This window comes from Daucus carota, chromosome 9 (genome assembly GCF_001625215.2).
Source record: "Daucus carota subsp. sativus chromosome 9, DH1 v3.0, whole genome shotgun sequence".
NCBI lineage: Eukaryota > Viridiplantae > Streptophyta > Magnoliopsida > Apiales > Apiaceae > Daucus > Daucus carota.
The window spans coordinates 21,620,806-21,692,894 of NC_030389.2; the positions used below are offsets into that span (position 1 = coordinate 21,620,806).

The window sequence follows — 72,089 nt, forward strand, 5'->3', positions numbered from 1 at the left end:
GCAAATTTATTAAATGAATTTAGTAAAGTTTATAAAGTAAATTTAATTAAGTTTATAAGATAAATTTAATTAATTCATAATAAACTCAATTAATAAGTTTAAAATAAATTAAGTCAAATTTATAAAATAAACTTTTTAAAATTTAAAGTATAAATTTATAAGTCCCGGTCCAAAGTTCAGTATCCGACAGATAATCCTTGCTTAGGCCTACGGACAAATTCAGCAACACAAACCGGAAGAACATTTCCCCTAATCAAATATCAAAAGCTAGGTTCTTGATTTTCCGTACGATAAGGATCCTGATTTGTATATCAATCAACCTTGCTCTGATACCAATTGTTAGGTCCAAAGTATCGTAGAAAGGGGGTTGAATACGATACTCACTACAATTTAAAATTCTTTTGAATCTTGCGGATAAACAAATTGCAGTTCTGTAATGGGTTTCGTGTTCCGGATAATTATTATGTCGGTTTCTGAGGATATGAAAATATTAAACCAACACACAATATTTTCCAAGGTATATCTGTATATTGATAAATACCTCGAAGGTGCTACAAATCCAAACCTAAAGGTTGGCTACAATGGCTACTACTACGTACACTCACAAACCCTAGCTTCTAAATATATATATATATATATTACAAAACTAAGCTATGATTTATTTGTGTGTAGTAGTGTGCAAGGCACAAAGCCATTCCACCATAAAGGTGGTGAAGAGTGTGTATGAATAATGAACACACACTCAAGTATTTATAGACTTCTCATTAACTAACCCTAGTTAACAGAATTGAGTTGGCGCCTGGATGAAGTTGCGCTCTTGCATGAGTTTGCACCCTCTGTGTTCACCTTGAGTCATTTTAACTTAGTTAAAATCAAGAAACAAATGAATTGGCGCCACCCCTTGTGAACTTGCGCTTCAGAGTGAGTTTGTTCCACAGTGTCAACCTGTAGAAGACAAATGACTTAGAGAAAAAATCTAAGTCACTTTTAAACTTGCGCTAGCAACTGTGAGTGTGCCCCCAGTTCTCTCTCCAGGTTAAGTTTAACCAACTTGCGGTTGGGGTACTTGCGCCTCAGTGTAACCATCCCTGTACTCCACAGTGACCACGCTAATGCTCTGCCTTAGTCCAAATTCTATCATGTCAACTAGCGCTACAGGAAACACACAGCATCCCAGCGCAACATTTGAATTTCGAGGTTTATCCTTACTCCTTTATCAGTAACACATAGTGTGCAAGATTAGAGGCGCATGGACACTTCTGTAAAGTACCAACTTGCGCAGCATCATACATCTGCCTTAGCTTCTTTTCCATACATACGCCTTGGACTTAAACCCTAGTTTAGGTGTAGACAAATGACATCACATTCACATGCAAACCCTAGGTTGCCCTACACACCTGACATCATCACATGCATGCATAATATATATAATATAATATATTATGTTGTTATTATATTAATAAATAAAAATATATATAAATATATACACACATATATATTTTATTTATATGAACATATAATAATATATGTGCATATATTTAAATATATTCTCATATATTTAAATATATATAATATATAATTATATGTAAATACAAATGTAAATATATATATAAATATATATAGAGATATATATAGTTATTTATAAATATAAATATAAACATAAATATATATAAAGAAAAGTATATATAAATATATACATATATATAATATTTATATAAACATATAGTAACATATATATACACATATATTTAAATATATACTCATGTATTTAAATATATATAATATACATATAACTATGTGTAAATATAAATATAAATATATATATAAAGATATATATAACTCTCTCTAAATATACATATATTTATGCACATAATATAATATATGTATACACTTAATTATATAATTGCTTATGTAAAATATAAATACATATATTATATACATATATATTTATTTAAATATATATACATAGAAATATACATATACATATGTTTAAAAACATATATACATATATAGTATGTATACTATATTTAATTAAATATACATATATATAAATATATAAATATATTTATACATATATAACTATATAAGTGCACACATATAAAAATGTCACTTCCTGATATGGCTTTCTGAGGAAGCTTGACATATGGTATTTGAGTAGTAAGCTTTGGCATAACTGATGGAGACTAGACATTTGACTTGGCTTGGCTTTGAAACAAATGACTTGTTATGACTGGATCAATTCTTCGATCGATAAATACTTTGCAAAGCTCCGTACGTGCTGACGCTTAGTGCATTGGTCTGGTTCACAAGCGACTAACACTGAAGTCAAACATTGTACCGTCTTTGTCAGCAAACATTGATCAGTCGGTTCCGGGTTAGTTTATGCTTCAGTTTGTTGATTACAAATAACCAACCAAGATATATAGAAATATCTTGCTTCAGGGGTTGCACTGAAATCTTCCGAGTACTTGGACAACATCTTCATTGCTTCCACAATCTTGAATACTTCAATCTTTATTCTTCACTGAGGCATGAACATATTAATGAACTTCTTCCAGTGAACTTATTCCTTCAAGACTGTAGATGGCTTCTTCAACCTTTGTCTTCGTATCTTCTGATTCCGGTGCAGGTGTAGTGTTATTTACTTGTCCTGTTCTATTGTTGAGTTATCATCCCTATGTAACAGATAGGGTTGTCTTTACATTTAGACTTACACAATTTCGTGATGAATATGTAAAAAATACACAAGAAGATCAACAAAGAATTGACTGTAATAAACGATGTCGCGAATAGTACCACAGTGTTACCTAACACACACGAAGTCAAAGATCTGTGACCAAAAGATCATACAAGAGTTAATAATGCAGAAGTAGTTATGACTTACCAAAATATATAAATTCATAATTTATTTTTATTTAATTAAAAATTTTGATTTAATATTGATAATAAACTTTTTTTTGTTATTTTAAAAATATTAAAAATAAAATTTTGTAAATAATTAAAAAGACCATGTATATTGCACGAGTTATAAATTAGTGTTAATTAATAATTCTAGAGCCCTGAACACAGATGTATTGTAGTTGCCTGACTCTAGTGGATAAAGGGACAGGTGTAAGTGTGAGTGAAGTTGACTAATACTACCTCCATCCCAAATTAGATGGCCCCGTTGACTTTGGGCACGTAACTTTAGGTGCATTGACCGTCTACTTCCGAAATTTATTTTTTTTATTTTTTCTTTTGTAAATAAAAATTTCATATTTAAATATTTATTTGCAAAAATAAAATTTTAAAAATAAGTCATGTAGCTATACGGTCAATGAACCTTAAACTGTTGCCCAAAGTCAACGGGGCCATCTAATTTGGGATGGAGGGAGTACAATTTAGGCAGCTAGTAAGCGAGGGTGTGTGAAACTTGTTTATTACTCCCTCCGTCCCTTTTTATCTGTCCATTTTGGAAAAAAAAACACATACCAAGAAATACCTGATTGTATAAACTTTTTCATTAAATACCTCTAATTAATATCTTGAAAATGGTGGAATACCCCTACTTTATGTCTTGAAAACATGAATTCAACCAAGTTTTAAATAAGTCAAGCCTTGAAAATTGAAATTATGGAGATATATTTGAAAAACTATCATTAAATTAGTTTTGAAAGTATAAATGAACAGATAAATAGGGACAAATTTTCACTTTCAAAGTGGACAGATAAATAGGGACGGAGGGAGTACCTTATACATAAGGGATAAACGGATAGACTCATTTATTATGGGTTTCACGATCCTCATCTGTACATCAATAAATTCTACCAAACTCAACTCAAATCCATGTATATATACCTTCTTGTCAAACATCTAATTCACCATATCTTTCTTAAAGTATTTTCCTTTTTCCGTCCTTTCAATTACTCATTTTTAAGCTTTTAGAAAACATCTTATATATCAATCATGATCTCCGCCACCATTGCTCGCACGGTAGTTGGTATCATAGGTTAGCCATATGTTATGATTTTATTGTTATATATCTTTGTTTAGTTTGTATTGTTACATATACATATACAAACACACACACACATGTGTGTGTGAGAGAAGAATTAACCTTTTCTTATTTATGTTAAAAATTGATGGAGTTGGGTTTGATTTCAGGGAACATCATCTCGCTCATCTTGTTCTTATCTCCAGTGTAAGTACAAGTAATGAAATTATGTGTGTGTGTATCTGTGTCTGTGTGTGTGTGTATATATCGATATCAACCAGCTATCGAAACTAGTGGTTGGTTCAAGTTTGTAATGATAATCTTAATTATAAAAAAATACGATGAACGTAATATGTACATGCACACGTAGGAAAACATTTGCGAAGATATGCAAGAAAGGTTCGGTGGAGCAATTCTCGGCAATGCCTTATCTAGCAACCATGTTCAATTGTGGGATGTGGATCTTGTACGGACTACCTGTGTTCCATCCCAAAAGCATTCTGGTGCTCACAATCAACGGTTCTGGTTTTGTGATTGAATTGGTGTTTCTAGTGTTGTACCTGGTCTACTCAGACACCACCAAACAGAGGGTCAAGATTGGTTGTATAATGGGTGGGGAGCTAGGTTTCGTAGGCGTGGTGGGTTTGTTGGTGGGAACTCTAGTTAAATCCGTCAAACAGAGAACCACTGTTATCGGGAGTGTGTGCATGTTGGGATGTTTCCTCATGTATGCAGCCCCTCTCTCCGTCATGGTCAGTCTTCCTTCCTGCCGACCCTACTACTTTGATTTTAATATTTATTACTTGTATTCATTATTATTCGCATGAGTATTAATCTAATGAAGTCTTTAATGCATATATATGACAAAATTGGCACAAAATGACATGATGATTGAGATGAGATGTTTTAATTAGCGTAATTTATGTGAATACAAGGAATCCATTTAATTCAAAACTTAACACATGCCATTTTTCAAAAAAAAATTATACTTAATTTTATGCATGAAACATTTTTTATTTTTCATATATTTGCTTAATATAAATATTACTCTCTCCGTCCTTTTGAGATATATACATTTGTATTAGACACGGATAGTAAGAAAAGTGTATAAAGTAATATAAAGTAATAAGAAAGAGAAAGAAAAGTAGGTAAAGTGGTGGGACTCATTAATATTTAAGTGACAGATTGGGAAAAGTAGATGAAGTTAGTGGGTGAGTGGGATTTTTATATTATAAAAGTTTATTATTTTGGAAAATTTTTGAAATGTATAGAATTGAATGGGACATCCCGAAAAGAAAAATGTATAGAATTCAAAGGGAGGGAGTATTATTAATGTGACAAAAATGTTCTGTTTCTCGGTGGACTAACAAAGTGTGTGTGACGCAGAGGATGGTGATAAGGACCAAGAGTGTCAAGTACATGCCATTTCTTCTCTCCTTGTTTTCATTTCTCAACGGGCTTTGCTGGGCCTCATATGCTCTCATTGGACAGTTTGACCCTTATCTTCTTGTAAGACTCTCTCTATCATTGATGTTAATTTATTATGAGCACCACGAACAAACTACCATCTACCTGCATTTAAGCTTTTAACTTCAGATTCTGACATCATTTGTTTTCTTCCTGTCATTTGTCTTCATCTCCTACGCACTCCCGAACAAAACTTATAAATTAATGGGTCGGTTCAAAATTCCAAAGGTGATATTAGTAATTAATTTAACCTTTATATAATGTAAACGGTATTTATTGTCAACATATTTAAGCACATCCTGCTTAATTTATAATAATTTTTACGAATAATATTTAATTCTTCAAAGATATAAGCATTCTAAAATACCTATTTTTAAGAAAGTATATAAATATATAATTTTTTATTTTACAAACGAGTCCTTATTCTAATTAAATAAATTTTGGCAACCATGACGCAGAAACTATGGCACTTGCTTCATTTGTTTTTATTTACTACCTAAAAACCATGTCATAGGATAGTTTTTGAAAATATATGTTTATTTTAATACTTCGTATGTTATATAAATACATTAAATACATATTTGTATTCATATATATAATATATTAATTATTATTTATCTTAGTTTACGAATTATTTTAGAAATGTTTTTATATGCTGATTTATACATGATATTAGTCAACTTTTTCATTTGAATCAAAATTACTTATAAGTTAACGAATATATTCCAGTTAGAATATACAATAGGAAGTAGAAAACGTACTTATGCATTTTATAATAAAATTCCTATCTTATTTATAAATATCCTTGTTTTATTTGCAATATAAAAATAAAAAAAAATTCGTATTCTAATTGCAATAAGTCAGTTCTATTTGATATTTACAAAATTTTCTTCTATTTTTATAACATTAAAGAAAGGAACATATTTTATTTACAAAACCTACTTTCATTTAATTTAAAGTATTAAAATATAAATTATATATTATATATAAATATATATAATATTTATTTATATTATTAAATAATCTTACCCCTTAATCAAACAAGTAACAGTTCATATTTTATTATACCAAGTATCATTTATTATATGCAACATATAATATTAATTATAGCCGAGTATCATTTATTATATGCAACATATAATATTAATGATTTTTAGGCTCCTAATGGATTGGGGTTGCTTTTGGGAACGGCCCAGCTCATATTGTATGCAACATATTACAAGTCGACCAAGGCCCAAGAGTCTGAGCTTCCAGTTAAACAATAGAGAATTGAGATGGATTTGGCTCAGCTTGCTCGTGAACTCCCTGCTGCTTCCAAAAATGTTCTCATGCAGCCTGTTTGATTTTCTTTAAACTGGATTTTCTTGTTACTGATGTTTTAGGCCCAATTTCCATCATTGGATTTGTGCATTTAAATTCCGTGCTTGTGCAACTCAACTTTCTGCACAACTATTTAAGCCAAATTCTAACAAAATTTGCATAAATTATGTACATTTTGTGCGTAAAACTAAAAAATTCTTGTTGGACCATCTAAATGGGACTTGAATAAAAGAGTTGATTGCAAATTGCATGTTGAGGTATTGCCCGAAAATACTTTTTGTCCTATATTTATAATAAGTAGGGTATAAAACCACGTTTCGCGGCGGCGTTATAAATTTTGATACAAATTAATATTATAATAGCATAACAATTATTTGCGGCGGTGTTATAAATTTTGACATGAATTAATATAATAATAACATAAAATTTTGAGTCATCTTCCCGTTAAACATATCACTAATAAAAAAAATATTATAATTAGTATAGAAATTTGTTTAAGTGGTCATCTTGTCAAACACAATACTAATAATAAAATTAGTTCGAACTCCGCTCCCGTGAAAGACAATATTAATCCATAATTATTATTTTTATGATAAAATTAAATATTATAATTTAGATCAGCCGCTCTTGTCAAACACAATACTAATAACGAAACATTATAATTTAGATATTAGTTTGAGACGCCTTACTGTCAAACACAATACTAATAAAAAGTATTCTAATTATGATAAAATTAAATATTATAATTGGATGAAAGTTATTTTGAACCGTGGTACCGTTTTAACCAAAAAAATATTATAACATAGATAAAAATTATGTTAGCCACTTTCCCGTCAAACATAATACTAATAGAAAAATTATTATTAGTTAAATAAAAATTAGTTTGGGGCGCCTCCCGTGTCCGTCAAACACAATACTAATCAAGAATCATTTACATTATTATAAAATCAATATATGATTCTTGGTTCACGTGGTTTGCAGGCTATTATGTGAGCTCGTGGGTTTACCCAGTGCGCACCCAAAGGGTAGCGGCTGCGAATTCCTACGTTAAAAAAAAAAAAATCAATATATGATTCCTATTTTATATATCCTATTTTTTTGTTAATTATTTTCATTTTACGATTCCTATTTATTAGTTAAAATTATTATATTTTTGTGGTTCTAATTTTTTTGCTATTAGTTTTTTTTTAATGATTATTATCTTTACAATCCTTTATTTTCTATAAGAAATTTAAAAAAAATTATAAGACAAAATTGGAAATAAAAATTTTACGTATTACCTTACAAATTTTAAATATAAATTATATTTTATCTATGATTGTTAGTTTAAATAAATATAATCCTACTCCTTTTAGGAATCCTAAATAAGAAAAGAATTGTATTACCTTTAGAATTCACAATAAAAAGAATTGTATTAACTTTTGGAATCCTTGAACCTGATTTTTTAAATATAATCCTATTTCTTTTAGCATTACTAAATAAGAAAAGAATTGTATCATCTTTAGAATTCAATAAGAAATTGTAAAGCATAATGTAACGTACATGTAATTACGATAACTCAACACAACAAAAGACAGGAAACAATACGTAAGTATGATACAGGAATCTACAGGTTGGAGATTCGATACAAACAGACAAAGACAATCAAGATATCTAAGACGAGCATCCGTCCACTGGAAGAAGTTCATTAATATGTTCAAGCCTCAGTGAAGAATAAAGTTCAATGTGTCTGCTATCAAGATTGCCTGAAGATCAAGTATCAAAGACCAGAAGATTCCAGTATATTTAATTTGATTATTTATAATCAAATTTATCGAAGCAACATCTAACCCGGAATGACTGATCAAGTATATTATCAAGCAAAGGATTCAAAGAATCATTTCAGTTCGAGTCGTTCGTGAACCAGACCAGTGCACAGGACGTCAGGACGTACGAAAGTATTCAGTGGATTCGATCAACGGATTTATTGATCAAGTCAATTAAATGGTTCAGGAAAAGTCATCAGTAGAGAAATTGAGTAATATTGATATATATGTATATCATTAATTGTGAATTACTTGAATATAAATTAATTCAAGTAATTATTTACACAATTGATTATATGTATATATATTTATATTATTCTAAAGTGGAGTATAAGTACTTAGATTTTTCTCTAAGTACTAACTCACACACTGAGATCAGTGGAGGTCAAAGCGCAATCTTTGACTAAGTCAAAGTTGGCGCTTTTGACCTCCTCAAGGAGAAAAGCTCTTGAAAAATTGTCTTAACTCTTTTCTACAGCATCTGTGAAGAAAGGGAGGTGTACTTGGCGCATGGTTTGACCTTCTCAGCGCAAACTTTGAATGTTTTACTTAGAAGAATTTCTAAGTAAAAGATCCACAAGCAATGAAGCTCAACTCTGTTGAAGCGCAACATTTGACTTGGTCAAATGTTGCGCCTCAAACCACTTCACTTGGCGCAACTTTGCACCACTCCAAGACTAAGTATCATACACAGGTGCACACTGTTATGGCGCCAACTTTGACCGAGGCGCCAACTTTGACTACAGTGGAGAAGAACATACATTTGGGCGCAACTTTCATATATATATATATATGTACTTATATATATGTATATGAAAGTGGCGCCACTCCTTGTATATCCTGAGTTAGTTTTATTTTTGTAAAACGAATTCGTCCAGGACGAACTCAAGTCGTCCAGGACGAACTCGTTAACCATGGTTAGTTGTTGGAAAGCCTATAAATAGAGCTTAGTGTTTTCATTTGAAAACAACTACACACTTTGTAAGTGCACACACTATACACATTCTCGAGAGTTAAATTAGAAGATCGTATTTATCGAGAGTTTGTAATAGAGTGATTGTAGTCTCTGCAGCCGACACTTGTGTTGGAATTTGTAGCACCCGAGGATTATTTCTAATATAAGAATATTCCCCGACTTGCTGGAGTTATTTATTTACGATTGATTTAACATGGACTGAAACAAAGATTATCCGCAATTAAATTAAAACGAAGAAAATTGGTACGACGTATTCAACCCCCCCCCTTCTACGTCTGATTGGACCTAACAATTGGTATCAGAGCTTAGCTGATCGATATACAGATCTGAGATCCGTAACCAATCTGAAAAGCTAGCTGTCCGTACAATCGTAATTTTATCTGATAACAATGTCGACACACAAGTTAGGAATCAAAGTACCTCCATTTGACAAGGATGACTACAACAACTGGAAGATGAAGATGTTGCTGTACATCAGAGTTGCTAATCCCATGTTCATTGGGATTCTGGAAAATGGTCCATTTGTGCCTATGAAGATTATTCCTGAATCTGTTGAAAATGGTGTTCGTATTCCACAGAAGTCTGTTCCCAAAGAGAAAAGTGAATACACTGACACTGATAAGGAATATGTTGCACATGATCATAATCTGCAACTCATAATTGTTGAATCAATGACCAAGACAATGACACATCTGATACTAAGTCTGAAAACTTCAAAGCAGATGTGGGACACTATTGAGGCATTGATGGAGGGATCTGAAGAAGTCAGGGAAAACAGATACGATATGCTAATTGCCAGATATGAAGCATTTCAGGCAATACCTGGAGAGAACATTTCTCAAATCTATGAGAGGTTCATGCTGTTGTTGAATGAACTCACCCTGCATGGAAAGACTTATCCACAGAAAGAGATTAACAGAAAGTTCTCATTTGTGATGCCACCCCATCTAGTTGTAAAGACAGAGACCATCCGGGAAAGAAGCGACTTCAGAACTATGACTTTGGAAAAGCTGTTTGGAAAACTGAAGACGTTTGAGATGGAACTTGAACAGAGAAAGATCATATATGGTGGTGGATCAACAGAATCCAAGAGTATGGCCTTACAGAAGACCACTGCACTTATTGCTGATCAACCATACTTTGGTTATCAACAATTAGTTGAATATGGTATCAATGATCACACTGTTGCTCAGAGTGATTGTTCATCCATCAAAGCTGACTATCCTTCTACCATTACTGAGATTATAGAAGCTGAAGTTGATGAAGTTTCTGATGAACCGGAGGATGAGTTCTACACTCAAGAAGAGCTGGAGCAGCTGGAAGATAAGTCAATGGCTTATATGGCTGCAAGGTTCAAGCATATCAAGTTCAGAAAGAACCCCCGGTACAAGAAAGCTTCAGGGAACAAGTTTCAGGGTAAAGGAGGATACTCAGGGTCAGGGTCAAAGAGTACTGGCAGTTTCAAACCAAACATGTATGACAAGAGCAAGGTCAGATGCTACAACTGCAATGACTTAGGGCACTTTGCAACAGAGTGCAGGAAACCCAAAGCGGCTCCTGTCAGAAGCAACTCATATGATAAGAAGAATTCTTATGAGGATCTGAAGAAAGAGAATGAGAAGCTAAAGGCTAAGTTGGAAGCAATGGTGGCCAAGCACAAAGGAAGGGCTTACATTGCTGAGGGAAAAAGCTGGGATGACACAGATTCTGATGATGAACCTGTCCAGAGCAATTATGCATTTGCATTAATGGCTGACACTGTCGAGGAATCTCCATCTCAGGTATCTCCTGAAATTTCTGTTGATGACATGACTACTGCTGATTATAAAAAGACTATAAATGAACTAGGTTAAGAGATGTATAACTTGCACACTAGTTTATTAGCTTCAGAATCAGATAACTGTAGTCTTTCTCTAAAGATAGCTAAACTTGAAGATAGAGTAGATGAATTAGCTTTAGAGAAACTCATGAACACTAACCTTAAAGATAGAATTGAATATCTAGAGAATAAGGAGAAGTGTAGTGCAGAAATTGAGGAGTCCCTTAGGTCTCAGATTGCTGACCTAGAAACTAAGCTTAGGGCCTATCAGAATTCTGCTTTTCTACAGAAAGAGATCTTGGATAGTCAAAGGGTTGATAAGAAGGTTGCTATTGGCCTTGACTATAGTTCTTTAGAAAGTGCTAAAAGAAAGAAGAGAAAAGAGAATGAAGGCATATTTGTTTCAGCAGGAACTGAGAATGCTCCTGAAGGAACAAATATACCTAAAATTCTGAAGAACACCAAGACCCCTATCTTTAGAATGGCACAAACAGAACCTCTGATAGAAGAAGACCTTGTCATCAAGGAAGAGTTGAAAAATGAGGAAGTTGTTAAGCCTCAAGTAAAACAGGAATCACAAGATGTACCTTCTAATTCCCAAGTCAGAGATGACTCAGATAAAACTGGATTAGGAAGTACTAGTTCCAACAAAAAGAAGAACAACAGGAATGGCAAGTTAGATCCTAAGAACACCAATTCTAGGAATTCTAATGCTAGAAAGGTTTGTAATAATTGCAATTCTACTAATCATCTTACTCATGCATGTAAAGTGATTAAAGTAGATAATTCTGTTTCTAGCATGCCTAATACTGTTAACATGAATGCTGTTCATTTGCCATGTGGTAGAGTAGGTTGCATGCTATGTGCTATGAATATGATGTCTGCATGCTTTACCATGTTGAATGCATCTTTTTCTGCACCATCTACCATGAATATGAATATGCCTACACCTTCTGTTGCCCCTGTGGCAAAGACTGCTAGTCCTTCTAAGAAGAAGGAAACTCCCAACTCCAAGTCTAAAAGCACTTCTGCTAAGACTAAAAAGGAGAAGAGTCCAGTCACCCCTGAACAAGCACATGTTAAACCAGTTTCTGTTGATAATCCTGTTTCTACTAAATCACCTGGACCCAAGAACGTCTGGGTACCAAAGAAAGTTTAATCCATTTGTGAATGCAGGGCACAGGAAGGAAAAGTAAAGTTGTGTGGGTTCTTGATAGTGGTTGTTCAAGACACATGACTGGAGAAAAGTCCCTGCTCACAGATGTGGTGATGAGAACCGGCCCAATTGTAATCTTTGGAGATGACAGCAAAGGTTTTACAACAGGATATGGTAAGCTGAAAGTTGGAAATGTCATCATTGAAGATATCTCTCTGGTAGAAGGACTCAAGCACAACTTACTGAGTATCAGTCAGTTCTGTGACAAAGGATACGACGTAATCTTTCAGAAGGAAGTTTGCTTAATCCAGAACCGGAAGAACAAGGATCTTACACTTCGTGGTGTAAGAAAATCAAGTTTGTTTATAGCCGACATAGACTCAGCAAGTAAGGGGGAGGTCAAGTGTTTCTACACCAAGGCCTCTGCTGATGATAGTTGGTTATGGCATCGGAAGCTCTCACACTTGAACTTTAAGACTATGAACTCTTTAGTCAAAAGGGAACTTGTGAGAGGATTGCCACAGAAAGAATTCTGTCAAGAAGGACTCTGTGATGCATGTGAAAAAGGGAAGTCAAAGAAAGCATCACACAGGAGCAAAGGCATGACTGATATTGGTTCACCCCTTCAACTGATTCATATGGATCTGTTTGGACCAGTCAACATTCCTTCTATATCAAGGAAAAGATATGCTCTTGTGATCGTCGATGACTACTCAAAATACACATGGGTATTATTCTTACATTCAAATGATGAAGCAGCACTCGTCATCATTGATCATATCAAGAAGATTGAAAAGGAAGCAGATCTGCCAGTAAGAGCAATCAGATCAGATAATGGAACAGAATTTCGTAATGCTGTTCTTAATGACTTCTGTACTGATAAGGGCATCTCTCGTCAGTATTCAGCTCCAAGGACTCCACAACAAAATGGTGTCGTTGTTCGGTGAAATCTACACGCAAGCGCACGTGATCACAAGTAATATATTTGTTCGTTCCCACAGAGACTGGTGAATTAAGAATACGCACCTATGCAACAATGTATGATCAATTATCACTGCCAAGACAATTAACAAGGATTGGTTTCTTTTATACTAATAGCTAAAATTACTAATCAAATTCAGAATAGGAAAACACATGGGATTCTAACTTCATTATCGAATTCATCTAGAATTGAAATTACTGATTAACATGCGACTGTTGATCCTAATCAGACAACACGGAAGTAATACATGCCAACTCTCGTTGCACACATATCATACCAATCAAAATCCGCAATTAAGACAGAAATCTCATGGACACCAACAAAGCTCAGACCCTATATCTCTATAGCGGTAGTGTAAGCAGAGAGGTTTAATAGCAAGTCGTCTATCGTGATTACACAGGGTGATAAAAATAGTTCAAGTCTACCACAAATTATGCTTCATTCACATAATCCTATGTTTACATGGCATAGTTCTAAATTCAATCATCCACTCTCGCTTCAGAAAGAATTAACAAACAACTTAGAAGTTAGCTACGCTCCTAAGAAGAATAAGCACGGCTCATGCAAAGAAATCAACGTATGTCACACAATCAAGCAATAAATATTCGTTACTAGACTACATCGGTAAATCCATTAGAATCCCATGAAGGCGGTTAGTTCATAATCGAACTAATCGACATCATGGTTTCTAATGAAAGCATTATATATAAAAGACAAGAATTAAACGGAATAAAAATGCTTGAATTAATAATAAAGATCACACGTTACAGATTGAAGTTCACGATCTCGCTCGAAACTGTCACTTCCTCGCGAAGAACGATCTAATACAACTGATATTGTGCTTGAATGATTAAACTGAAAACTACGATATTGTTCTATTCTACTCAAACTACTTCTATCCGGCTAGGGTTTTACACACGAGAAATTATAAAGTGCATTGACCAAGTCAACCGGGCCTCGACCGCTGCGAAAATCCATCAGAAAAGCTGTAAAAATCGGCCCGGAGAGTTCTGCTGGGCGCGGCCGCGCTAAGTATAGCGCAGGCGCGCTAGTTGCAGCAGTTAGTAGCGCGGGCGCGCTAACAAGTAGCGCGGGCGCGCTACTGTCTGTGATGACAGCCCCGTTTCTTCGTTTCTCGCTCGTTCTCGCGTGCATGTCCTTCCTCGCTTCTAGTACCACTTCCGTAGGTGATCACGGTTGCATTTAGCACATGCAACAAGCCCTTTAAACCCCTAGATAGCTCTAGTGGACGAGTGTGCTCTCGTGAGGGTTTGTAGAAGATATACCCACAAAATCCCAAGTCGCGGTGAATCCACAATCCTCTATTCTTGCAAATAATGCACCAAAACCAACCTAAAATGATAGAAAATCACTTCATCACCTCAACTCGTGACCTGCACAGAAAAACAATAAAAACACATCAAAAGACACTAAACACTTAAGTACAACCAACCAATTTAAGCGGAAATGAAGGCCTATAAGCGTGTATAAATACCACTTATCAGTCGTAGAAAGGAAGAACAGAACCTTGATTGAAGCAGCAAGGACTATGATTAGTCAATCAAGACTTCCAATCTATTTCTGGGCTGAAGCTGTAAGCACTGCTTGCTACACTCAAAATCGTACCCTGATTAACAAGGATTTGGATAAGACTCCTTATGAAGTAATGGCCAACAGAAAACCATCACTGAGTTACTTTCATGTGTTTGGTGCAAAATGCTTTGTGTTAAAAGAAGAGCATTTGGGAAAGTTTGATGCCAAAGCTGAAGAAGGCATATTTCTGGGTTATTCTTTGGAGTCTAAGGCCTACAGGGTTTATCTGATCAATGACGACAAACTGATTGAAAGCATCAATGTAAGATTTGATGATACCAAACTCCCAAGTCTCCAAAAAGAAAATGAATCAGATTCTCTGGAGTTTGAGAATTTAGAAGACATTTATTTAGGAGAAGAGCAACCTGAAGCTGATGCAAGAGAAACCAATGCAAATGAAGAAAATGCTGATCCAGAACCATCTGGAGGAAGTATTGGCAACAATACGAATGATCATCATGGTCACAGTGGTCAAAGTGGAGGATCATCAAATAGGATCTACATCAGCTCAGGGGGAGTAAGTCAAAGTGGATCTACTAGTCATCACACTCAACATAACTATGATTTTGGTGAATCATCAAGATTGAATCTGCCAAGACAAAGGGTATGGAGTAGAGACCATCCTGTTGAACAAATCATTGGTGATCCAGACACAGGAGTGCAGACTAGAAGAGCAACTCAGAATGAATGCAACTTTGCTGGATTCTTGTCTCAGACAGAACCAAAGAAAGTTGAAGAGGCTCTAAATGATCCAGATTGGGTATCTGCAATGCAGGAAGAACTCAATCAATTCGAAAGGCAGAAAGTTTGGAAGCTGGTGCCAAGACCTAAAGGGAAATCTATAGTTGGCACTAGATGGGTTTTTAGAAACAAACTGGATGAAGATGGTATTGTTACGAGGAATAAGGCAAGACTGGTTGCAAAGGGTTATTCACAAGAAGAAGGAATTGATTATGATGAAACCTATGCTCCAGTTGCTAGGCTTGAAGCAATCAGGATGTTCTTAGCATTTGCAGCACACTCCAACTTCAAAGTATATCAGATGGATGTGAAAAGTGCATTCCTGAATGGTGATCTGGAAGAGGAAGTCTATGTTGAACAACCCCCTGGGTTTGAAGACAAAGAATTTGAAGACTTCGTATACTTTCTCTTCAAAGCACTCTATGGTCTGAAGCAAGCCCCTCGAACCTGGTATGACACTCTTTCCAAGTTCTTACTTGAAAATGGTTTCACCAGAGGTATCATCGATAAAACTCTTTTCCATAAAAAGCATAAGGATGATATAATTCTTGTACAAGTATATGTCGATGACATTATATTTGGTTCTACTAATGATCTTTTGTGCGAGAGATTTGCTAAGTTAATGCAGAGCAAGTATGAGATGAGCATGATGGGAGAATTGTCCTTCTTCCTAGGACTTCAAGTCATTCAGAAGCCTGACGGTATTTTTATCTGCCAATCTAAATACATCAAGGATCTTCTGAAGAAATATGGAATGGAAGAAGCATCTACTGCCAAGACCCCTATGCCAACTGCTGTCAAACTTGATCAGGACAAATCTGGTAAGTCAGTTGACATCACGAAGTATCGAGGTATGATTGGCTCTCTCTTATACTTAACTGCTAGTAGACCAGATATCATGTTCGCAACTTGTTTATGTGCTAGATTCCAGGCTGATCCTAAAGAGTCACATCTTATAGCTGTTAAGCGTATTTTTAGGTATCTTAAGGGAACCCCCAATCTAGGGATTTGGTACCCTAAAGATACAGGTTTTAATCTGATTGGCTATACAGATTCTGACTTTGCAGGATGTAAGATTGATAGGAAAAGTACTTCAGGAAGCTGTCAGTTTCTTGGACGAAGGTTGGTGTCGTGGTATAGCAAGAAGCAACACTCCGTGTCTACGTCTACAGCGGAAGCTGAATACATAGCTGCTGGAAGTTGCTGTGCTCAAATCTTGTGGATGAGGAATCAACTACAAGATTATGGACTCATGTTGGATAAAATTCCGATTCTGTGTGATAACACGAGTGCCATTGCCATTGCCAACAATCCTGTTCAACACTCCAGGACAAAGCATATTGATATCAGGTATCATTTCCTTCGCGAGCATGTCATGAATGGAACAGTAGAGTTACACTTTGTACCTTCTGATCAACAAATTGCAGACATCTTCACTAAACCACTAGACGAATCCACTTTCTCTAGACTGGTTGGTGAACTTGGGATGTTAAATATGTCTAATTAATTAGACAAGAAATAACTGCAATTTGTTCGTAAGTTCACAAGTTTTAAAATGTTCATATTTTCAGGACTTGTGAATTTACAAAGTGCATCCAGTATTTTACATATTAATCTGATAATTAGTTTTAATTATTTGCCATGATTTATATGACTTATATGATTTGCATGATTATGTGATTATTTGCTAAATGGTAGATATTTAGACTTAATTTTCTTGAATTATTTAAGTGCTCATATTCAATTAATGGATATTAGTATTTATTTAATTCATATTTTAATTATATTTGATTAATGGATTTGAAGCAATTCAAATTATTTTAAGTTGTCCATTAATTAAATTTTAATTAAAACACTTGCAGCATAATTAATTAGATATTGTTGACTAAAATTTAATTTAGTTAAACTTTATTTGATTTAATTGTGATTTTCCACTTATCAAATTATTAGATAATTTTGTCTTAATCATTTTTTATTTAATAAAATGATAGGTGGGGGCGCTTGCTTTTGAGTTTCTTTGTTAAAATTCTCCAAGGCAACACAGCGCAACATTTGACCAAGTCAAACGTTGCGCCCCTCCTCTTAACACTACACTGTACTCTATGCACTTGGTTTTCTAAGTCACAGTTGGGCTACAATGTATGTTGGAGCGCAAACTTTGACCAAAAGTCAAAGTTTGCGCCTCGGGTGTATATGGGTGCATGGATAATCGACTTAGATTTTCTCTAAGTCTCCCAAAGTTGCGCCTCCACAGTGTACACTATGGAGGGCAACATCGTCATTTCATATGTCGCGCCACCCTCTGTTCTCTGTGTAATGTATAAGGGGCAACTTGGTAATTAACCAAGTTGCGCCCTTCTCACAGTCTTGTATATGTACATGACTTAGCATTTTCTCATCATTTATCTTCACCAGTCGATATACACATATACATACACGCAAAAAACACTCTCTTCTTTTTCAAAATTCACCGGACACGCCCTTCTTTGATCGAACACATCTCTCACAAATCTCGTCCATTTTTCGATTTGGAACCAGTATCGTGATCCCCTCATTACAAGCTTTCTATAAATACCAGCCTTTTCTCGATCCATTACAGTTTTTCGAAAGGGTTTTTCGAAGCTTTTCAACTTCTAGGACAGATTTCTACGTAATTTTAGTGTCGAAAATTTGCGAAACCGATACCATTATTCTTAGAATTTCAAGAAGTATAACATACTGTAATTTCATCGAAATCTGAAATTCTTGAATTTAGGGTTTTACGGAGCGTTATTAATTAATTATTTTCGTGACATAAAGTGAATATTTGTTCGTGTTTATTCGTGAAACGAAATTTATAATCATTTTTAATTTTAATTAAAAATGGCTGCAAATTTTGAGATTCCGAAAACAAATTTCACTATTGTTGAAAATAATAATTTAATTACGCAAGCGAATTATCGACGCTGGGTTCGTTATATGTCTGAATTCTCGTATGCTAGATTTGCCATGACAGAATCTGTTTATCTTAACAAATCTCTTCTACGAGATTTCTTGTCTTCTATTTCTGTTGTGAATGCAGGACATGTACTTGGTATTACTTGTCAAATTCAGGGACGGACACTATCAATTACTGAAAATACCCTGAACACTGCTCTGCAACTTCCAACAGAGAACTTTGAAGCTGTTCCAGACAGGGCTGAAAGAACTAATTTCTTCTTTGCTATTCACTGCCAGAGAGAGAATGGTGATCTTCCAGGGAAAATGTATGTGAAGCATTTACCTCGAGAATGGAATTTCTTCTTTAATTCCATCTCTCATGTATTTGCACCAAAAACTGGAGGATTCCATGGGATTACCATCTTCAATCAAGAAATTGGAATTGCAATAGCTCAGAACACAAGAATCAATCTGGGACACTTGATCATGGGAGCTTTTCAGGACTCCCTAAGGAAAAACAGAAATATACTCCTCTATCCTAGGTTCTTCCAGATTGTGCTAAACCAGATGCTGACTCCCGCTGAAAGAGCTGTCTATCCCAATATAGACAATGTTATATGCTCTTTCATGACTACAAGGGTGATATCTATGCTGGAGAATCATCAGAACTACACCAACAATGAGGATGTGGTTCTTCCGGAGGCAATGCAAGAATTCTTAAACCACCAGAACTTGCCTCCACCACACATTCAAAATGTTGCTGATCCAGTGGTTCAGGAAGAGGAAGCCCCTGAAACACAAGCTGAAGAAGTCACTGAGTCATCTCATCAAGCTAATATCCCTGAGACTCAAACTTCTCAAGTTCAAGAAGAGGTGATAGTGGAAGATGCTGAAACATCCTCTGACAACAATGCTCAATTTGACAGAGAGGATTCTTTACAGGATAATTCCACTGATTCTGACGATGAAGTGAATACTCCTGTTCAAGTCCCTGTAGCTGCACCTTCTGATGATGCAATGGTGGATATTGATGAACTCTTCACCAACACTTACAATCCACTGCTACAGTCAGGTATTCATTCTGATCCTGACAATCTTTCCTTTAGTGCACCTGAATGGGTTCAGAACCTTCTGGATTCCAATCAGCTTTCACCACCTATCACAAGTGCCAATGAATTTGAAATCCCACAAGTTCATAACCAAGGCACCACCTCACAAACAACTGAAGCAGAAACTACTCTACCCCTTAGCCAACCACTTACTATTCCTGAGAGCGAGGGAGAAAGTGCCTTAAGTGCACCACACAAGGAGTCTGTTTCTGAAACTGCAGCTCTGTCTCCTAGTCAGGAAAGGAGAATAGAACCTGAGACAACTGCAGATATGTCTATTTCTTCACCACCTCAGCCAAATACTATTCCAATGCACAGTGAGGTTGCACACACAATTGAAGAATTGACGGTTGCTAACACTTTGTCGTCCATGTCAGGGATAGACACTGTTGTTACTGATCCTATTCAGGGTCAAGTGCCTTCACAGGCTTCTGGGGGAAACTTGGATGAAATGCCACTTTCTACATCCTTGTCTACCCCCCTGGGAGAAACATTCCCAGATCCATCTAAGGACTCTTCACCTCTCGAAGGTGAACGGCAATCTGTTTCTGAGCCCTTCATATCAGGAAGTGTGCCAGTTATAGAGGACTTATCACAAAGTCTTTCGTCGTCAAAGGCAGTTGTGGGAAACCAGGGTGCTTCGCCAATTCAAGGATCACATCCTTCGAACCCTGTGTCTACCCACCCTGAGATTCCAACTCAGGATCCATCTAAGGACTCACTACCTTCGAGTAGTTGGCAACTTGTTTCTTATGACTCAGATTCATCTGACGAGGAAACTGAGGACGAAGGCTCACGAACCTTCATTGCACCTTCTGTGACCTCTCTAGAAGAGGCTAAGAAGATTTCACTTGCAGGTACATCAACAGATGCTGGAACTTTTTTGAGTGAGAGGGAAACACTTACAGAACCTGTCATACAGAAACCCTCTGACTCACTGAGTGATCTAGTTGTGAGAGAAATGAGAGAAACACCTGCAGAACGAACTAGTGAGAACCCAACAACCCAACCTACAATTGCATCTACTATACCAACTGTATCTGTGACAGAATTTGAAGCTCTGAAGTTCAAAGTTCAACATCTAGAAGCTGAGAATCTTGTTCTACGGGAGGAGTTAGTGGAAATCAAATCAACAATGGAACAAAGGTTGGCTGCTCTTGAAGCTAAGTTGCTGGCATCTCAACCTTCCAGAGAGGATTACTCAACTGAGGGGGAGAGAGCAGCTGAAAAAGCAAAGGGTAAAAGGGTGCTCACAGGGGTGTCTGAAGAACTGATTGATTCTGCTCTGAAACATCAATTCAGTTACAGTCATGATGAATACATCCCTGAGTTTGTGGATGACAGGGTGATTAGGATGGTTGGTGCTGAGAATGAAGATCTTGAAGAAGGAGAAATCCCAGACACTGAAGTCTTTGCTGATGAACTTGCATATCACAATGACATCTTTCCTGCTGAAGAGTTTGAAATTGCAAATCCACAAGACATTGCTAATGTTGCTAGGGATTATGCTGAGCAAAGGAGAGCAAGGGAGAAGTTAGAAAACCAAAGACGAATTCGAAGGGAAAGGAGACTTGCCAACTTACATAAAGATGGAGCTGAATGGGATGCTGCTAGATCTGTGTTTGATTTTCCAGAGGTCACTCAAGACAATGATGATGACGAAGTAAAAGATATCTTTGACTCCTTCAGGAACAACTACAAGGATTTACATGATTATCACGAGGTGTTAAATGATATCATTTCTACTGTGTCTGTTGCTGTTCTTCCCAGGAGAGGATGGATGGTGAACATATCATTTGAGCTACAGAGAGAAGGCCATGGACTCAAGCATGTGTCAAGTCAGTTTCTCAGAGATCTTTCTTTAACTGAGCTGTTTGTGGTAAGAAACAAGATCATCTCAACCGGCAGAAAGCATAATGAAATATTCAGAGATATGGTGGAAGATTGGATATCTGATATTGGAGTTGAAATTCATGACAAGCCTTCAGTTATCAAGTATTTCAAGGATGGTATGATTCAGAGTATTGGACTCACTGATGAAGCATTATCAACATACAATCCTCGTATACTGAAATATCTGGAAGCTCAAGTCAGGGAGAAGTGCTCAAGGACTAGCAAGGGAAGACTAACTGCTGAATTGCTATATGCTTATCGTCTGAACTTTGCTGCTCTGAGAGACTTAGACTTGTCAGCCATCAATCGTCAACCACCATATCCACTGCCTCCACTCAACCCTGAAATTCCTGAAAATTCAAATGCTCCTGTTGTCACTTACAATCCTACTTCTGTCATATTCAAGAAGAAGAAAGACTCTGAAGTCACTGCTATACCACTCACAGAGATTGGAAAACTCAATTCCAAAAGAATCACTCGTGCAGTTGCAGCTGTTAAGTGGTCAGTGGTAAAAGAAGACAAGAGTGTGCTCAAAGATTTGATTGATCTTCTGGAGATAAGAAAAGCTGTAGAGACTGTCCACAACACTTCTAGAGTTCGTGCTCATCCATCAAGGATCATTATGAAAATTGAAGGAATGGAGATGAATGTCACTTTTAAGAAGTTGAAGAAGATGGTTCACCTGCAAACTTTAGAGAAGATGAAGAAAAATCTAGAGCAACCTCCACCTGAGAATACACTGGAGCAAGTGGCACTGAGTACCATTACAGCAAGGATTGAAGAGATTGAAAACAAACTTACTCAGAAGAGAGTAGAGGAAGCTGCAAAGAGGAAAGCTGAGCAAAAGCTGCTTAATGCAAGAGCCAAGAAACCAAGGACAGATTAGTTCAGGCTAGAGGAACAAATGGATACTTGTATTTACTTTTGATTTCTGGAAAATGTAAGATATAATCCAGACTGTACTTAGTATTATTTCCTGTTTAAATTAGTATGCTTTTTCATTGTGTCAGTTGAGTTATCCTCTTAAAGGATTTGCTTGTCGAACTCTAACAATCAAATAGGGGGAGATTGTAAAGCATAATGTAACGTACATGTAATTACGATAACTCAACACAACAAAAGACAGGAAACAATACGTAAGTATGATACAGGAATCTACAGGTTGGAGATTCGATACAAACAGACAAAGACAATCAAGATATCTGAGACGAGCATCCGTCCACTGGAAGAAGTTCATTAATATGTTCAAGCCTCAGTGAAGAATAAAGTTCAATGTGTCTGCTATCAAGATTGCCTGAAGATCAAGTATCAAAGACCAGAAGATTCCAGTATATTTAATTTGATTATTTATAATCAAATTTATCGAAGCAACATCTAACCCGGAATGACTGATCAAGTATATTATCAAGCAAAGGATTCAAAGAATCATTTCAGTTCGAGTCGTTCGTGAACCAGACCAGTGCACAGGACGTCAGGACGTACGAAAGTATTCAGTGGATTCGATCAACGGATTTATTGATCAAGTCAATTAAATGGTTCAGGAAAAGTCATCAGTAGAGAAATTGAGTAATATTGATATATATGTATATCATTAATTGTGAATTACTTGAATATAAATTAATTCAAGTAATTATTTACACAATTGATTATATGTATATATATTTATATTATTCTAAAGTGGAGTATAAGTACTTAGATTTTTCTCTAAGTACTAACTCACACACTGAGATCAGTGGAGGTCAAAGCGCAATCTTTGACTAAGTCAAAGTTGGCGCCTTTGACCTCCTCAAGGAGAAAAGCTCTTGAAAAATTGTCTTAACTCTTTTCTACAGCATCTGTGAAGAAAGGGAGGTGTACTTCGCGCATGGTTTGACCTTCTCAGCGCAAACTTTGACTGTTTTACTTAGAAGAATTTCTAAGTAAAAGATCCACAAGCAATGAAGCTCAACTCTGTTGAAGCGCAACATTTGACTTGGTCAAATGTTGCGCCTCAAACCACTTCACTTGGCGCAACTTTGCACCACTCCAAGACTAAGTATCATACACAGGTGCACACTGTTATGGCGCCAACTTTGACCGAGGCGCCAACTTTGACTACAGTGGAGAAGAACATACATTTGGGCGCAACTTTCATATATATATATATATATGTACTTATATATATGTATATGAAAGTGGCGCCACTCCTTGTATATCCTGAGTTAGTTTTATTTTTGTAAAACGAATTCGTCCAGGACGAACTCAAGTCGTCCAGGACGAACTCGTTAACCATGGTTAGTTGTTGGAAAGCCTATAAATAGAGCTTAGTGTTTTCATTTGAAAACAACTACACACTTTGTAAGTGCACACACTATACACATTCTCGAGAGTTAAATTAGAAGATCGTATTTATCGAGAGTTTGTAATAGAGTGATTGTAGTCTCTGCAGCCGACACTTGTGTTGGAATTTGTAGCACCCGAGGATTATTTCTAATATAAGAATATTCCCCGACTTGCTGGAGTTATTTATTTACGATTGATTTAACATGGACTGAAACAAAGATTATCCGCAATTAAATTAAAACGAAGAAAATTGGTACGACGTATTCAACCCCCCCCCCCCTTCTACGTCTGATTGGACCTAACAGAAATACTAAATAAAAAGGAAAAGAATTGTGTCATCTTTAGAATTCAATAAGAAAAGAATTGTATTACTTTTAGAATTCTTAAACCTATTTTTTGAATTATAATTATATTTTCTCTCCGAAATTTAAGAAAAATTAGAAGACTGAATCGAACAATTCTAACGTCGATAAAATTAAAGATTATAATTGGATAAAAATTATTTTAAACCGTGGTACCATTTTAACAAAAAAAATATTATAACATAGATAAAAATTATATTAGCTACTTTCCCGTCAAACATAATACTAATAGAAAAATTATTATTATTTAGATAAAAATTAATTAGTTTTATAAATAATTGCATATAAATATTATACAGCTATCTTACTTATCTTACTTAAGTGCGTGTGCCCTCCGTTGTTCGATTGCCTCTGTATATACAAACTCAAGAATATTAATCTGCAAGGTTTTGCAACAATTTTGAAGGCAAGAGCAATTGTATGAACTGTCACTGTTACGACTGTGTCCCGTTCTTCTCGTTAGCACTCCTTTCCAGTCCAGCAGGACTATAAAAGAATTGATTCGATAGAACTCTAAAAATATAAGAACAAAAGACAGGAGAAAAATAAGATACAGGGCCAAACTTTAAAAACTAACTTTCATTAATGAGATTAACCAAAAGAGACTTCAAGATTCTTTTTAATTAAACCTAGGCGAATAAAAATAAAAACAATAGATAATAAAAGATAAATTTCTACGATCCTAGGGTTATTGTCTTGTAACTTTTAACAAAAAAAAACCGAATTCTTCTTCTCTTTAAACTCAAATACCTTTTATACACTTTAGAATCCGATAAGAAAAGAATTGTATTGACTTTGGAATCCTTGAACCTAATTTTTTGAATTATAATTATATTTTCTATCTGAAATTTAAGAAAATTTAGAAGACTGAATCGAGTAATCTAGAGACGCCATGCATCCTCCTTTATATATATATTGATGATTGATTGATGATTGATTGATTGCACTTCCACCCATGACTTAATTATTCGGTACATTTTAAACTTCTTTTGACCAGTTCGGTTAATTTTTGACCTGTTAATTTCAAATACTAATGGTATTATGGATAATTCAAGATATATTTCTATTGTTGTTTAGTTTTTATAATTATTTAACCTAAAATTCTAATTCCCTCCCAAATTGACATAACCCGATCATCAACCCACCCTATTAACAAACCGTTTTTCTCCTTCAACTAATTAAAACCTAAAATCTTAGAATTGAATATCACTCTATTAATATTTCTTATAATCAGTAATTAGCAGCAATGAGAATGCGTTTAAGGAGCGACATTGATACCAGAAATCATGCTTATTTTTCGAAAGTGGATAAAGTGAACATAGATGATAGTTCAAGGACTTTGCCTTTAATGGTAAGCATCTTCCCTTTGTTATATGATTGACAAACAGTATTTTTAGTTACATGCATAATGTTACAGTGTTTTAGGATTTCGATTTTTAAATCTTTGTGTTCCCTTTATGTTTATGACGAAACTGATAACTGTCAAAGCAGTAATCACTATACCATAGATTGGATTTAGCAACCACTCAAAAGAAATTTTCTTCCAAATCGTTGCAATTGAAAAAATAAAATCAGTCTATTGCAATGCCAAAAAAAACGTTACAATAGAATCAAAATTTCGTTACAAAATTTATAGGTGGACAAAAAGAACCGTCTTTTGCAACATGACTAGTGAGGCGTTGCAGTAGATGATATTTTTGGAGGCAAAATAATTGGCGGGCCAATGAAAATATACGAGCGGGATAAATGAAATATTTGCCCGGTTAATCAAAATAAAGAAAAAGGCAGTGTAGTTCACCACTTCACCTCACAAACACTCCGAAGAGAAAGAAGGCTCGAGAGAGAGGGAGGGGAAGAGAGAGAGAGAGAGAGAGAGAGAGAGAGAAAGAAAGAAGGCGAGAGAGAGAGAGAGAGAGAGAGAGAGGAAGAAGGCGAGAGAAGGCGAGGGAGAAGAAAGGCCAAAAGGATGGAAGAAAGTGAGCGATATAGAGGTATTGTCTTCTTCCCCTGATAACTAAAAGTATGTAATGGTTTAGATGTGTGTTTGGTTGAGTTTGTACATGTGTGTAATTAAGTTTTGTACATGTGTGTAATCGATTATTTGTTGTTGATTGGATCTAAGTTTTGATAAATGAAGGGCTTATGTTCTTAATTAGGTTGTGGGTTTGTTTAATTATGAGTTGGTAATTTAGGGGTTTTGTGTGTTTGTTAATTTAGGTGTTTCATTTTGTTTGTTTGCGAAGAGAATAGGTCTCCTAGAGGATTCATTATCGGACTCCTTTTGATTTTTTTGTAGTTTTGTGGGTTTTATTTGATATGAATACTGTTAATTGTTTCTTTTGGTCGTGGGAATTGAACCCAATAATGGCACAACGTAACTGGAAAATATTCTTTTTTTTCGTGGGAATTGAACCTAACCCAATACTGCAGTAGGAGTATGGTGTGACACTCAGTCTATACTCGGGCTGCTCATTTATTTTACTCACGTGCACATCTTGTTGATTACAAGCTTTAAACCCCCGATTTTCCATAAGAGCGAGGGAGATACCATTAGATTAACTGCTTGTTGCACATGATCAGTACTTCTATAGCATCAAAATCTACCTATTGGGTCATCAGTCATCCACTGATTTATTCTACCATAATATGTTTGGCATGGCTATCTTGCTCAATTTCCTGAATTTTCCCCTGAATATGTATCTAGTTGAAGCGAATGAGGGCAAAAAGTAACTATATATTTCACCTGAATAATGTCACTCTGACTAGCATCTCAATGTGTTCAAACCAAAAAGATTGCCACTACCAGTGGTTGCATATTCTGATACAATACATTCAGTTTGATACAGATATGGAACTATCCAAATTCCTGACAGCATCTGCCTGTCATCATCCCAGCGATGAACCCTTTCTGTTGTTTTTGTTTCTTTATACTGATCATTTTCCGTAGATTTGTCCCACACAACTTTACTTTCAAAGATACAACCGGAATCTTAAAAAATAATAGTATAATACTTGCACTCTGAAACATAACATATAATTCTTTAAAATAATCTCCAGACTTGTGATGCTTCTTACTTGCACTTGACATTCATCATTTGTTTGAGTACAGAATGAGGATTTGAGAAGCCTAGCAGTACTGGTCTATCTACGTGCACTTGAATTGATCTTAAGAAATTTATTGTTACTATAAGAAACTATGGATTTAAAGGCACCTTTACAATTCAGATTAGCCTCCCCAGAAAACTGACAAAGTTTGGAGGCTTGAGTTATTGCATCAGCTTTTAAGAATTTACAGTAGTGTCATTATCCATAACTAGTCACCACCTTAGAGTGAGTGGACTTATTTGCAAACCACTCCCCTAAAGTACAGTCAAACCTGCAGAATGCCAATTGTGTTCAGGAGCTCAGGGCTGATAAGCAGTATAATCTCCTCATGCATAATGAACGATATCAGGTTTCCATTCTCTTGTTGTTTTCTTAAATGATTGTTTGTTTGGTGTTAACTTGTTAATTATATTAAATGGTCTTTTTTTGCAATTACCATCCCAATTTTAATTTAATAATATGTTACAGTGCTAGTGTTATCTTAAAAGGTCGTTGTCCATTGACACATGCTTCTGCAAGTATGTAAGTTTAAATATTTATTTGTCTATTTATGTATATGCAGAATTTCTCTTCCCCGCTCAATCAAGTTCAGAATAGGATATGGCTTATGCATTGGAGCTTGTTTATCTTCTTCAACAATGACAATGACAATAGCGAATAACTTAGATCTTCAATCAACTAATGTTCTCTTGCAAGCTCAAACCCCTGGCAAAGTTTAACAAAATTTTACAACCCAAAATATGCGTATTAAGGTTCTTTATCATCTTGTGTTTGCAATGAACCAGTAGTCTATATTTCTCGATCTACAAAAATCTCCTTTTGTGCCAATATTGTGTCTGATTGAAAGTGTGTATCAACTATTAAGGATTTTTTCTGGTTTCAGGTACTTTGACTACCTCTTTTACATCTACTTTAAAGCTTCTATGTCGAAGCCTCGTGGTCAATATGCTTTGGGACATCGGTCTATCCTAATTTGTGGCATGTTTTTATTTGCTTACTTTCGATATATAGTTTCTTCATAGCATAAGTATTAGTTGATGTTAATATTTCTAGGCTTCAGCATGAGGCAGATTAAATTTTTTTTAAATTAATGCATATTTATTTATATTAATTTGTATTTTGAAAAGAACGTCATGCTAATATTGCAGAAGTACTATTATTTGATGTTAATATTTCTAGACTTAAGTCTGATAATAGAAGTGAAGAACGGGTGAATTTCTTAACATTTGAAGTCATATTTATAATTCAATGAAGTATTAAAAATTCGCTTGTTCAATTTAAATTGATATTGTTTTTATTTCAGTTAATGGTGTGGTGTATGCCATACAGGTGTGTTGCATCTTTATTCTTTTTCTACATTCTTTTTTTGGTTATATCGGACTATCTTAAGTAGTTTCTACTAAAGCCCCTCAGAAAAAGAAAATGTCACTTATACTAAATATATTAAGTTGAAGTCAGGCTTGTATCAGATATAAATATAACTGGACAAATTGTTTTCCTAAGGAGTATGGTAATATATTGTTTTGAAGTTTTGTTCTCTTATTCATTGATTTAATTCTCTGTTTGGTCCAGGACTAGTAGTATTCTGTTAGCGATGGCGAAGAGTCTGAGGTTTTAAGCCTGCCCTTCCTCTCTGTACGTGTTACACAGTTATCACCAGGAAAAAGGAGGCAAAGCTGTGTTTATACAAATAGAAATTAATTGATTATAATTATGTTGTCCTCTAAAACTAGTGTTTTAGACAGCCTTTTTTTTGTTTATTTTTCTTTCTATTCTAAGCGATACATGACATGATTATATACTTGGTGGTGTACAGGATATCAATGGACTTGAAGATCTCTAAGAAAGCTTTCGATATGGAGGATAAACTTAACAAATATTGAAGATAATAATCCCCAGACATTTGACTGAAAAGAATCTCCCACAACATATTAATGTCGATAGCAATACAGCTGATTATTCATGATCAGTAGGACTATGTTCTTGATTTGGCCCATTTTGATGTCAAAAATTCGATGTACTTAACCTATTTTGGCCAATTTCCATCCGACTTTTATACTTCGAATTGTTTTTTTATTTAGTAACTATGTAACTGATCTTGGTTGTGGTAGTTTAGAAATGATCAGACTTGTGGTAGTCTAGGAAGGATCAGACTTGTGGTTGGTAACAGTCTTAATACTGTATTTGGGATTTGTTGGTGTTGAACCTTTAAAGGTGGATTGATATATTTTTGAAATGGTCATGTCCAATTTTTTTTATTCATAATGTTGCAATATGTCTTTATAATGTTGCCTTAGAGGTTGCTTTTTCTATTATAATTCACTAAAATAACAATACATTAGGACCAAAATTTGTTGCCATAGGTGCTCTATGGCAATGTTTAAATCAAAATAAAGTGTTGCAAATTTTGTTGCAATAAAAGAAAACAAACTACAGCAATGATTTAAATAGCATTGCTATAGAGAAAAAGTTGTTGCAATATGTGGCTCTGGCAATGAATTGAATTTGTTGCAATACATATGTTAATTCATTGCAAAAAGGGCCCTATGGCAACGGGGGCAAACTTAACGGTCGATTTTTTGAAAATTGTTGCAATAGAGACTATTGCAATGATTTTGTATAATATAGCAACTATATTTAGGGGTTGCTAAATGCAATCTATGGTATAGTGAATGTAAAAAAGATTTATGTGGTTAAACATAGTCAAAGTGTTAAAAGAACCTAACAAGTGTGGGTTCTCAAACACTCTAACTGATCATCTCTATTGACTGTAGGGCTTAATGAGCAAAATAATTATTTTGAACAGTGGATGCTCAGAGTATTTGGAATATAATCAAGTTATGTTGTCAAATTTTGAGAGAATTCAAGAAAGTGAATCTCTCAAATCTGAAGGAATGCAGTGTAAGAAGGAGAAAGCACAAGTTGAGGGGGAGAGAGATGAAAACTTAAATCTAGAAATGGAGTCCTAAGTCAATTACTGATAATTTGTCTATTCCTGATGGATTATCAAAGTACTGATGAATTTTTCAATATTGATGAGATTCATGACGTAGCTGCTACTGAAGTCATCGATGCAAACGTTGAGGGGGAGGATATTGCTTTAAAATTTTCTTAAATTTTAAAAATTAGATTTTAGATATTACTTCAGCTCCTGATGGACAAGATTTAATTTTCTTGAAAGGACGGTAACATTATCTCTTTCGTAATTTTGATTGATGTAAATTGATTTTATTCGTAAGAGTAATCATGATAAATTTGTCATCAGCGTTCTTTTACTCTTGGAAATAGCAGTAAATAAAGAGACTTTTCCTTTAGTTGCATAAATATGTGTAAAATTAGGCATGATTTCTTAATTACTACTCGTCTATCTGTAGCGTCTCTTCAGTTTCTCACGTCTCATTCATCTATATATACATGTATTCTATCTCTTAGTATAGTCATCTTCTAAAACTCTAAACGCTAAGCCCTTCTGCAAACAGACTTTCAATTTTTCTTTCTCAAAACCAGGCGCACACACATGGCTCATGTTCAGCTTTATCATCATCATCATGGGGCTTACCTACCAGTTCGCATTCCATTTGAGAGGAATCTGTACTATGACCCCTTCGGATTTCGTGTCTACATAGACGGTCAGGCTTTTCATCCTACTGACGTCCCAGAGTCAGTAGTTCATGGTCTCTCTTGGGGAGATCAGTTGGAGATCCAATTCTATACATTGGAGACTCATCTCAAAGTAGAACGACGAGAAGAGGAGGAGGAACATCGCCGCCTAGAGGCATTAGAAATTCACAGAGAATATCATCTCTCTTTCTATCTCTATGTCTAAAATATATCGTCGCCGAGAGTTGGAAGGAAAAGAGGGAGTTAAGAAGAAGTAGAAAACATAGGAGTCCTCTAGTTCTTACTAATTTGGATTTCTTTGTATTTTTATTTTCTTTTTAAATATTTAGCCATAAAAGCTTCACCTTGATCAGGAAGCTTATATGATTGCTGATCATGACATAATCAATCCCTGCTTACTCCTGTGTAATTAGCTAATTGTAATCATCTTAGTTTATTAATGAAAATTTCTTCGTGATGATGATGCAGTAGATAATAATGTATGTGTTATTTGACTGTTAGTATTTCTCTTAAATTTTAGATAATGCATGCATGAATAGTAAATACTATTATATCTGAACTCAATGTCATTTTAAAAGTTTAAGATTAATATCTACTTGAGTTTATTCTGAAAATTTGTCAAACAGTTGAAGAACACAAGTTCCAAGTAAAATCAAGGTAATATCAAGAAAAGTGAACTACTGAAAAAGAAACTGATGGACAATGAAAGGTTCAAACTTAATTTATTTCTCAAATATGACTTTTTGATTGAGATTATATATATTGCTGTTACAAATAAGTTCCTAAGAAAATTCGGTTTCAAATTGAACTTAATCGTTCACATGTCATTCAAATACAAGTCAAGTAAATCTGACAAAGGATGGTTATCAAATTATAATTTAGATCATGAATTGATGTTGAATTATCCACTATCGATACTATGAAACAAGACATCACGCATCTTGGTTTTCGGTATCATCAGATATTTACAATCAAACACATATACACCTCTGATTTATCTCAAATTGAATACTCCAGTTGTAAAATACAACCTTGAGAGGAGTTGGTTTTCAAGAAGAGTTTTACAAGGACAATCATCAATGAAACGTGGCTATCAAATTCTGGTCAGTTCCTGACAAACTATCAGTTCCTGATATGATTGCTGACAAAGTTCCTGATGGATGTTCAATTTTTCAAGGATTGTTGTTTGATACCAATGGAAGAATTTTGGATCGATTGGTTATAATTTTCCAGAGAATCCTCAAGGGAATTGATACCAATAGAAAATTTTGGATCGATTGGTTATAATTTTCCTGAAGGGAATTATTATTTTTGAGAATAAAATTTCAATTCTGCGCTTAACAAATTCAAAGGCAGAGTTTGGAATTCCATCACATATTCACTACGTCTGAGGCAATCACATAAGAACCTTCATGTCAAAGTGGTGGAGCAGATCACACAGAGCCTCAAATCCCACAAGAACCTGCATCTGAATGTGATGTAGCAAATTAAGCAAAAGTTGGAGCCAGTCCATAAGAACCTCTTTCTCAAAGTGAAACAGATGTTGATCATAAAGCTTCAGAGCACACAAGAACCTGACTCTCAAAGTGAGCCAGCAGCTAGAAAAGTGTATGTTAATGGTGATATATCAGTTGCTGATTTCTCATAAAATACTGATATGCTGAAATTTCTGGAAATTCAGATTTTCACTACAACTCACAGGTAGCCTCTTCAAAATGATTATTATAAATAGATCTTTTAAATTAAAAAACCCTATTTATATGACTGAATACTACTTTTCTTTGCCACCTCTTATTTCTTTGACTTGTTAGACTGAGCTTTTCATGTGGGAATGTGTGAAAATACATAGTAAACATTATGATGAGAGGCAGTCTCTTGAACTGGCAAAAGGAGATGTAGTTTTGAGGCAGAAGATTTCATCTTCTAAGTGAGATAGTTATCACTCTTTATAGTGGTATAAGGTATGATGTGAGAAGTGATGAGATCACTTTAAAATAACACAGAGAATTAAGAATTTGTTCTTAGTTTGTTGCAACATCTTATCTGGACATTTGTTCTAATACTCATGGATGATGCTAATACTCTGGATGTTTACTTTTGGCAAGTGAATGCCAAAAAGGGGGAGAAGGAGAGTAGTCAAAATTCAAAATTCAAATTGAGTTATTCAAGTGATTCAAGTGGTTCAGAAATTTAAGGAAGAATTCGGAAGAAGCTACTAAACTGCTGAGTTCTATAGAAATATCAATCTTAAAATCGTAACATGTATGATGAACTGAATCTTGACAATGGTGGCAATGGTGTAAACTTGGTTTACAAATTTTGAAGGGGTTTTGGCATCATTGAATCAAGAACTTGTGCTTTATGACATAATGCATAAATCGGGAGAGATTGTTACGAAAGAAAATTCATTGATGCATCAGGAGGTCATTGGTATGAAGCGTCAAGGAAGAATGCAGCCATTAGAAACTGATATATGCATCAGGAACTGGTACGTAAGTATCAGTATACTGGTACTTGATTAGTATCCGAAAGACTGAGTTATTTAGGAAACAACATAATATTAATACTAGACAACTAGTTTGTGGGAAGATATTCTATTTTACATGATATGCATGAAAACAGATAACTATTGATAGATAATATCTTGTAATTGATAGATGTAGCTGTGTAGCATATAAACATAGTATTAGATTATACGAATGTATGTACAACGCGAGATATCGTTGCAATCTAGCAGCGGTTAAGAACAAAGTTCTTTAGAGAATTTTGTAATAATATTTATAAATCAATAAAGATTGATTTTGAGTATTGGTTGTTTACGAATATCAGTTTGGTATTTAGTTCTTAACAATGATATTTATCCGCTTTATTCTATTGTTTAAATTTCGGACAACATACAATCCTCACTTTCAAAACTTTTCCGAACTGGTTAAACTTAAACGTAATACATTATTTTCACTTGGTATTGTCTAAACATCTACAAGACACAAAGGTTGTAGCAATTGGACGTCATTTTCCAGCTAGCAAACAATAACATCTACTCCGATACCATTACAAGCCACTTTGATGCTTCCAAAATCCCAAGTGCTACCACAACTAGGGCACAAGGATAATAATAATTTTTACATATATGCTGTATGCATCATCAAGAATAATGGCCTGTCACTACTGTATTATGGTGGCAACAATCAGCCCTGTAGACCTTAAGCAATCAAACTTTGCAAGCCTCGATACATCCACAAGATACCTGGCTGTAAATGTCTTACAACATTGGCAACTTTTCCACCAAATTCTAAAACTTGTATTGCATCCTGCCCAGTGCCCATGTTAAACGATAACACTGCAGGAGTGTTATAATGGATTGTGTTGTATTTACAACCTAATCTTCCTCCTAGTCACCCTGAGCTCTCACAGGAGCTCCCAAGATTCGCCATTATGTCTTGAACCAACAATCTGATTATATTTCGCCCTGATGACCTTGATATTTCAACACACTCTTGCAGGTCTGCATCACACGCAATCAAAACCCATTCTTGATCATCATCTAGATACTTAAGATCAAACGTACCTACCTCTAATTTTACCCTCTTTGACACTTCCTCCTCCAACTTTATAATGCCAGAACTTAATGGCAACCTGAACCTAATTATATCTTCTTTGTATGTTGCCTTTACTGTCACAGTCTTCACTTCGGTCCTAGATGGAATTTGTGGCTTTTCCTCAAGGTGCGGAACCGATCCCTTGAGAAACTCATCACTAGGAGGCTGATTTGCCCAACTGGACTCTGGTATCCTTTCATCAGGAAAAGTCCCTCCTGTTTGACAGAGATTTGTTAAATCATGTGAACTTCCTGCATCTTCGATTAGCATTCCCCCAAATAATTCTTCAGTTTCTGCTCCTACAACTACATTAGGAACGGGAAATGCAACAGGTAGATTTGCCTCTTTAATTGGTTGACGAGCCATTTCAAACGAGGCCCCTACTTTCAAGCAATCCTCACCCAAAAGAGAAACTACTTGATCATTTTGCGAGGAATTATTCACATTAAAGGGGCTACCTTGGGCTGAAGCATGAGAGGTAGGAGTGCCAGTGCTGTGTTCTCTTGATCCACTGCCTGTTTTCGACCGATTTGAACCTTCACCCAACTCCGGTATATATCCCCCTTGCAAGTGAATGTATTCATCCTCACATTGTAACCTTCCTCCAGAAGGAAGGTCTATATTTTCAGCTTGTCCATCATTATTAATTTCTGCTCTAACCTCAGATGGTATAGAAACTGGTGAATTCTGTGGACTAGATCCATTCAAACTGACAGGCCACGAAACCGAACCCACCCCAGCCGGAAGTGAACTTTTAGCCAACGAAGTTAAAGTAAATGTACCTTCTGCACCTTGCACAGATTCAATTACCCGCTTCAGCTTGGACAAGGAACGATTAACTTTATTGATTTTGCGAGACGGCCACCTAGATATCCCATGTTGCCTACATATGCGCTTCATAGTTGTAGGGCAAACTGTAAACGTAAAAGAGAACATCAATAGAAAATCTCACAAGTTGAAGTAATCACAAAAATATAGGTTTTATGAAAATTCTACATCATCATAATTACAATGCTCATAACAAGAATCGGCAGCAAAATTTACAAGTCAAGGAATTATGAGCATACCACCAAGACTTTTTGCAGCATCCTTTAGGCTGCCAGCAAAATATTGCTGCAGTACCTCTAAGCTGATGGATTTCTCAGCCTTTCCACGTTTTCTCTCTGATTTCTTTTTTGCATCTTTATTTTCTGATAAAGGAGCACCATTTGAAATTTCCCCAGATCCGGCAACATTAGCTATATTAGTTACTGCATCAGACTTCTGTATTATCGGCTTTCCTGACAAATCAACATGTCCGTTTTCTCCATCCCTTGTTACAGTACATGGAATTACATTAGATTCTAATTTTTGAACAGATATAATTCTTGAATCAGGATCCCCATCTGATGATGCTTCAATAACTTCCACAGATCTCCCCTCCTCGTCAAGTTCTTTCCCAGAAGCAACCTTAAGACTTCGAAATTGCTTCTTCATAGTTGCCAGCATCGTATCCAACATGGTGTAATGCTTATTACCCTCCAATGTGTTTGGTGGCATAAAAAACTCCAAAATGTAATTATCATTTCCTGTATGACTACTCTGTAAGCATATAGCAAAAGAGCTACTTAGTCCAAACATACGAGCATAATGTACCAAGGGGTACTCAGTTTTGGAGAACTTGGTAATATCTTCACAGAAGCAGGAACTCTGGGAAGAGAATGATCTCCCTGCAACACCTTGCCCCTTCAGCAAGTGATGTTCAGCACAAGCCTCACGGAAGCCCCACATGTGATAGTCTACAACATAGTATGCCACATCAGTTGTAGACATGCATACTTGACCCATGCAACTTCCATCAAAGCTACTGCAGCTCTTTTTTAAACCACCACCATAAGCTAGAACACTCCGATGCCTGCAAGGGACCCAAGTCTGAGCCAGAGGTAATTTGTGGGTTTCACATACCAAAGTCAATACTTCCAAGATCTCAGCTAGTGCATTTTGACGGCCTTTATTGCAAATCTGGTTTATGAACATGCCAAGTGAATGATTCTAAGATCAGATAAAAGTATATGTATACACTAATACCAAAATGAACATATGGCATAGAGATATCAACACATATATAACAGTTTTGTACTTTGCTTGCCTGTATGCTTGAGTGATCCAAGATGTCTGAACTTTTCAAATTTACGGCCTGCAAAAAAACTATAATTATGTAACTGACGAGTTCTAATAGCTTCTAATATTAAATTTATAATGAAGTCTACATATTCCTGTTTTCAAGATCAGGGGACCACACTAATTGCGCTTGAGTTAGCAAAGTTTGAATGGTCAAGAATTGGAGATCTGAACACGCTTTACTTCATTCAAGTATAAAATGAAAATCTCTATAATGTTGTCAATAAAATGAGTCACATGAGAGATGCATATAAACATCCTTGCTTTTTTGCTTCTGTAATTCTGTATTATACTTGAGGATCAATATCTGTAATTATGTAATTATTTCGATATCTTGATTTAGAGTATAGTAAACTTTGTGTCCTCGTATTTTGCTCAAAAGACCTCTTTAATACTGTAATTCAAAAATGAGCACTTGATATATCAATGTTTCCAGTTCATCACACTTTGTTGCATTCCATAAACTTCGGTCAGCTCCGTTAGTAATTTCGGGAGAAAATGCACTTTGTGCACTTGAACTTTATTGAAAAACACCACTTGCAGTATTCCAGTTCGAATATATAATAAGATCCGTGTACACAAAGCGCACTTTATGTAAAGAATGAATACATAAAGTACACTTCACTTCCTAAACTTTACTAAAAAGTTAACTCAAATTAATGGAATGCAAGAAAGTGTATTTAAATATAAACATTAATATTTTTCATTATGAATTGTAGTATTGCAAGTGGTGTCTTAAGTAAGTGGGAGTATACACAGTGCATTTACTCTTTAATTTATGATTAGTTACAAATATTCATGAAGAAGAAATATAAATAACACAAGAAGCAATGGGTAGTATCATCACCGATCTCAAATTGAGAAGTATCCTGTAAACATAGCCCACCCCTCACAACCAAAAGTCTAAAACCATGTTTAAGTAACTGGTCCATCTAAAACCTTAAAGTGGTTAAATTTTGAGCTTACAACAATCATATTTTTTTTTATAACAAAACCCTTGCATATAAACAGTTTTGTATGTTTGTATCTAGGCTAAAGTAACAAGCCTGTGACATAAACAATTTTCTCAGCCGCACTTGAGAAAATACCATTTAAACTTTAAGTGATGCATAACTGGCTTATTAGCAACACTAACGCTGTATAAAATCTTTTAAGTTTAACAGAAAACAGTTAGATACTTCTCACACTATTCTTTATCTAGTACGCTAGGAGTCTTCACTCGCTCGCAGACCTGCGTACTCAATTTTTGGGTATTCTTGTTGAATAATTAATCCTGTGATTAGTTGATTACTTAACCATTGAAGTCTTATAATGCATCAGTTGTTTTATCAAGTAAATGTTATGCAAATGATTAAGTATAATGAACTTTTTATATTTGACTATTTAGTTTAAGTATGAACGTACTCTTGAAATACATGCATAACATATAGTTATAATGGTTTTATATTTGGTTTCATCGATCTCTAATTGAGAAGTATCTTAAACATAGCCCACCACTCACAACCAAGAGTCCAATACCATGTTAAGTAACCGGTCCATCTAAAACCTGAAGGTGGTTGGATTATGAGCTTACAACAAATCTATCATTTTTTTTAACAAAACCCTTGCATATAAACAGTTTCGTATATTTGTATCTAGGTTAAAGTAACAAGCCTGTGACATAAATAACTTCCTCTGCGAACTTTAAAAAAAAATCATTTTAACTGTAAGTGATGCAAAACAGGCTTATTAGCAACATTGATGCTGTATCAAAATCTTTTAAATTTAACAGCAAACAATTAGATACTTCTCATACTACTCTTCATCTATAAGCCAGGAGTCTTCACTCGCAGCACTACGCACCCAATTGTTGGGGATTCTTGTTAAATAATTAATCTTGTAATTAGTTGATTACTTAACCATCAAACTACCTTATAATGCATCAGTTATGTTATCAAGTAAAAAATAAAAATTATGTAAATGATCAAGTATAATGAAATTTTTTATTTGCCTATTTGGTTTAAGTATAAATGTACTCTTGAAACTCATGCATAACTCATATAGTTTTAATATTTGGCAAAACTATATTAAAATCGCACCCCCCCCCCCTCCCCGCCGCCTAGAATTCTGTAGCAGCAAACAAATCACATAATGATTATATGAGTCAGCTATGGGTTAAAATTACCTAACAACAAAGAATGCTAGAATTAATAGCAAAGTCCAAGTATAGATAGGCATATGAAGAAGATGAAGGTAGAAGCTACCCACCTCAAGTGCTTTGCAAACTTTATCAACCTCAGGTGCATAATTGATTTTCTGCGAAGTCATTATGAGCTCAAGTACACCAAGACAGGCCCCACCAGAAGGCTCAAACACTGGAAGAGCTAACGTTCCTTGAACATTGTAATGCAAAGCATAGTCAAGACGAGGATATTCCTTACTTGAGTAATACTGCACATTAGGTGTCCATTCAGGAAGTTTCTGTTGAAAGACACGACCAGGAAGACCAAGGAGGTTGCTCTCCCCATCAACAGAAAACATGTACATCACTGATGCCATTCTATACTGATGCAGTCCACTACTATTGAGGCCAAGAACAAATGGCTGGCCTGAAGTTGTGAGTACATATCGATCTCCCTTCTTCACAGGTGCCCAAATCTGTGCTAGAACATGTTGTTCAGTCGATTCTTTGAAGTAGCGAAGAGCTTGCGTCATCCTCTCCTTAATCAAACAAGACCCGTCTGAATAATCTAATGGAACTAAACCCAACAGTGGTGAAGGAAGACTCTTTTTATCATTACTCGAACATTGCTTATTGTCATAAGTCAATTGTGGATCACCTACACATGATACAAAAGAAATTGAAAATGAAAATTCATAGTGCAGGCAAGCTTCGCAGTCAGCATAAGGAATAAAAATAGAGTCCTACCCAATTTAAAATCCGGTGAATTCCATATATAAATACATGGGTCCTGGTCCCTGACATACATATGTATGTATGTCAGGGACCCTTAACCAACACTCCTTTTCTCGTCGTCAACACTCATTTTCTGGCCGTTGGATGAATATCCAGCTATCAGGATTACAACCTCCGGCCAGCGCTTAGACGAGACCTGTCCAGCACTTTTTAACCGCTGGACGGGGAAGTTTAACCCTGTCCACCGGTTAAAAAGCACTGTATATATCAAACTTTTGTTATAATCCTGGCCGCTGATCCAACAGCCAGAAGGCTGTGTGTTGGTTAACTGGTCTCTTGGTATACATGCGGGGGACATATATGGAAACAACTCAAACAAGCATCCCAATTCAATATACACATAGTAATGACCAAATGCTTAATTAATAGATCCTCAAAATAAGTGTAGAAATGAATGAGAAACAGAGAAGATGAAAAGAAGGAGCTTACATGAGGGTAAAAGAGGAAGAGAAACCCCAGTAAGCGGAGCAGAGAGAGCAGAAGCATCATCAGAAAAAGGCCAGAGAGGAGAGAAAGGCTGGTCGGAGAGAAGAAAAGGGGAAGCCGGGTCAGTCGAAATTTGATCGAAGATCCAAGAAGCATCAAGATCCAAGTCAACATCCATCATCATCAAAGACTCTCTGTCTATTAACCCAACTGGATAACTAGCAGAATTCCCAGGCTTCCTCGTCGAATTCTTTGACTTGTCTTCATCTTCAACTGCTTGTGGTTCAGACATGGTCGATATTCTCCGAACACAACTCACTCTTGTTGTCTTGTGTTGTGTGACCGCTGAATAAAGATATTATCAGTAATATTAATAAAATGATGGAAATGATAAGGATGTGGGCTATTTGCAGGATGTGATTCCAATGGAATAATATATTGCACAACTTGCAATTATTTAATTATTTGTTTTTAATTAACAGCAAGAAGAGAGTAGCGGTGACTATAAAAGGTTAAAAGAATGGACCATGGATTCAACTTGCATGCTGCTGCTTGACGTCTTCTACTTCTCCTTGTGGCATGTGCAGAAAAGGTAAAAAAAGTTTTAGTTATGGTGTCCACTGCTAATATCCACCGAGCATATGGGGAGGACTTGGAGTTGGGGAGCATATATTAATTTTGAGCCGCGCGGGTGTGCGCGCACTCCCGAGTGATGTGTCCGACGAGTAGGATCAGAATAAATTTTTAGCAGCTGGTGCTTAAAAACCACCCAACGTCTCGTGTTCGGTGGGTTTTTTTAGCGAGACATGTCCGAAATAGCACAGAGCTTCTCTTCTCTCGCACATAATAATCATAAGAGTATTTTGCTGGTTACAAACATCGTTTCATTAGAGGGCCGTTTTGGTAAACTTGAAAAAAGTGTTTCATACTTAATGTAAAGAAGTGTGCCGGAAGTGAGTAGTAAATTAGAATTTATAAATGATTAAACTGTTTGTAGAAAAAGTAGAAGTCCAGAGACAAAAGTTAGCATTCTCTACTTCTTACAAGTGCTTCTGGCCTTTTACACAAACCGTTCGAGAAAAGTAGTGATCGACTTTTTATCAAAAAAAGTGAAAAGTAGCGTTTTCTAAACAAGCACTAAATATAACCCAATACCGTAACTTCTTCTTTTGTTAAATAGTCGTACTCTTTTTTTTTTTTTTTAAATAAGATTTTGAGGTACTTATAGATTTAATTCATTGAAATTACATCCAATGAAATTGAAAAATTATAAATCTCCAAAATAATAGATAGAAAGATTGTAAATAGGGCCATTGCGACAACCATCAAAGGAGCTGTTCCCCGGGGACGACTTTGCCATAAGGTAAGGTGAGAAGAGGAGTTTTAGAATACAGCAAGGTTACACATAATAAAATCAGGAGCAGTATACAACCATTCGTGAGGACTTGACATAGTGTAGACAACTTGTGCTAATTTATCGGCCCACTATTTGCAGATCGGTTACAAAGACAACTAACATTTCCTTCTGAGTAATTTCCTACAATATTCGACAAGAGTATCAAATATTGATCTGCCTTGACTATCTCGACTGGCCTCCATCAATATCTTGGAGTCTGGCTCGAAGATACACCCATTGCACCTCCAATTTTTAATCCATGATAATGCTTCTTTGAGACTCAAAAGCTTTAGCCTCTCTTGCCTGTGATCGACCTCTTACTTGTGTAGCCTGAGCACGAACAAATCTTCCCTTGTCACCCCTGACCACACATTCAGCACCTACAAATGTACTCCTCTGCTGACAAGAAGCGTCAAGGTTAATTTTCAGCCATCTAGCGGAGGTTTAGACCACTACTGCCTTCACGTCGATGTTCCTCTTGCGTTTCGATTTCCTTGCTCGTTAACCTTTCTCCACTCTGTTAACATGTTCAACGCCATTAATTTAATTCCAAATGCTGACATATTGATCTTCTCCCGCACCCAGTGGCGGTAGGGGATACTCTAACCTCAAAAAAGCAGTGTATATTTTTCTTTTAGCCCCCGCTGAATTAGTGATGTCAATATTTTTTAGCCTCCGCTGAATTATAAATGTCACAGAGAGGGACTTATTGTAAAAAAAAAAAAAAAGAGAAGGCACTTAGTTTAAAGAGAGTCTAATCAACAAATAAATTCAAACAGATACACTCAGAGCAACTCCAACAAACTTATTAACTTTTCTCTAAAAATAATATAAACAATCAACTCTTAACTATTTAAGAGGTAAAATTACACAATATTCCTTACATACGCTCTCTATCTATATCTGTTATTAAAACATGCATACCTACAAACTAGGAGCTAGGATGAAACAATGAACCCATATGAAGAATATGCAAACTACAAACTAGTATCATGCGTGCTGAGTACTTTGTACATGGGAAAAATAATATAAAATATAGTTATGAGGGAGAGTGTCAAAGCTTCTAAGTTTTTGAAGAGGTGCTAGGAACTTGTTGTAGTTCATTTCAACTCCATATTCTTCAAATTTTGGCTAAAGAGCCCATATGAAGAAGTTTTTGGACATGCTCTCATAAGGAATCCTTTCCTGCAGTGCCAAACACTGTTGTGTATTTTCCCAGACTACCCAGCATTCCTTTTAACTTCCCAATCTACCTACCTTTTCACTCTCTCACCTCACTCTCTCACCTTATTCCACTCTCTCTTATTTTCTCTCTCTCTTCACCTATTCTATCACTTCTTTTCTCTTTTTAACTAAACCAATTTATATTTACTCATTTTAACTTCCACCTTATATTTTTATTTGTAATTTAAATTTTATGTTTATTAAAATAAAATAAAAATTATATTAAAATAAAAATTATTAAATAAATATATTGCATGATATTAAAAATTATATTAAATAAATGTATCACATAAACACTAAAACATAATATATTACATAAAAATAAAATACATCAATTAAACATTAAAATAAAATTCATTACATAGGAAATAAAATACACCCCGAAAAAAACATATATAATTAGGAGATATCAACTAATCACCATATCTTGGGCATCGTGAACTATGTCTTGTGTGACCTTCTTGTCCGCATCGCCCACATACTATCATTTTTCGAGGATTGTTGTCCATTTCTGTACGAATACGTGAGCTTTGACCCTTCTGTCCTCGTTTATTTTTTTCCTCTTTGTGGCTTCATCAGCAATCAGAATCCCGTACATCTCTCAATTGTTTGCTAGCGAAAATGTCCAATATGCTTGATTGGGGATTGTGTTAAATTCATACTTCCACATTTCAGAAAGAGTTGATAGATAATGATATGATTCAATGTAGTGCTTCCATTCTAGGTTGCAAGGCAAACAACCTGCCACAATATGTGAACATGGAAAATGATATCGGCTCCATTTTTCATAAGAGCAAAAACCTCTACACAGATCCACATTTTGTTTGTTGCCACCTTTCCAAGATCCATTCTTGGTTCTGTATTGTGCAGTAATGATATCGAAGACACCCCTTTGTTCACTGTAGGGAATAACCCTATGTGCAGATGATTTTTGCTTAACAGTTTCAAATAACTCCCTTAATTTTTTACAAAAAAATTGACTTTTTTGAAGGTCATCCAGAGTTTGAGTCCTTCTCTTAGCAATTAACTTCACAGATCGATAATATATGTACTCCACCATTGCTGTGACCGGTAGAAATCGAGCGGAACGTAAAAGTCCATTGAAACATTCAATCAGATTTGTTGTTGCTTGACCATAACGATAACCTCCATCATGAGACATAGTCCACATTTCTAGTGGAATCTTTCGCAACCATCTTTCTGCATCAGGATTAAGCTCTCTGATTTGCATCATGGCTATCTCAAATTTTCGTAACTGAGATGTATTACCAGCCACCCAACACAACATCTTCAAATGTGAACCTCGAAAAGCAGAACTAAAATTGCTACGTACATGCAACAAACAAAATCGATGTATCCCCATTCACTGGCAACGCCATTTTCCACCCTTTTCATGTCTTCGATGATTCTAGAATGTCTATCAGAAATAATACAAACACCCTTTCTATTTTGACATACATATATTCGAAGATGGTATAGAAACCAAGACCAATTGATAGTTGATTCTTCATGAACTAAGCCATATGCAATAGGATACTGTTGATTATTTGAATCAGATGCCATTGCAATTAGTAGCTTCCCATTGTATTTCCCTTTTAAAAATGTACCGTTAATGCTAATAACAGATCGGGCATGTTGTCAACCGTCAATCATTGGCTTGAATGCCCACCAAACACGTTTACACACAGATGTGTGGGGGGTGACAACATCAGCTTCAGCATCAATTAGAGAAATTGTGCCTGGATTAAAATGCATTATAACACTAAGAAATGTCGGAATTTTATTATAAGAAGTCATCCAATCACCATAAACATCTGAGATTGCTTTTTGTTTTCCGATCCATGCCTTCTTATAAGTAACATTGTAGTTGTACATGGATGTGATTTGACTCATGATGTTGCTTACTTTCAGATATGGACTCTCTGTAATGTAACCTAATTATGCAAACATAATAAATAAAATTAATTAATAGTTTTATAAAGTAAACACAACTATGAGTATAAGAAATTTTTACTTACTTGTAGTTTGATCACGTTAGCAATCATCCTTGATGTAAGTTGCTTGTGATCTCGTTGAAAAGTCCTCAAAATGCAGTTATGTTCAGCAGGTAGTTTAGTGATTACAAAGAGTCCCGATCGCCTTGAATTCATAACCGGACTCTCCATGGACAATCTTCCACAACACATTTTGCCTCACATCGTGTTGTATCACTTTCTGTAACATGGTAATTTCTGGATTTTTTATATGATTTGATTTTATAGCACTAATTGCAGTTTTTTTATCTGCAAAATTTTGACCTTCAAATAAATCGTTATTGAGTGGATTCATGTTTGAACAATTACCTGATGAGACATTAATTTCTTCGATTGTAAACCAGGGAGCAGTTGGAATATGTTCTTGCTCATCATCTGAATCATCTTGTTCGTCATCTAAATTTTCTTGCTCATCACCTTAATCATCTTGCTCATCATTGTCTCTCTCATCGGCCACAACTTTATCTGTTTCTGACTCATAATGATAGTCTTGATCATCATCAGCAGCACTTAGATCATATATTGCACTTGATCTTGCGATTTCTTTGAGTAGGAAAGTATTCATGATAATAAAAATTTAAAAATCTAGATAATGAGTTTATTTGATTCTAAACTCCAGTGGATGTTATTTATAGAATATTTTCATACAAGCAATAATAATTTGAAGGGACAGCACATTAAAAATTTTTGAAGGGACAACACACTGAAAAGCTAATAGTTTTTCTTTAAAAATAGTTGAAATAGACTACCCACTAAAAAGCTGCTCACTCAAAAGTTGGATTTGACAATTCACTAGAAATTAATGTAATAACAATAATTTAAAAATCTATTAATACTATTTTTATAATCTTTTAATTCAACACTCCTTTAAAAGTAGTGACATGTCCATATAGAAATTAAAATTAATTAAGTGATTTAAAATAAAAAATAAAAATTTGTAATGATAATATAATTACAGTAAGTATATTTTAAAAATAAAAATAATATTGTTATGAAATATAAAAATTATACATTACGATTTATTTTAAATAGAAATGTAGGAGATAGGTTGGGTGGAGGAGAGATAATGAAATAAGGTGAGAGAATGAAAAAGGTGGGTAGAATGAGAAGATAAACAAGAAGGTGGGCATTGTGGGAAACTGAACTTTGAAACTGGGCACTGCGGGAATGGATTCTCTCATAAGTCATGGAGCCTGCAAAAAAGAGTCCATTCCCAAACTAACCTAGTTCGGAGTTGGTTTTTCTAAACTAACCTACTTTGTTCAATCATTCCCAAACTAACCTACTTTACTGTTCAAACTCAGTTTTTGTATTTTCTTTTCAATTTTCAAATTTTATTTCATTTATTAAAATTCTTTCATTTATAATAAATTATAGATTTATAAATATATCACAAATTTCATAATTTTCAAATATAAAACATATATTAAACAATACAAATAATATAAAATAATACTACAACTAAAATTAAAAGACTTCATAATTAATAAAAGACAATTAAACATGCAATTATGCGTTACTAATGTTTATTTTGAGGAAATCGTGAGCTACGTCTTGTATGGCCTTCTTGTCCACATCTCCCACAGCTTATAGCTTTTCTTGAATTGTCCATCTCTATCCGACTACGCTGACTTTGACCTCTCTGTCCTCGTTTATTTTTAATCTTCTTCAAATTCTCATCGGGCAAGAGCGTGCCATATCTTTTCCTATTACTTGCCAGTGGAAATGTCCAGTAAGCTTGATTAGAGAGTGGAAAAAATTCATATTTCCACATCTCATATAATGTTGTCAAACAATGAGATGGTTCAATATATTGTTTCCAATCAAGACTACACATCAAACAACCCCAAACTATGTGCGAACATGGGGAATGATATCGACTCCATTTTCCACAAGAGCAAAAGCCTTTACCAAGGTCAATTGTATGCGATCAACAATTTTCCATTGTACATTCCTTTTAGAAATGTACCATCAATGCTAATAACTGGTCTAGCACCTGCATCGCTTGATGAATCTTAATCATTCGCACCGTCACTACCGTCTAATTCTTCACTATCCAAGTCCTCACTATCAACTTCCTGATATGAGTTAAAATTGTCAGTTTCGCTTAAATTATAGACTGCAATCGATCTTCTTACTCCCTCATTGATAATTTCTTCCATTTGAATTTCCTGGGAAAGATAAAAATTTGTGTTATTTTGGCTAGCACCAACATTCGTATCTTGAGCCTGAAAAGGATTATAATTATCATAATAATTATTATTTTGACTCATGAAATTATCTCCAAAATCTGGATAATTGTTTGTATTTGAATTTTTCATGTGAAATGAAAATATACAAATGACAAAATTTAGTATAATGTGTACAAGCTTATAATAAGAATACTTAGAATGGAGAGAATTTTAAATAAACGTACTTTTGTTTGGTATGTTGTGTTTCACTGCAGGAGTCTAAATGCATGTATATATAGCCATTTTAAGTGGTACAATAATGTTAGAGGTGTTGAATTATTATTTTTTAAACAGTTGAAGTGACCCGACACTGAAAAAAATGAATAGCATGCAGCTGAAAAAGTAAAATTATTTTGAAGAATCTTACTGTTTGACTAGACTAAACTGCTCTTTTTTAAATTTTGAATAGCAGCTAGAAAAAGTTTACATTGAGGTGACAATTTATTTCCACAGATACATTATTTTCTTACAAGCAAACAACTTTACAGTAGATTTGACGATTCATAAAAAAAATTACAAAATAAATAATTTTAAAAATATAAATTTCACTTATTATTTATATAAGTCAATAATTAATTACAAATTCTAATATAAATTAATATTTATTTATTAATTAATAATAATTATCTACTTAAAATATAAATTTTATATAACCTGTTTAGTATTACCATATATATATATATATTATATAAAAGAATTTTAATAAATGAAATAAAATTTGGAAAATGAAAAAAAATTATAAAGACGAGTTTGAACAGTAAGTAGGTTAGTTTGGGAATGATTGAACAAGTTAGATTGGTAAAACCAACTCCAAACTAGGTTAGTTTGGGAATCGACTCCTGCAAAATAGATGAAAAGCTGGAAATGTCACTCTTCTTAAGACAGCAACCCGGTCTGTGCCAAATTTCTGGATCAGCTTATTGTTGATTCCGCTTGATTTATGTGAGTCAATATAGAAAAAGATGACTTCATACTGGTGAGGTGGTGGACAGTTAGAAATGAATTAAATGGATGGCCTTTGATCGTTTGTGTGATGTCGAGGAAGGCGGGTTTGGGTTTCAAGAAATTAAGGGACTTCAATTTAGCAATGCTAGATAAGCAAGATTGGAGATTGATGAACAATGATAACCCTCTGGTAACGAAGTTTATGAAAGCCCGATATTATGCTGATACTGAAATTTTAGATTCCATATTGGGAGCTAAAACCCAATTTTATGTGGAGGAGCATATTGGCAGTGCAGGAGGTAGTGAAATAAGGGGGAAGAAAGAGATTTGGTGACGGTAAGGATACACAGGCATGGAAGGTCCCGTGGTTGCCATGTCAAGAAAATGGTTTTATTACGAGTGAGATATATCAGGGATTAGATAAGGTGACGGTGAACACATTGATGTAGGACAATTACAGAGCCTGGGATGGAGATGTCATGTTGGATTTATTTAATGATCGAGATAGACAATTTATTCTGCAAATTCTGTTATCGAGTCGTTCTACAAATGACTAATGATACTGGTTACTAGATAATGATGGAGAGTTCACAATTCAAAGCTGCTATAGAAAATTGAGGGAGGAATGTGATTATGTGCATAGACCCTTTTGAAAGAAGATTTGGGGACTGAAATTACCTGGCAAAATTTTTGAATTTCCTACGGAGGGAATGTTAATGTGTAGCACGTTTGTTCATGGTGTTAGGCTCATACTGAAGACATGATGCATACGTTGTTTAATTGTTGTTTTGCAAAGGAATTGCGGCAGAGTGTGGGGGCTTCAAGACTTAATTCCAGCAAGTGCGGAGATGATGATAATGCAGACATTGAAACAAGCATTCAGCACAAATAATCAGCAGTGTGCACGGATAGCTCAACTCGTGGGTGTGGGATAAGAAGAGTATGTCTGTTTTTTGCGTTAAAGCTATGGTGACTAACTTATTGCAAGATCAGCAACGTGCTCAGAAGGAATCAAAAACCAGTTCAACAAATATGCAGTTACGAAAGTGGTGCAAACCTCCACATGGTTGGATTAGAATAAATGTAGATGCTGCTTATCGAATAAATAATGCTAGATATACAGGTGCAGGATGCGTCACTCGTGATGAAAATGGGCAGTTTCTTAGAGGAACAGCTAGTAGAATTCGGGATTGTATGTCAACCAGAGAAGCTGAGGCATTGAGCTTCAAAGAGGCCGTAACATGGTGGATGCAATTCAAGGCATGGACCTCAGAAAAATTCCAACTTTCATATTATTATTGATGAGTGTATTGAGATACTTAAACATTTTGAGAAAGTTTTTGTGACCTTTGATCTTTGTGAATGAAGTAGCTCATGTGCCAGCGCAAGCTGCTTATTCTATGTCAGATTCAATAGAGTGGTGCACTGTTGCTCTAGATTTTATTTACAACCTTATTGCTGAAGATTATTAATATATGCAAGTACAAATTTTTAAAAAAAAACCTGAAAGTTTAGTGGGCAAGATGAATGTTACGATGACATATATTCATGAGGTGGGGTGTTATGAAATATAAGCCATAATTAAACTTAAGATTCTTTGGCCCGGAATTTACCACGCTTCTTAGACTCTTAAGCCAGTACACACCTGTGACTTATGATATGGATAACATTGCAAGTTCCCCACTTCAGTGCACACCACAAACAAGATAAAACAACAAACACCACAAACAATTGTTTGCCTTGTTACTCTTACTAGCCCCCCTCACCCTTCACAACTCCATTGCTGATTTTCTGTATCATAAGTAGAACATCTCACTACCAATATTATACTACTAGTATAACCAAGACATAAACTGCTACCACATAAATTAATTATATATGGGCAACTGTGCATCTTCCAAACGGATCGAGGCAAGTGTTGCCTCGGGTGCTTATAGACCTGCTCTGGACTTCGACATTAACAACATCCAAGAGCCATGGCGTACGGCACAACAAGACGAAGATGAGGATGAGGAGGATGTTGAGGATGAAATGAAGAAAGTGGCCTCATCCCCTGTAGCTTTAGACAAGCTCAACAGGTCCCTTGAAGCTGATCAAGAAGCTCCCCCTCCTACCTGGGAACAAGTCAAAAAAGACTTGGAATTCATCAAGCCCACGATCCAACCCACCATCCAGAAACCCACAGCAGTGATGCCCTCTAAGCCCACCTCCCCTGTTGCTCCCCTGCCACCCAAAAAGATCAAACGCAAGAGCTTCTCCTTTCACACGCTGGAGGAGCTCGATACCAGAAGGCCCTTACCAGAATCCGCCTCTGTGAGCAGTGGCTTGAGGAAAATTGAGTCCATGAACGATGTCAGCGGCTTGAGCTCGGTCAAGGCCGGTTTGAGGAAGACTAATTCAGTCAAGCAAGGTGGTAATTCGAGACCCGAGTCCACTGGGATAGACTCAGAAGGGTTCAAGCCGGTGAGACAGAATATTTTCTTGCTCAAGGATCGGATGGAGAGGCAAAAAGAAGGGAAGGAAGGCGGGTTCTTGAGGCGAGACCCGCTGAGTGATTACCCTGAGCTGTGTCCTCCAGGCGGAGCTGATTTAGTTGTCGTTTACACAACCTCATTGGGTGGCGTAAGGCGGACATACGAGGACTGTTACAAAGTGAGATCAATCCTGGAACTGCACCGCGTGGTATTCGATGAGCGAGACGTGTCGCTGCACGGGGATTTTCTGAGCGAATTGAAGGAGCTGGTGGGAGAAGGAGCTGGAGTTCCGAGGCTGTTTGTGAAGGGAAGGTATATAGGAGGAGTTGATGAGGTGGTGAACTTGAACGAGACGGGTAAGCTGAGGAGAATATGGAACTGGGTTGGGGTGGAGAGGGGGAGTGGACGGCAAGGTTGCGAAGGCTGCGGTGGAGCACGGTTCGTTCCTTGTTTGGACTGCGGTGGAAGCTGTAGAGTGGTTGTGGTTGTGGAGGGGAAGACTCAGAAGCAGAAGTGTCCTGAGTGTAATGAGAATGGTTTGATGCATTGTCCTGCTTGTTTGTAAAATGTAATATGCCTACATCTCATTAATCATTTCCTTGCCAATGCCAAATTTGTAATGTACCATAGTTTTGTTATGAATATTTGCCAGGAAACTTGATGCCCTGCATATTTGTCATTTGGTTGCTGTTAGAGTTCATCAGTTTATGTAGTGGAGTTTGCTTTAACTTAAAATAAGTACTTCCGAACTTCTTTTAGCACTTTAAATTACTTCTACTTTTTACGTGATGTTTGACAAAAGAATAAAACGTGATGTTTATTTTGAGTTTTTTAAGCTATAAGTTGGAAGATAGGAATATTATTTTTTCGGTTTATCAAACAATATTTTGTCTACTTTCTAGCAAAAAGATGTGGAATCTTCGTGTAACAGCAATGCCAAACAGCACATTAGTGATTTACATTTATTATGAAATTTTGAATTTTTAATATGTAATAAACTTTATTTATTAATACAGTCTCTTTTATTTAAATAATTTGATTATTGTCCTAATTTATAAATTTAAATAATCATCAATTAACTTATATGTAAAAGTTATTCAAACACTTTTAATAACTTATAAGTCAAGTTCAGTTATCACTTATAATTCATTTTTTTAGTTAGACACTTTTAATAATTTATAAGTCAAATCCTCTTATCTCTATTCATCAGTTTATGCAGTGGAGTTTGCCTTAGCTTAAAATAAGTACTTTCGAACTTCTTTTAGCACTTTAAATTATTCTGCTACGTGGCGTTTGACAAAAGAATAAAACGTGGTGTTTATTTTGGGTTTTTTAAGCTATAGTTGGAATCCAGGAATACTACTTTTTTATGCTTTTCACGATCTGTCCAGGTGTTGTTAAAAATTGTTGCACTGTTTGAAAAAATGTTGTTGTAAAAAACAGAAAGCTGTTGATAATTTTTTTATATTTACTTTAATTATAATATAAAAATATAATGTTTTTGCTGAGATTTAATAGTGAAATCTATAACAACTTTCTGCAAAAGGTGAAAAGCAACTTTTTCCAAAAGTATGGGAGAGCATGCTTTTTCTAAAAACAGTTTTTCAACGAAGAACTACTGTTCAGAAAAGCTGTTTTTTGGTTTATCAAACAGTTTTTCATCTGCTTTATAGCAAAAAACTGTTGTTTCTTTCTGTAACAGCAATGCCAAACAGCACATTAGTGATTTACATTTATTATGAATTTTTGAATTTTTTTACAAAGAATTTTTTTAAATTTATAAAATGTAATAAATTTTATTTATTAATAAAGTTTCTTTCATTTAAATAATTTGATTATTGTCCTAATTTATAAATTTAAATAATCATTCAATTAACTTATAAGTAAAATTTATTCAAACACTTTTAATAACTTATAAGTCAAGTTCAATTATCACTTCTAACTTATAATTCATTTTTTTAGTTATCCAAACACTTTTAATAATTTATAAGTCAAATTCACTTATCACTTATAATCCACTTATTTTGCACACCACTTATAATTCACTTCTTCCACTTCTTTTGCGCACGTTGACTAATCCGCTTAGGCATATTAACATGCTCATACTCGCGAGCCTAGTAGTACACTTACTCTGACCAGCACCGAAAATCGAACTCATGGCCCCAGAACAGCAAGTCTTAGGGGTCGTTTGGGTGAGTTTAAAATAAGTGCTTCTTGCTTAAAATAAAAAGTGGAGTAGAAGTTAGAAGCAAATTAAGACTTATAAGTGATTAAAGTGTTTGGGAAATAAGTAGAAGTCCTGAAACAAAAGCTAGCATTCCTAACTTTTTATAAGTGCTTCTTGACTTTTTACACAAGCGGTACGAATAAGTGCTTCTAATTTATAGACCCAGAAGCTGGGCTTTTAATCCATACACAAACACCCACTTAAGTGAAAATCGAACTCATGACCCCAAAACAGCAAGACTTTAAGTGCCACTATTCAATCGTATGGATTTTGAAAACCCCGTGACATAGGGTTGTTTATGGGTCGGGTTGGGTCGATTTTACCCGAAACCCTAACCCAACCCATTATGTTCGGTTTTAATAAATCCTAACCCAATTAAACTTCGGTTTTTATTTTATCGGTTTGGGTTGGTTAGAATTTAGTTTGGTTTGGTTCGGGTTGGGTCGGCTAGAATATCTTTTTATTTTTCACGGTTATATTATTTATTTAGGTTGTTACAATATGTGTGTTCTGATTGATAATGCCGTAATTTTTGGTTAACTGGAGAGTAAGCCTCCATTAATCTCTCATGTTCCGCTATAAAATAAAAAAACAAATACATATTTCAACAGTCCTAGTGTCGTGTACACTGCAATACATAAACTCATATAAATATACGTGTGTTTTCAAAAACAGAAAGTTCGATTAATATTTATGTACGGGAGGGTTCTGGTACAAATTTACAAACTTTTTTTGTTCAACACATATATAACTTGAGTTCAACATTTTTTAAGATATTTTGTTGAAAATCGATTAAAATTGTGCTGGAGAAGTACATAAACTAATTTTTCAATATAAAAACTAAGTTAAACGCATTATAAAATCAATATTTATCTTTCTATAGCCTACCCAAACCCCAGTAGTATAGTTTAAGCATCTTTATAGATATATTCTACATAATCATAATTGGGAATTTGTCTTGTATATTGTTTTTTTAATATTATTTCTGTTTTTACTACCCCAATTAATAGAATTTTCACTTTTACTACCTCTTTTAAAACTACAAGCTTTTAATACCATTTATACAATACAGTAAAGATACTTTTTTAAAAATACGTTGGGTATTGGGCTTAGCAGTACTAGTCTGAACAACGTCTTCTTCGAGCACCTCTCACTTCTTCGAGCGTCTTCTTCGAGCACCTCTCTCTGCTTCGCAACGTCTCTCATCTTCATCAGCTTCTTCATCGGCGAAACTTCTTCACTCGGTTCAGTTGCTTAATCAGGTGATGCTTTGTAATCTCACTCCCGAGATGTTGTGAATTTTGTGTTCGATTTGTTCGATTTTTGTTTTGTAAAACCCTACATACATTTGTTTTGGATAATTGTTGCTCTTCGTATGATAATTTGTGTGCTTCGATTTGAATGAATTTGAATATGTATATGTGTTTAATATTGTATATTTTAGTTAGGGAATGTTATAAACTCCCAAGCTCTTGATTTATCATGTAGTGTTGACTGTTGTTCTTTGTAACTATTTCATGTACTGTTTGATTTTGTATAAGAAGTAGATAGTTGCAGGTGAAGTTACTTGCATTTTAGGCTTGATTTCTACTGTTGAGGCCGATAATTTAAGCTTGATTTGCTTTTGGATAGGTGGCCCCGCAGGGGCACTTATTGCATACCTAGATGATTGTTAAAATTGATTAATTTGATTAGGAGGTTGCATGTTAGGAGTTAAGTTGATTAAGTTGACTTAATCAACATGTTGGGAGTTAAGTTGATTAAGTTCTACTAGTTAGGATGAAAGCCATTTTATAAGGCTAAATGTAAACTTAAGGCTCAACTTGACAAGATAAACGCTCGATATGCTCGACTTCTTCTTTAAATGGTGATAGGGTAGAGGGTTTCTCTCTTCATGAGTCATTTCGTTATCTATACTTTACTAAGGGGTCATTTGTTAAATCTGGATCATTTTTTCTGAACGACTCAAATCTGAATGAACAGATAATCTGGATGGCAAATAAAAACTGTTGTTTATTGATCTATTTTATCTGAACGACAAGATTCACGAATTTGATATTTTTTACCAGATAGATTTAATTTATTAAGATAAAAAATCTACTTTTGTAATAGGAAAGTCTATAAATTTAAATATATAATTTATAGCTCAAATTAATACCTATCTTATTTTAATTTTACAGAAAAACTAACTAAAAAATAAAATAAGAAATATAATAAATTATATTTTTAAGGAAATTACAATTTCACGTGTTTGAAATTATGCACGAGTTATGCACCGCACGCATCATGAAGATATGCTAAAACAGCTGGACGAGGGAGGCTTTGTTTCCAAGGCCGAGTCGTCCAGATAAATTGGAATCATCCAGTTAAATTGAGATACATAACAAATGATCTTAATTCTTAACGATAAATATATGTCCTGTTCAGCTATTTAGGCATCGTTCAGGTGTTAACAAATAACCTGTAAATATTGATCAAAACTCGAATATGATAAGCTCCGAATCAGATGTGTAGAATTATATTATATTTTAAATATTTATTAATAAAATATACTAAGAATGCATAGATAATAAGATTAAAGCTCGATTAGATTTGTGAGCCTCACACGCCAAGTAATTAATTAATCAAACACAGGTCAACAAAGTACTCAAGCAGAGCGAGCTCCGATCCATTATGCGAATGTAAATAGTTCGTTAGTTCATAAGTTCAAATACATCATGAATATCTTGACTCATTTACATCTAGAATCAGGCAGAAAAGAACATAATTATTATAAAGAGACTCTGCTTGAGCATTTTTTTGATGATTTCAGAATCACATTAAATCACTAATATTTGAATCGCACATCTTCGGCCTAAACGCAAAGAACCATTAATCGCGCAATTAAGCGCGCTTTTAATAACACTGGACACCACAAATGAAGATTATTTGATAAAATATTATAGCAATTATCAGATGTCCAATTCATCTCAGGATAATATGAAGTTAGAGCAAGTCCAATGGTGTTGCATATCTTGTGCTATAATAGAACAATGCAATATGTTAAATTTGGAATAAGATATAGCACCAACCATTGGAGATATGTTGTTAATTTAGCATCAAAAATCAAATTTCATACTAAACTATAGCAATAGCTCAATCTATTTTAGCACGACCATTGGACTTGCTCTAACAATACTATATAATCTATTTTAGACGCAAAATGAAGCATTGATTTATACCGGAGGACCATCTCGGGGTGCCTGTGGGATGAGTTTGCAGTCACCAGCACCACCAAAACACCAACCATGATAAACACACTGCAACCTCCCCCACTGATCAATTCTTCCCTCGGAAAGCGGAGCCAATCTATGAGGACAACAATCATCAAACACCTTCCATTCATTCTCATTCTTGTCCCACCACACCACAATATCAAGACCCAACACCTTCTTCCCGTGTGGGGCCCTCTTATCAAGGTCACAAACAGGCATCACTGGATACCATTGAGCATACCAATCGAATTTCTCACCACTTTCAGTTTCCTGGTCAAGTACTAAATCAGTTGTAGAGATGGTGGCTTGAAGCTTTAAACTGGGTGCATTACTACGAGATAGCGAGAAAGATGAAATGGGTGGGTGAGTAAATGGAAGATTATTAATGAATTTGTGATGAATTTGATTTCTGCCAAGTTGGATTGAAGAAGGATAAAAAGAAGCTGTGAAAGCTTCCATGGCAGCTCAAATTTCACTGCATAATTCAATAAAAGCATTATTATGAGTATGATATAACACCATCATCACCTGTGATCTTCCCATTGTAGTTTGTGGTTCATATTTAACCAACTACGCAACTACCACGACCAATATAAAACAAATATAACAAAAAATCCTTTTTATATTTATTGAATTTAATATCTAACTGATATTTGTGGATTGACTAAATTAAAAACTAATATATTATTTAAGAAAAAACTAAGGGAATTTGTCTTGTATATTGTTTTTTTAATCTTATTTCTGTTTTTACTACCCCAATTAATAGAATTTTCACTTTTACTACCTCTTTTAAAACTACAAGCTTTTAATACCATTTATACAATACACTAAAGATATTTTTTTAAAAATACGTTGGGTATTGGGCTTAGCAGTACTGGTCTGAACAACGTCTTCTTCGAGCACCTCTCACTTCTTCGAGCGTCTTCTTCGAGCACCTCTCTCTGCTTCGCAACGTCTCTCATCTTCATCAGCTTCTTCATCGGTGAAACTTCTTGACTCGGTTCAGTTGCTTAATCAGGTGATGCTTTGTAATCTCACTCCCGAGCTGTTGTGAATTTTGTGTTCGATTTGTTCGATTTTTGTTTTGTAAAACCCTAAATACATTTGTTTTGGATAATTGTTGCTCTTTGTATGATAATTTGTGTGCTCCGATTTGAATGAATTTGAATATGTATATGTGTTTAATATTGTATATTTTAGTTAGGGAATGTTATAAACTCCTAAGCTCTTGATTTATCATGTAGTGTTGACTGTTGTTCTTTGTAATTTTTTCATGTACTGTTTGATTTTGTATAAGAAGTAGATAGTTGCTGGTGAAGTTGCTTGCATTTTAGGCTTGATTTCTACTATTGAGGCCGATAATTTAGGATTGATTTGCTTTTGGATAGGAGGCCCCGCAGGGGCACTTATTGCATACCTAGATGATTGTTAAAATTGATTAAGTTGATTAGGAGGTTGCATGTTAGGAGTTAAGTTGATTAAGTTGACTTAATCAACATGTTGGGAGTTAAGTTGATTAAGTTCTGGTTAGGATGATAATTTAGGTTTGATTTGCTTTTGGATAGGTGGCCCCGCAGGGGCACTTTGCATATTAGGATGATTGTTAAGATTGAGTAATTTGATTAGAAGGTTGCATTTTAGGACTTGAGTTGCATAGACTGTGGCTAATGTTCAATCAACATTATAATGCTAATATGCAGGTTTATAATGGTGCATACGAGGTTCTCTTCGGTGTCTAGGTCTCCTTCGAAATGTGCTTCTGCTTCAAAGGGGAAATCTAAGATGAGCCCGAAGGAAGTTGCAATGAAAAAGTCGAAGTTAAAGGGGAAAAGGAAGAAGACGAACTTTACAATTCAATATAATGTGATTGCACCTCCTAAGGTACTACATATTTCTCGCAAACTAGTAATGATATTGATTATATATCTGTATTCATTGTTTTGTATTTTCAGGGGATGCAATATGTTATTCCTGTTGAAGAGCATGAGACAGCAAAACTTCACAGGAATAACAAGTATGAGCAAATTAGTGATTTGGTGGAAACATTATCTGTAAAGCAGCTTGCTGAGTTTCGTGCTTCCTGTTTTGGCAATTTCACCCATTTAAGACCATTCAAAATCCAATACCAACTTATTCACAACCTTTTGCTTAGACAGTTGAAACAACCAGACCCTCTTGAAATATGGTTTGGTATTGCTGGGACAAAACTTTGTTTTAGCATGCATAAATTTGCACTTATTACCGATCTCTTTTATATTATGTTATATTTCTGCAGTGATAGTGGTATATACATGGTCTCTTTTGCTGAGTATCTTGCTGATAAGAAGGAAATTCCGCAAGGAGACTTGGATATTGGCGCTCATAGAAGCAGACTTGGTTTTCTCTTTTACTCATATGGCATGGCAAAGCAGATTTGTGGCTACGAGAGCGAGGGAGAGGACAAAAAAAGAGATGAGAAAGCGATAAAGACACCAACAAAGAAGAGAAAGACGAGATCTATGAAATGATTTGCCTTTGTTAATAGTGGTTAGGCATTTAACATGATTTGATATGATGGAATTAAGAACTATCTAAATGATATGGTTTCAAAACTTATGATTTGGTTCATTTATGAATTATTTTATTTGTATTTGGTTGTTAGTTGCATATCAGGGCACTAAGTTGCATAATTATATCATATTGCTGAGTTTCATTTTATGTTGCATATTAGGTTGGCAAGTTGCATATTGAAATAATAATTTGTTAAAGTTGCAGATGAAGTTGCATATCTATTTAATAAGTTTCATATGATGTTGCATATTGGATTATTAAGTTGAATAGTAGCAACTTTAACAATTTACAACTATAAGTGGGTACTAAGTTGCAAATAATGTTGCATTGTAGGTTTATACAGTCTTACAAGGATTATTATGCCAATTCATGATATTTTTAAATTCATTTGGATTGTTGGCCCCGCAGGGGCTCTTAATGAAGTTGTTAAATATTTGACATCAACCAAAAGAAACCTCAATTGCAACTGTTATAAGTAAATCAACATATATTGCAACCACTAGTCCAAATTTAATATTTGTCATGTTTAGTTGCATACAGTGTAGCATTCAGTGTTGCTAATATTTAACAGACAATATATGTTAATATGCAACATAAATCAACTTCAAATGCAACTGAAAGTCACTTGATACCTTAACCTCAAGGTCAAATATATAAAACTAGTAGTTCTATTCCGTGTAATATAAAACGACAATTTTGTCTTTGTTTGAGAAAAATCAATCAATGTAAACTAACTAATTCAAGCAACTCTAAGTGGAGGATTTCGACAAGTTCTCCTATTATGTCCATACCGATTGCAACTCCCGCATTTCACTTGTTCACGCTGTTTTGAATTAAGAACCTCAATTGCATTGAGTTGCTTGAATTCACGCTGTTGAATTGAGGTTCTTAATTCAAAACAGCGTGAACAAGTGAAATGCGGGAGTTGCAATCGGTATGGACATAATAGGAGAACTTGTCGAAATCCTCCACTTAGAGTTGCTTGAATTAGTTAGTTTACATTGATTGATTTTTCTCAAACAAAGACAAAATTGTCGTTTTATATTACACGGAATAGAACTACTAGTTTTATATATTTGACCTTGAGGTTAAGGTATCAAGTGACTTTCAGTTGCATTTGAAGTTGATTTATGTTGCATATTAACATATATTGTCTGTTAAATATTAGCAACACTGAATGCTACACTGTATGCAACTAAACATGACAAATATTAAATTTGGACTAGTGGTTGCAATATATGTTGATTTACTTATAACAGTTGCAATTGAGGTTTCTTTTGGTTGATGTCAAATATTTAACAACTTCATTAAGAGCCCCTGCGGGGCCAACAATCCAAATGAATTTAAAAATATCATGAATTGGCATAATAATCCTTGTAAGACTGTATAAACCTACAATGCAACATTATTTGCAACTTAGTACCCACTTATAGTTGTAAATTGTTAAAGTTGCTACTATTCAACTTAATAATCCAATATGCAACATCATATGAAACTTATTAAATAGATATGCAACTTCATCTGCAACTTTAACAAATTATTATTTCAATATGCAACTTGCCAACCTAATATGCAACATAAAATGAAACTCAGCAATATGATATAATTATGCAACTTAGTGCCCTGATATGCAACTAACAACCAAATACAAATAAAATAATTCATAAATGAACCAAATCATAAGTTTTGAAACCATATCATTTAGATAGTTCTTAATTCCATCATATCAAATCATGTTAAATGCCTAACCACTATTAACAAAGGCAAATCATTTCATAGATCTCGTCTTTCTCTTCTTTGTTGGTGTCTTTATCGCTTTCTCATCTCTTTTTTTGTCCTCTCCCTCGCTCTCGTAGCCACAAATCTGCTTTGCCATGCCATATGAGTAAAAGAGAAAACCAAGTCTGCTTCTATGAGCGCCAATATCCAAGTCTCCTTGCGGAATTTCCTTCTTATCAGCAAGATACTCAGCAAAAGAGACCATGTATATACCACTATCACTGCAGAAATATAACATAATATAAAAGAGATCGGTAATAAGTGCAAATTTATGCATGCTAAAACAAAGTTTTGTCCCAGCAATACCAAACCATATTTCAAGAGGGTCTGGTTGTTTCAACTGTCTAAGCAAAAGGTTGTGAATAAGTTGGTATTGGATTTTGAATGGTCTTAAATGGGTGAAATTGCCAAAACAGGAAGCACGAAACTCAGCAAGCTGCTTTACAGATAATGTTTCCACCAAATCACTAATTTGCTCATACTTGTTATTCCTGTGAAGTTTTGCTGTCTCATGCTCTTCAACAGGAATAACATATTGCATCCCCTGAAAATACAAAACAATGAATACAGATATATAATCAATATCATTACTAGTTTGCGAGAAATATGTAGTACCTTAGGAGGTGCAATCACATTATATTGAATTGTAAAGTTCGTCTTCTTCCTTTTCCCCTTTAACTTCGACTTTTTCATTGCAACTTCCTTCGGGCTCATCTTAGATTTCCCCTTTGAAGCAGAAGCACATTTCGAAGGAGACCTAGACACCGAAGAGAACCTCGTATGCACCATTATAAACCTGCATATTAGCATTATAATGTTGATTGAACATTAGCCACAGTCTATGCAACTCAAGTCCTAAAATGCAACCTTCTAATCAAATTACTCAATCTTAACAATCATCCTAATATGCAAAGTGCCCCTGCGGGGCCACCTATCCAAAAGCAAATCAAACCTAAATTATCATCCTAACCAGTAGAACTTAATCAACTTAACTCCCAACATGTTGATTAAGTCAACTTAATCAACTTAACTCCTAACATGCAACCTCCTAATCAACTTAATCAATTTTAACAATCATCTAGGTATGCAATAAGTGCCCCTGCGGGGCCTCCTATCCAAAAGCAAATCAATCCTAAATTATCGGCCTCAATAGTAGAAATCAAGCCTAAAATGCAAGCAACTTCACCAGCAACTATCTACTTCTTATACAAAATCAAACAGTACATGAAAAAATTACAAAGAACAACAGTCAACACTACATGATAAATCAAGAGCTTAGGAGTTTATAACATTCCCTAACTAAAATATACAATATTAAACACATATACATATTCAAATTCATTCAAATCGGAGCACACAAATTATCATACAAAGAGCAACAATTATCCAAAACAAATGTATTTAGGGTTTTACAAAACAAAAATCGAACAAATCGAACACAAAATTCACAACAGCTCGGGAGTGAGATTACAAAGCATCACCTGATTAAGCAACTGAACCGAGTCAAGAAGTTTCACCGATGAAGAAGCTGATGAAGATGAGAGACGTTGCGAAGCAGAGAGAGGTGCTCGAAGAAGACGCTCGAAGAAGTGAGAGGTGCTCGAAGAAGACGTTGTTCAGACCAGTACTGCTAAGCCCAATACCCAACGTATTTTTAAAAAAATATCTTTAGTGTATTGTATAAATGGTATTAAAAGCTTGTAGTTTTAAAAGAGGTAGTAAAAGTGAAAATTCTATTAATTGGGGTAGTAAAAACAGAAATAAGATTAAAAAAACAATATACAAGACAAATTCCCTTAGTTTTTTCTTAAATAATATATTAGTTTTTAATTTAGTCAATCCACAAATATCAGTTAGATATTAAATTCAATAAATATAAAAAGGATTTTTTGTTATATTTGTTTTATATTGGTCGTGGTAGTTGCGTAGTTGGTTAAATATGAACCACAAACTACAATGGGAAGATCACAGGTGATGATGGTGTTATATCATACTCATAATAATGCTTTTATTGAATTATGCAGTGAAATTTGAGCTGCCATGGAAGCTTTCACAGCTTCTTTTTATCCTTCTTCAATCCAACTTGGCAGAAATCAAATTCATCACAAATTCATTAATAATCTTCCATTTACTCACCCACCCATTTCATCTTTCTCGCTATCTCGTAGTAATGCACCCAGTTTAAAGCTTCAAGCCACCATCTCTACAACTGATTTAGTACTTGACCAGGAAACTGAAAGTGGTGAGAAATTCGATTGGTATGCTCAATGGTATCCAGTGATGCCTGTTTGTGACCTTGATAAGAGGGCCCCACACGGGAAGAAGGTGTTGGGTCTTGATATTGTGGTGTGGTGGGACAAGAATGAGAATGAATGGAAGGTGTTTGATGATTGTTGTCCTCATAGATTGGCTCCGCTTTCCGAGGGAAGAATTGATCAGTGGGGGAGGTTGCAGTGTGTTTATCATGGTTGGTGTTTTGGTGGTGCTGGTGACTGCAAACTCATCCCACAGGCACCCCGAGATGGTCCTCCGGTATAAATCAATGCTTCATTTTGCGTCTAAAATAGATTATATAGTATTGTTAGAGCAAGTCCAATGGTCGTGCTAAAATAGATTGAGCTATTGCTATAGTTTAGTATGAAATTTGATTTTTGATGCTAAATTAACAACATATCTCCAATGGTTGGTGCTATATCTTATTCCAAATTTAACATATTGCATTGTTCTATTATAGCACAAGATATGCAACACCATTGGACTTGCTCTAACTTCATATTATCCTGAGATGAATTGGACATCTGATAATTGCTATAATATTTTATCAAATAATCTTCATTTGTGGTGTCCAGTGTTATTAAAAGCGCGCTTAATTGCGCGATTAATGGTTCTTTGCGTTTAGGCCGAAGATGTGCGATTCAAATATTAGTGATTTAATGTGATTCTGAAATCATCAAAAAAATGCTCAAGCAGAGTCTCTTTATAATAATTATGTTCTTTTCTGCCTGATTCTAGATGTAAATGAGTCAAGATATTCATGATGTATTTGAACTTATGAACTAACGAACTATTTACATTCGCATAATGGATCGGAGCTCGCTCTGCTTGAGTACTTTGTTGACCTGTGTTTGATTAATTAATTACTTGGCGTGTGAGGCTCACAAATCTAATCGAGCTTTAATCTTATTATCTATGCATTCTTAGTATATTTTATTAATAAATATTTAAAATATAATATAATTCTACACATCTGATTCGGAGCTTATCATATTCGAGTTCTGATCAATATTTACAGGTTATTTGTTAACACCTGAACGATGCCTAAATAGCTGAACAGGACATATATTTATCGTTAAGAATTAAGATCATTTGTTATGTATCTCAATTTAACTGGATGATTCCAATTTATCTGGACGACTCGGCCTTGGAAACAAAGCCTCCCTCGTCCAGCTGTTTTAGCATATCTTCATGATGCGTGCGGTGCATAACTCGTGCATAATTTCAAACACGTGAAATTGTAATTTCCTTAAAAATATAATTTATTATATTTCTTATTTTATTTTTTAGTTAGTTTTTCTGTAAAATTAAAATAAGATAGGTATTAATTTGAGCTATAAATTATATATTTAAATTTATAGACTTTCCTATTACAAAAGTAGATTTTTTATCTTAATAAATTAAATCTATCTGGTAAAAAATATCAAATTCGTGAATCTTGTCGTTCAGATAAAATAGATCAATAAACAACAGTTTTTATTTGCCATCCAGATTATCTGTTCATTCAGATTTGAGTCGTTCAGAAAAAATGATCCAGATTTAACAAATGACCCCTTAGTAAAGTATAGATAACGAAATGACTCATGAAGAGAGAAACCCTCTACCCTATCACCATTTAAAGAAGAAGTCGAGCATATCGAGCGTTTATCTTGTCAAGTTGAGCCTTAAGTTTACATTTAGCCTTATAAAATGGCTTTCTACCTCACTTATTTGGCGAATGGAACGGTTTTGCTTGCTGAGTTAACAGGACTTTTGAAGTTCAACAAGTGTTTTAGTATTATATTTCTGCATAGATTTATGATACACTTTGAATATTTAGAACGTTTCCAATATTACATCTATCTGTTTTCTATATATGTAGATTCATATGTCCAAGAAAGCCTGTGTGCCTGTTTATCCAAGTACCGTGCAGAATGACATTGTTTGGTTTTGGCCAAACAGTGGTCCTAGTTATAAAGATATTCTTTCGAGGAAACAGCCGCCTTACATTCCAGAATTGGATGACCCATCATACGCTAGATTAATGGGAAACAGAGATATACAATACGGGTATGCAAAACTGTTCTTAATTACTCTCTCTTGTTAAAGTATGCCTGGCACCCTTTTTTGGTTGATCCAAAATAAATGAACTTTGAGATTTGTGTAAAGTCCTTTACACATAAATATTCATGCTCTAGTAAATCATGTCAATCATTATTTTCTGCAAGTCATGTTCTTTATTAATTCGGTTTCCTTTAGTGTGTGCAAATGGATACAAGTTAAGCACTAAATTCTATGCATTTAGCTCATTTTGATTGGTGTAATTTTTGTATATGCAGGGGGGTCCACCATTATTAAAAATTAGGAGCCAATCAAAATAAGCTAAACTTATAAAATTTAGTGCTTAGCATGTGCCCATGGGCACACACACTAGAAAACCCTTATTAATTTAATGAATACCTAGCAGGTAGATTTTTATTGAACTGGTTAGGTAATTATGTTACAGTACTGAACTTATCTAATTAGCTTTGATTTAATTTATGCATGTTGTTTACTTTTATTCATAAGGATTTCTAATTGTAATTGAGGCAATTACTGATATCGAGATTGTCTTCTTTTGTGTCTCTATGTTTGCTACTTGTGGATTGTTATCCTCGGTATTTTTTTGAAACCTTTTCTCAAAACCATAGTCCACATAACCCTTCAAAGTGGTATCAAGAGCCACTGTTCGTCCACCCTGTCACACCCTTTCTCCGCCCATGCCACCCGTCACAATATCCAACCACAGCCTCATTAAAAAATCACTAATATTGTAATTAGTGATTTTTTATATATAATTGATACTTAGACATCCAGACCATGTAATTGATGGGAGCTTATTAGCATTGTCAACTTTATTAAATTTTGTCTGATGTTTTCTTATGGTTAAAAATGAGCATTTAACTAGAATAATTTTATGTCACCGTTGGGATTTTTCACAAGTATAAGTGGGTAGATCCTCTGGTCTGATAATTAGAATCTAATGGGTTTGATATGGATTGGCCTAGAATATATCCTACTCTCACGATCTGATTGTTCTGATTCGTTAAAAGAAATGGATTCAGATATGGAAATCCAACAAGTTGAGAAGCATACCGCATCAAAGTGGTATCAAGAGGCACCGTTTATCGACCCTGAGCCCATGCCACCTGTCACAGAATCCAACCACATCCTCTATAATATTTTGCCATTAAACACTTTAGCCACATATTTGTTCTTACCTAGCCTACTTCCTAAAATCTTAGTCAAAGACATCCAACCACCCTGCTAGTTTGAGGTAAGGAGGAAGGATGGCTCTTCTTTCGAATTGGAAGAACATAGTTAGGAATAGGATGAAAAAGATTGCAGAGTATGAAAATTTTATAGCCGCAGATGACCCACTTTGATTAGGCAACAAAAAAAAAACCTATATTCTCTTGTTTTGTTTCTCTACCCAATATTTTCATGCGGAGAAACTAAACTTTATTGTCTTGTTTTGTTTATCTACCTGATAGTTGTTACCCCCGGTATTTTCAGATAATATACAAGTGTTATACAAGTTTATGTGTTAAAAAATATAGAACATAGAATGTTTTCGCAAATCATTTTCATCCACTGCTTCTACACAAAACACTAACAAATCCTTACTCTTTATCCCATCTTTGCCCAGGGCCCGCACAATAGAAATGTTGGCCTACTTCCACAACAGAAATATCATATAACCCATTTTGTTTTTTGATGGAACAGGATAGAACATTCATATTGCCCCCTGAAAAATATAGCTTAAAATGAAATTATTTTGATTCAAACCTCTCTTTCTCTATGAGACTACTTTATTCCTATATATATTTATAATACCAATTCAATTCTTGAATACCAACGAATCACGTAATATCCACAGTACTCTCACGTTTACTTGTAACAGTAGGTAGAGGTCACATGGGCCAATAAATTAGTATATAAAGGTTGAAAGTTAAGTTAATTGAATTCTATTATCCGACCCATAGTATTATATAGTTTAATATTTTAATAAAAATATTGAAAAGCAGGCCCACATCACATAATATATAGTTTAATATTGTAATCAAATGTTTAAAATATGTTATATGGCCCAAATTATGTATGAACTATCTCAGGGTCGGTTGTAATAGCATAATATCGATAGTATGCATGTATTCAGAAAGGGACGGATTCCATTCTGGTACTGAGATTTTTCAGACGTTTTTAACCTTGGTTATTTTTAACTGCTTTTAAAAATATATATTTGTGACATTTTTTATAAGTAATCAATTTTTTTAAAGAAATGATTTCTTAACATGGTTATATATATGGCTTGAGATAAACATCATCCACTCAATAATAGTAATACTTCTGATGAACCTAAGTATATAGATTATTTTTACAATGGTACAATTCAGCAAACATATAAAATAAAATTGCATATCTCTATGCCCTAGCTTGGTATAATGGAACCCCAGAGGGATAGTTGTAAAAATATGTATCCTTTATTATGGTAACTACTGATCAACAAATAATGTTGAACTCCAGTTATAAGTTTGTTGTATGCATATTATACGAAAAATTTACATTTATTTGTTTTTAGTTAGAAAGCTGATGTATTTTAAATTATTTTCAACACGGATACTTAATATAACTGAACATTAACATGGCCATATATACAGATGTACTAAATTTGTTACAACTAAAACTAATATATCCTCACAACTATATATAAAATAATAAACAATGAAATGCATAATTCTATTCTCCAGAAGCAGTATTTATGACTTGCTATATTTTTTATCATCTTCTTTTAGTCAAATCATCTGTAGAAGTATTGCTAACTAGGGAAACATACATACATACTATTTAGCAAAAAAAAAAAAAAGAAACATACATACATACTTATGCGTATTAGTAGCTATCTGTTTCTATATATGTCCATCCAACTGTTCTTCAGGGTAATTTGATTTGAAATTTCACATTACAGGTATGAGGTTCTTACTGAAAATCTTATGGATCCCGCTCATGTTCCCTATGCACATTATGGGATAATGGGAGGTCAAACGAGGAAAAGCAGATAAGAACTTTACGAACCATTTTTATAGTGGTTGAACTTTACATTTCCTGAAGTTGTAATTGTTCCTAACAAAAATCTGTTTCCCTCACTGAGAAGGTTGATAGAGAAGGGGGAAGGCCTCTTGAAATAAGTATTAAAAACCTCGACATAAATGGTTTTACTGCGAAGCAGGATTCAGGAGGTTTCAGTTTTATTGCTCCTTGTATATTTTATGGCCATGCCACTGTTGGAGGGAATAAAAGCAAAGTGTCCAAAGAATCAGCCGAAACCACCAAGGTAAATTTTTGTGTTATAATTTAATAATCATATTCGTATTGTAAAAATTTTCATGTATATATGATTACAGACAAACAGTTTCATGTTTTAGTGTATAGTTGTTTTCTCATGAATTCTTACATTGTTCCATTTTCAGGAGCAATCAGCGATGCCAGAAAGGAGGTTCCTGCTGATTTTTATATGTGTCCCGGTTAGTCCGGGTAATAGCAGATTGATATGGTCCTTCCCTAGAAACTTTGGAGTTTGGATCGATCAAGTTGTTCCACGGTGGATGTTTCATGTGGGACAAAATTTAATTCTTGATTCAGATTTATATCTTCTTCATGTTGAGGTGATTTTCCGGGTTCTTAATATCTTACAGTAGCAAGTCTTATGTTTAATTTGGGAAGGCAATACCTCTGAGCACAACTTTACTAAAACAAACTAAATTACTGATTCAGATTATATCTTCTACACGTGGAGGTAACCTAGTCATTTGTATAATTTCAGAAACTGGTTGTCTGTAATCATATTTATTGCATCATTCTTTCGATAATTTTGGTAGAAAATGTGATCAATGTGATTGGTAACGAATTGATAACAATTATTTGACTATCTGAATTGTGTGGATGAGTGCTCGTTTAGATGATAATATTATTATAGCAAATGCATAACTAAAATTTTATATTAAGATTATTTAGTCTACACGTGGAGGTATATCTAGTGAGTCTAGTCGTTTGTTTAACTTCACGAAACTGTTTGTCTGTAATTATTTTTTCTCATCATGTTTGTTGGCATCATTCTTGTGATGCATTTGGTATAGAATCGAAAATAATTATTTGGTTAGTTGAATTGTGTGGGAAGACTGCTCATGTAGGTGATCATATTATTATTACTTTGATGAATTCGCATGACAAAAAATTAAGTTATGATGCTTGGGGTGGGGGGATGCCTAGTAAGAGAATAGAGTTGAGAGGCTGCTGGTTTTATGTTTAAATGTTGTGTCTGCACTTCCCTGCAAAGTGTATTTCAGTTCAATACATGTCATATTGCAGTTGTACTTTTTCATTGTTTTAAGTCTATACATGCGATACTTAGCTGTAAGTTCTAAGTATCTACAACATATTCAAACACTCCCCCTCATAGGAATAGTGCTTTCTGCAATGAACTCTTGGTGCTTACAACCGTCATATTTTCTGGTTTGTCTCACTTGTGAGTTATGACTAATTCCTCAAGAACACATCCCATTTTTTCTGGAGATTTTCAAATCCAACCTATGCATCTTATGAGTAGATATTCCTATAGCCATTTAGATTGAATTCTTTATACTTTGGTGGTTTTTATATTTAATTCACCATTCATAAATTATGACTCACAAGTGATAATTGATTTGTTTTACTGCTACCACACTTTGGTCCAGCAGAAGCCTTAAACCCTAAGCAATCATATTTTTCTTTCTTGACTAAACCACTAAAATTCCTTCTGTATTTGTATAATATAATTCTTCCACTACTTTAAAGTAATTTGTATTTGGTTCTTGTTGCTTCCTCGACAGGAAAGGAAAATCATGGAGGCCGGTTCTTCTAACTGGCATAAAGCTTGTTATGTGCCTACCAAGTCTGACGCTCTTGTAGTGACATTCAGAAGGTGGTTAAACAAGTATGCACGAGGTCAAATTGATTGGGGAACCAAGTTCAGCGGAGCCCTTCCAACCACTCCCCCCAAAGAGCAGCTGTTGGACAGGTAGTTTCAACTTCTCATTTAGTTTTGGTCGGTCCTACTTTTTCGCTCGAGGGGGGGTACCGATAGTGGGGTCTTTAAAAATACTAAGCATCTGTACTTCTGTTTCTAAATTAATTTGAATTATCATTTAAAAGCATATGATAACCGAGAAGAATCTTGAGTGTCGCTAATTACCAAGTAACTCTTATTGCCTAATTTTCTGTGAGATTTGTGCTATTTTCATGTGTAGTGGTCATTAAGTTTAAAGTAGAGCGACCTACACCAAAATTTTCCCCAAAATTGTTGTCCAAATGACATGGAGTCAATAACGTGCCATTTTGGAATGTTTTAATTGGTGATGTTAGGTGTGAATGCAGGGGCCGCACTATTATTACTAGTGTTATAGACTTATAGCCAATAGGAACATAACATGCGGCATTTGGGAAAAAATTTGGGGAAATTTTTGGGGTCTCTAGCATTTTCCTTAAATTAAATATATTATGCATTCCACTAATAATTGTACCCGCTTCGAAACTTTTTAGGTTTAAGAATATTGACCCCCTCCCGTACCTGTCTTTATTTGTATCTTTAAGCATTAGCGATGATAACCATTTCTGAAATATAGATTGTGGAATCCTGAAGATTTTACGGAATATTTCTGGCGTAATCTGCTAGATGTCTAGCTATATAACTCTTCCCTTTCCCTGCTTCTATTTGATCATTTGTCAATCGAGTCATGGGCGTCTCATAAGGACAAATTATATCAAGCAAACCAGGCATGTCATAATTATGCTTAATTATACTTTTTCCTGCAAGCCCGCAAACATGCTAGGGGTTTCACAGTAATAATACTTGGGTCCTTGATTCTCAATTGATCCTTTTCTTTTTTTCCAACTTATAGTACAAGCTTACTTCAGATTTGTAAGGCAAAGTCAGAATCCGTAGTTATGGGAAAGAATTGTTTTCTATGTGCAACACAACTCCTTTTTATCAGAATCACCATTCATTAAATTATAAATATGACTTGGTGACCTTTAAGCATTAGCATAAGTTTTACAAATTATGTTGAGCTTTAGTCTCCAAAACTTTTTCCTTATGAATCGTCTCAGGTATTGGACCCATGTGGTGAATTGCCGCAGTTGTAGTGCTGCACATAAAGGCCTTAATGCACTAGAGGTGGCACTACAAATTATTGCTATTATTTCAGTTGGTGTTGTTGCTGCAGCCAAGCAGAATATGATCTCTGCTTTTACTAGAAATACTCTTGTTATCATGGCAGTATTATGTTTTGCTGCATCAAAATTATTGGCTCACTTCATTTACAAGAACTTCCATTTTCATGATTACAATCATGCCTTCCGTTGAGACGAATTGTTTCACTTTCCTTTTTAGGTATGTAAAAACAATAACCGATTATGTATTTACTGTGAGAACAGATAATTGTATTTTGAGTTCTTCTCTCTTGAAATATATTTATGAATATAATAGAACCAGAAATTGTTAGGGGGAAGACATTTATACTTTTATTTATACATGTATTTATGTCATAGATATAATTTCTGTGTTAGATATACACCAGAGATTTTATGCAACTCTTACATAAATGATAAGGTTTTTGAATATATTGTGTAAATTCTGGTGAATTCTGATGTTGTGTTCATTTTGTGAACTTCCTTAGCTGTTGTGGTTGTATTATTTTGAAACCGGGCACTTTCGTAAGTAGCTTAAAAGATACATTTATTTTTTAATTATATAGCGTAAAGACGGTTAGACTAGAAAAAGAATTATTTTATCCTACAAGCCAACTAATATGTATATTCATGATTCTTTTTTTTAATCCAAAACAAATTATGTCAGTTTACATTTACAACAAATATTACCTATCGAATTTTAATTGTAGAAGCATATAAATCTCATCATTACAAAATTACTTTTATCATATATAATTTTTTAAAAAACACACTAAACAAATATAATATCATTCACAATATTGAAAATAATAAGTCAAATTTAATCCCCACAAATTAATAGTTAAAATTACAAAATTATTTTAATCAGAAAAATTTAAAATAAAATAATAAATAGTAACATCACAAAATTAATCAAAAAATTTCAAAATATATTCAAATTTGATAAAAAAAAAAATCATTATCTGACTTGACACATATGGGAAAAGGCTTATCTTGGCTAAATGGTAAAAAATACTCGGTATCTCTCGTTTCTTTACAGTTTTTTTCGTTGCTCGACACGTATTTTAAGGCTTTTATAAAATATAGTTACGTAACTTATTTTTAAGATTTTCCTTTTGCGTATAAAAATTCAAGCATCAAATTTTTATTCAAAA

The 72,089-nt window shown here is 34.6% G+C and overlaps 4 protein-coding genes across 6 annotated transcripts; 3 read left to right on the plus strand and 1 right to left on the minus strand.

The window, feature by feature from the left end:
• Positions 1–3,782: 3,782 nt before the first annotated feature.
• On the plus strand, positions 3,783–6,896 carry LOC108202032 (bidirectional sugar transporter SWEET4). Of its 2 annotated transcripts, none has more exons than XM_017370399.2 (5): positions 3,783–3,988; positions 4,144–4,180; positions 4,344–4,725; positions 5,360–5,482; positions 6,637–6,896. In XM_017370399.2, the coding sequence occupies exons 1-5, from the start codon at positions 3,946–3,948 to the stop codon at positions 6,703–6,705; spliced, it is 654 nt and encodes a 217-aa protein (XP_017225888.1). In that variant the 5' UTR covers positions 3,783–3,945; the 3' UTR covers positions 6,706–6,896. The 2 variants fall into 2 exon arrangements, with proteins under 2 accessions (XP_017225888.1, XP_017225886.1); XM_017370397.2 differs by having other exon boundaries at positions 3,786–3,988; positions 6,598–6,896.
• A 27,174-nt stretch (positions 6,897–34,070) lies between these two features.
• LOC108202606 (protein NLP6) lies at positions 34,071–40,974 on the minus strand. Of its 2 annotated transcripts, XM_017371078.2 has the most exons (6): positions 40,831–40,974; positions 40,308–40,649; positions 39,170–39,741; positions 36,882–36,938; positions 35,830–36,763; positions 34,071–35,676 (listed from the first exon to the last, which is right to left on the minus strand). In XM_017371078.2, exons 2-6 carry the CDS (start codon positions 40,594–40,596, stop codon positions 34,559–34,561), a joined length of 2,970 nt encoding a protein of 989 aa, XP_017226567.1. In that variant the 5' UTR covers positions 40,597–40,649; positions 40,831–40,974; the 3' UTR covers positions 34,071–34,558. The 2 variants fall into 2 exon arrangements, with proteins under 2 accessions (XP_017226567.1, XP_017226568.1); XM_017371079.2 differs by lacking the exon at positions 40,831–40,974 and having other exon boundaries at positions 36,891–36,938; positions 40,308–40,782.
• Positions 40,975–49,792: 8,818 nt separating this feature from the next.
• LOC108200660 (uncharacterized) lies at positions 49,793–51,286 on the plus strand. The gene has a single exon (XM_017368887.2). The coding sequence runs from the start codon at positions 50,012–50,014 to the stop codon at positions 51,170–51,172; it is 1,161 nt and encodes a 386-aa protein (XP_017224376.1). The 5' UTR covers positions 49,793–50,011; the 3' UTR covers positions 51,173–51,286.
• An 11,043-nt stretch (positions 51,287–62,329) lies between these two features.
• LOC108202833 (protochlorophyllide-dependent translocon component 52, chloroplastic) lies at positions 62,330–71,367 on the plus strand. The gene is made up of 7 exons (XM_017371396.2): positions 62,330–62,949; positions 64,553–64,740; positions 67,679–67,768; positions 67,858–68,044; positions 68,181–68,375; positions 69,579–69,766; positions 70,855–71,367. Exons 1-7 carry the CDS (start codon positions 62,458–62,460, stop codon positions 71,108–71,110), a joined length of 1,596 nt encoding a protein of 531 aa, XP_017226885.1. The 5' UTR covers positions 62,330–62,457; the 3' UTR covers positions 71,111–71,367.
• Positions 71,368–72,089: the final 722 nt, after the last annotated feature.

What these genes read in the sequence shown, in the direction of transcription:
- LOC108202032 (XM_017370397.2), top strand. Translation starts at nt 3,946, where the DNA reads ATGATCTCCGCCACCATTGCTCGCACGGTAGTTGGTATCATAG. An exon ending in CACGGTAGTTGGTATCATAG is followed by an intron (nt 3,989 to 4,143) that starts GTTAGCCATATG and finishes GTTTGATTTCAG; the next exon opens with GGAACATCATCTCGCTCATC. An exon ending in AGTTTGACCCTTATCTTCTT is followed by an intron (nt 5,483 to 6,597) that starts GTAAGACTCTCT and finishes AATGATTTTTAG; the next exon opens with GCTCCTAATGGATTGGGGTT.
- LOC108202606 (XM_017371078.2), bottom strand. Translation starts at nt 40,596, where the DNA reads ATGTCTGAACCACAAGCAGTTGAAGATGAAGACAAGTCAAAGAATTCG. An exon ending in AAGTTTGCAAAGCACTTGAG is followed by an intron (nt 36,939 to 39,169) that starts GTGGGTAGCTTC and finishes GTTTTTTTGCAG; the next exon opens with GCCGTAAATTTGAAAAGTTC. An exon ending in CAAGCATACAGGCAAGCAAA is followed by an intron (nt 36,764 to 36,881) that starts GTACAAAACTGT and finishes TTCATAAACCAG; the next exon opens with ATTTGCAATAAAGGCCGTCA.
- LOC108200660 (XM_017368887.2), top strand. Translation starts at nt 50,012, where the DNA reads ATGGGCAACTGTGCATCTTCCAAACGGATCGAGGCAAGTGTTGCCTCG.
- LOC108202833 (XM_017371396.2), top strand. Translation starts at nt 62,458, where the DNA reads ATGGAAGCTTTCACAGCTTCTTTTTATCCTTCTTCAATCCAACTTGGC. An exon ending in AATCAGCCGAAACCACCAAG is followed by an intron (nt 68,045 to 68,180) that starts GTAAATTTTTGT and finishes TTCCATTTTCAG; the next exon opens with GAGCAATCAGCGATGCCAGA. An exon ending in AAAGAGCAGCTGTTGGACAG is followed by an intron (nt 69,767 to 70,854) that starts GTAGTTTCAACT and finishes GAATCGTCTCAG; the next exon opens with GTATTGGACCCATGTGGTGA.